Source organism: Myzus persicae, unplaced genomic scaffold (genome assembly GCF_001856785.1).
Source record: "Myzus persicae strain clone G006 unplaced genomic scaffold, MPER_G0061.0, whole genome shotgun sequence".
NCBI lineage: Eukaryota > Metazoa > Arthropoda > Insecta > Hemiptera > Aphididae > Myzus > Myzus persicae.
Genome location: NW_019104255.1, coordinates 727,146 through 799,234, shown reverse-complemented (window position 1 = coordinate 799,234; position 72,089 = coordinate 727,146). Strand labels below are relative to the sequence as shown.

General features: G+C 31.6%; 6 protein-coding genes and 1 pseudogene across 6 annotated transcripts; 2 read left to right on the top strand and 5 right to left on the bottom strand.

The window, feature by feature from the left end:
• Window positions 1–5,290: 5,290 nt before the first annotated feature.
• LOC111040489 lies at window positions 5,291–6,777 on the top strand. Its single transcript, XM_022324420.1, has 3 exons — window positions 5,291–5,447; window positions 5,998–6,148; window positions 6,231–6,777. The coding sequence occupies exons 1-3, from the start codon at window positions 5,291–5,293 to the stop codon at window positions 6,775–6,777; spliced, it is 855 nt and encodes a 284-aa protein (XP_022180112.1).
• Window positions 6,778–23,426: 16,649 nt separating this feature from the next.
• Window positions 23,427–27,699, bottom strand: LOC111040488. Its single transcript, XM_022324418.1, has 2 exons — window positions 24,545–27,699; window positions 23,427–24,219 (listed from the first exon to the last, which is right to left on the bottom strand). The coding sequence occupies exons 1-2, from the start codon at window positions 27,697–27,699 to the stop codon at window positions 23,427–23,429; spliced, it is 3,948 nt and encodes a 1,315-aa protein (XP_022180110.1).
• A 7,835-nt stretch (window positions 27,700–35,534) lies between these two features.
• Window positions 35,535–37,740, bottom strand: LOC111040487 (piggyBac transposable element-derived protein 4-like). The gene is made up of 3 exons (XM_022324417.1): window positions 36,453–37,740; window positions 36,352–36,398; window positions 35,535–35,552 (listed from the first exon to the last, which is right to left on the bottom strand). The coding sequence occupies exons 1-3, from the start codon at window positions 37,738–37,740 to the stop codon at window positions 35,535–35,537; spliced, it is 1,353 nt and encodes a 450-aa protein (XP_022180109.1).
• A 2,566-nt stretch (window positions 37,741–40,306) lies between these two features.
• LOC111040518 lies at window positions 40,307–41,789 on the top strand (annotated as a pseudogene).
• A 2,537-nt stretch (window positions 41,790–44,326) lies between these two features.
• Window positions 44,327–45,153, bottom strand: LOC111040517. Its single transcript, XM_022324453.1, has 2 exons — window positions 44,888–45,153; window positions 44,327–44,749 (listed from the first exon to the last, which is right to left on the bottom strand). Exons 1-2 carry the CDS (start codon window positions 45,132–45,134, stop codon window positions 44,484–44,486), a joined length of 513 nt encoding a protein of 170 aa, XP_022180145.1. The 5' UTR covers window positions 45,135–45,153; the 3' UTR covers window positions 44,327–44,483.
• Window positions 45,154–49,260: 4,107 nt separating this feature from the next.
• On the bottom strand, window positions 49,261–51,957 carry LOC111040500 (mitochondrial-processing peptidase subunit beta). The gene is made up of 8 exons (XM_022324432.1): window positions 51,796–51,957; window positions 51,513–51,728; window positions 51,280–51,451; window positions 50,597–50,753; window positions 50,348–50,535; window positions 49,980–50,263; window positions 49,660–49,863; window positions 49,261–49,586 (listed from the first exon to the last, which is right to left on the bottom strand). Exons 1-8 carry the CDS (start codon window positions 51,862–51,864, stop codon window positions 49,446–49,448), a joined length of 1,431 nt encoding a protein of 476 aa, XP_022180124.1. The 5' UTR covers window positions 51,865–51,957; the 3' UTR covers window positions 49,261–49,445.
• A 2,729-nt stretch (window positions 51,958–54,686) lies between these two features.
• LOC111040506 (centromere/kinetochore protein zw10 homolog) lies at window positions 54,687–58,752 on the bottom strand. The gene is made up of 10 exons (XM_022324438.1): window positions 58,560–58,752; window positions 58,228–58,430; window positions 57,185–57,989; window positions 56,952–57,097; window positions 56,778–56,863; window positions 55,968–56,143; window positions 55,720–55,896; window positions 55,450–55,587; window positions 55,240–55,373; window positions 54,687–55,162 (listed from the first exon to the last, which is right to left on the bottom strand). The coding sequence occupies exons 1-10, from the start codon at window positions 58,591–58,593 to the stop codon at window positions 54,932–54,934; spliced, it is 2,130 nt and encodes a 709-aa protein (XP_022180130.1). The 5' UTR covers window positions 58,594–58,752; the 3' UTR covers window positions 54,687–54,931.
• Between the last annotated feature and the right edge of the window lie 13,337 nt (window positions 58,753–72,089).

The following is a 72,089-nucleotide window of genomic DNA, read 5'->3' as shown; positions in this document are numbered from 1 at the left end:
TTGTAATATAATACGTAATGGTTGTTTTATTGTAAATTTAAGTTATTGTATTATATTTATGATTTATTGTTAACTTTAAATAGTAAAGTTGATGAAATACGTGACACGTATAAACAGTGCTCGGATGCAGCGCACTCTATGATCATTTTATTGAAGCTCGAGAGAGCTGTTCACGATTTTGTTATGGATGACTCCGCCAGGAGCGGCGTATGTTATTAGCGTCGAACTAGTATTTCTCGTTACATAGTCCCCTTTTTTATTTTATTTATTTTGCCCTGCGGGAACTAAAGGGAAAAATAATAAAATGAAACAATTTTAGTGATGTAGTGTTGATGATTATGCCGAAAATGACTTGATATTATGGTTGAGATGAATTTTGCTTAGAGAGCGCACGTTGACGTTTCCGCGCTAGATTCCGATTGTATGCCCATAGTTGTCTTTTGCGTTTCTTGTTACTTACAGATAAATTTGAAATAGCATGTGTAACTTCTAAACCTGTCTCGATCTCTTCCTTTTCTACTGCATTTATTTTCACTTGTAAGATGTCTTCTGTGGTTTCTTTATTGATGTTGGTTACGACAAATGAAGGCTCCAATTGATCTGTATTTCCATAGTTGGTCCTCATTCCCTTTTCTTGGCACTTTACAGTTGATGGGATTAATATTTCTTTCTCCAAACTGTACTTCGTGACTTCGGCTTCTTTGCTACGTTTATATTCGGCCATAGCTTTACGGTATATTAAATCGGATTGTATAATATCTGACTGTAATAGGTTGATTTTTTCTTCTTGTATTTGTTGTCTTAAGGTGAGGGTATCCTCTTGCAAATACTCTTCTCCAAATAACTCTACATATTTTTTGTTGATGACTGCTTCTAATGCTATCGGGTTTGGGTTGTTGGTTGGTGGTATGTTGTGTGGTGTGTTGGGGTTTGTCATAATGATCTAAAATTCATATTGTTTAAGTATTAATTGTGAATTAATTTTATTTACCCCTCACCAAAACACAAACACATAAAATTGTTAGTTAAGTTTTGTTTGTCCTCCTAGTTTCCCGGGGTCAGGAGGGACATACAGTTTTATGTTTTTGTAATTGACGGTGGTAGTTTTATTTTTTTCTTCTTCGATCACCACGGTATTATTCTCGTTTACTTTTAATATGGTATATGGGCCTCGGTACAATAAAAAGAATTTATGTATTTCTCCTTCGGCAGCGGAAGATAATCTATGTCTTGGGGTTTCTAAATGCCTGAGTTTGGTAGCCCAATGTGAAAAATGCTCCCTGTAATTCGTATTTGCTGGTATTTCATTTACACCGAGACATTGTGCCCATACTTGCATTTGAATTGATCTGGACCAAAATTCTTCGATGAATAATGTCCTGAAATCTTCGTAGTCCCTTAATTGGAATCTGATTGTTGCAAACCATTGACTCGCTGTTGCTTTTAAGCAGTCTCCTATAACTATTAGTTTTTCTGTTCCAAATATTTGCTTTATTGTAAAATATTCTTCTAACCTAGTAAGAAATTCTTTGGGGTGTTGGTCACGATTGTTCCCAAAAAATGTTGGTTTGGACATTTCCGTTATTTGATTCCGATATAAATTTTCTTTTTGTTGGTAGTTTATGTCCTCTGTGCTTCGTAAGCTTTTTTTGATTTCCTCTATTTCTTTCTTGTATTTTTCTTCAACTTCGTCCATTTTTCGTCGGTGTTTTTCTTCGATTTCGTTAATTTTCTCTCTGTGTTTTTCTTCGATGTCGTTAATCTTCTCTCTGTGTCTTTCTTCAATGTCGTTAATTTTCTTATTTTGTTGATTTTCATTTTCCTGAATTTTATTTAATAGTTGGTTGTATAAATATTGACTATTTAATTCAACTTCCCTTCTAAATTCATTCATTTCGTCTTCGCTGATAGCTTTTTTCTTTGGTGGCATTTTTGTTTTTAAAGATGTAGTATTTTTCTTTTTAATCACGATGTATCATAATTTTTCTGGGTTCGAAGTAGAATTCTTCCTTTCGAGCTCCTTATGTTGGGCGCCAATTGTAACGGGTTTACAATTACAACTCTTTTTATTAGTTTATTGTAAAATCGTACTTTTTATTTTTTATATTCACATATATTTACATAATTTTGTTAATACAATATTTTCTTTTATTGGTTCTGGTTGCTCTTCGAGCTATAATAAAATTATTCAATGGTTTACAGAAATGCACAGGCGTTAATACTGGTTAATACAGTATTCCAAATGCAACACAAACATACATAGATCCAACAAAGTAGTAGTGTATCGGCGTTAATACTGGTTAATACAGTATTCCAAATACACTAACTAACTAAGTATAGTTTTGTTAACTCACGGCTCGGTGGCTGGATTGTAGGTGATAGGGACAGTGACTCCTCTGCACGGCGGCTCCTCGGCTCGGCGGCTGGACTGTAGGTGATGGGCTGCTGGTGTTGTCGACGACTTCAGTGGTACGGCGACTGTGGCAACCGTAGCGGCGCGGCGGCTCGATTGACTGTTGAGGTTACTCGCCCAGCGTCAGTAATACTTGTCTATGGCGTTAACACTGATCACAGTGTTCCAAGACAGCGGTATTACTGTACGTTGAAGATTTCGACTCAACAGTCGATCGGAAGGTGTCTGGTCTGGCTGCGGCCGGTGGTATTTCTGTAGTTTGCCACTAGCGGCGGCAGCGTGGTTTTCGTGATTCTTGATAGAAGTTTCAACGGTTTTGATTATAATAGATTACTATATTCTTGTAATATAATACGTAATGGTTGTTTTATTGTAAATTTAAGTTATTGTATTATATTTATGATTTATTGTTAACTTTAAATAGTAAAGTTGATGAAATACGTGACACGTATAAACAGTGCTCGGATGCAGCGCACTCTATGATCATTTTATTGAAGCTCGAGAGAGCTGTTCACGATTTTGTTATGGATGACTCCGCCAGGAGCGGCGTATGTTATTAGCGTCGAACTAGTATTTCTCGTTACAATGTGTGTTATCATACTTCAAACTTTTAATTTTACGCCGCTCGGCATAAAGTTTTTTTCAATAACGGTAAGTCAAATTTGTAATTCATTTATGTTGATATAAAAGATAAATTGGTGAGGTTAATTTTTATGTAAATATATAGTATATTTGATTTGTTTGAATTAAAAAAAATATTATGTTTGGTAAAATATTATTAGTTGGGCTAAATTGACTCGGGTAAGATGACGATCGTCAATTTACCTCAATGAGTAATATTTACACTTAATAACATTTTTCCTTAACTTATAAATAAGTTGATATAAATTACTTACCTACCTGTTATTTAAGTATCAACTATTTATTATATTGTAGACACCATGCCGAGGGTATACAAAAGAAAAACTGAAACATCGTGGGATAAGCATCAATTATTAAATGCAATTGAAGACTATCATTCTGATAGTCATCCATCGGGCAATAAATCTGCTAAACGTTTTGGCACACCTGAACCAAAACTTGGGAGATACTTGAAAAAAAATCCTGTGGTAAATTTATAACTATTTTAATTTAAAAATGTATTTATATCTACCTACTTATATAAATTATAGAATTATCCCATACATGGTGGAAGATTCAGAAATACCTTTTCTGATGAGCAATTAGAACAACTTAAAAATTATATAACAGATATCGATAAACGTTCCTTTGGTTTAACAAAATATCAATGTCAGAGGTTGGTTTATGATTTTTCTCATCAAAATAATATTCCTCATCGTTTCAATAATGAAACCAAATTAGCTGGTGATGACTGGATGTTAAACTTTATGTCGATAAAAAAATTTGAGTTATTTTTTACATAATTTTCATCTACTTACGAATAATGTTTCTGGAGTTACACGTATGGAATAATGTATGAAACATTATGTTTTGAATTTCAAAAAATTTACTAACAAACATAAATAATTGTATAAAAAAATGCAAAAAAATATACGACGGAGAAAGCGGTATCCAATTACGTAGCATAAAATAACCACTGGCAGAGTTGAAGAAACTTTGAAAGAATCCCACGACCGCCAGAGGTTGCCCTTACGGTATTTATGCTATAGGTGTTATTATAAAGGATATACTACTAATAAATTTGATCATAACTGTCAGCGTCTCGTAATTTGTAAATTGTATGAATTTTTTTTGCATATTTTTGGATATTGGAATGAAAATGAATATTAATTGCATATTTCTAGATAGTAGCACACATGTTGCATATTCTGTAACTATAATAATAATAATAATACCAAGAATCATTATAATTCTATTTTTGTTCATCAATTACGTATGTACAAATACCTTTTTGTTTTTCCTCATGGTATGGAAGAACGGAGAAGGAACCATGTTGCTAATACTTCCTCTCCTGCCCCCATCGTTTATTGAGCAGTCAATAACACAATCAACTAGCAGTAGTGGGCTAGTCTCCCACTCACTTGGTAGTATGAATCTTAGTACATCAGTATATAGGTACATTATGGGAGACTCTATTCTCCCTAATTTGCCTTTTTATACAGTAAAATAGACTTAACTATGTTGATCTTCAGACGCCAGGGTCCGGAGGAACGTCTCTTGCGTCTGCGGCCTACCGAGCTCATCGCTGACAAGATGCGCTCCGCCATTCCGTAGCACAATCTGAAGACTTCCTTAGCTTCTCTCAGCACCGTGGATTTCTGGGTCGGGTTCGCCGGGAGCAGTTCAAACGCTGGACCACAGATGATATCTGGGATATCGCCGGTCCTAGGTCGACAACCTTGACGGGCGCTCAGAGGTTCTCAAAATCCGTCCCAGTAGGCGCACATGAACAATGTGTCGGATTCGACTTAACACCATTTTTTTAAAAATGTTTTTGATATAAACCTCGATCTAAAAATAATAAAAATTAGCTTAGTATCAAAATAGTACAATTTGATTCATTTTTAAATTTTAAAGTTACACCTTACAAGTACATTATTTTGACGTGCGCTGTATTATCGGTAATTTCGATTTGTTTTATCTAGAAGTGTTGTCAGTGCTATTTATGAGTTCAATGAAATATCTTATCTTATAAGCTGTAGCGACGACGCAGTCGTCAATCGACACTGTCGACTGTAAAGGTACGGTGTCCAATGCGCGACCGGTCGCGCTCTATCGATTATTCGCGTTTCCCATTGACTGGTGTCCTACCCGCGACTGCAACGCGCGACAGATAATTTGCCGTCGCGACCCGCGACAATACCGCGACGAGAGCAGTGTAGCGCGACGCGTCGACGATTCGTTCTCCCGGTCAATATGTCGGCTATAGCATTTACATCACAAGAAGATGAACTTTTTATTGAATCCGTGCGTAAATATCCAGAGCTTTATGACTGTTCACACATGCAATATTTTAATTTAATAGTTAAAGATGCAAAATGGAAAGAAATTTCCCAAAAAATTGGAAAGTCTGGTAAGTAGTTAATATTTTTTTTTATTTAAATAAGAATAACGACTACCTATTTACAATCTGTGTACAACAAATACAATAAACAATTTATACTTAATAATGATAATATTTATATTTTTATATGATATTAATTATATAATTTTATACAATATATTTAATAATAATTATGTTTAACACGTTCAACGCCACGACGGGTTGTCAAACATGTATAACATTGCCCTGGTCGCCGGTGTCGACAAATATATAAATACATTGACAATTCACTATTTTGACTGGTGATGAGATGTGATAAACACAGTGGCGTAAATTTATCCACATTTATTTATAGTTATGTTATTAACCATTTTCTATTATTATACCAATATGTACTCGTATATTTATATTTTATTGTGATCGGCCGACTCGAGTGTTAATGGCAGCTGATAAAGAAAACGTATTACATAGTTTAAAATTATTATATGTTTGTTTTATACATGGTGTATGTTTTTTGTATTATTTTGGTTATTCCTGTACAATATAAAACGAATAATTATTGTATATTAAAATTGTATAGTCGAAGATTGCAAAAAGCGTTGGAAAAATATCAGAGATTCTTACAATCGTAATAAAAGAAAATTGGGTACGGGTTCTGAAAGATCGCTAAAAAAAAAGTGGCCTTTGGCAGCACACGTATCTTTTCTAGATAAAGTTCAACACGAACGAAGGTGATTACTAATTAGGCTTTTATACATTTTAATACAATACTTAATAAATTGTATATATTTGTATATATTTTTTTGTATTTAGTTCTTCTTCTAATATAAGTGTAACTGAAAGTGCAACAGTACTACATGAAGAAGGAGAACTTGACAGAGGAATAGGGGATGAGTTTGACGGAGGAATAACAGAAGAAACCGAAAAAACCAAAGATAGTCCACAACGTATAAGATCGAAGCAGGACAAGTTGGTAGTCCTCCTTGCAACAAGAAATGAAGAACAAAAAAAGTTAATAGCAGCTATCCAGTCTCAAAATGAGACAATTTTAAATAGAAAAATGAATGAGGGTGATGATATAGATTTATTTTTCAAAAGTTTGGCCATGACTGTGAAGAAGTTACTTACTAAAGGTATCAACGAAGTAAAAATGAAAACATTAGCATTGGTGGCTGAAGCTGAAGAAAAATATGCTGCACAACCAACAAGAAATTTTACAGCTCAAGGATATTTTAATCAACCAAATGAAAACTCCATACAAATGTCACCTTCAAATGCATCAACTTCAACATACGGTACATCTGAAAGCTCACAAGGTTTTACAACATACAATTTTGATGAAAATATATTATATGAATAGATTTGTTATTACTATACTGTTCAAGATTGAAGGTTATTATTTTATTTTATTCAAAAACAGATATTTTTTTTAAAATTATATTTGTAATCACTAAGATATAATACAAATATTTTTGTTATGCTTAAAAATGTATACTAAAAGGTACAGTGTTATTTATAATTTTAAAAAGTATTTTAATAAAATGTTATTATTATAAAATATTTAAAAGTATTTAATTATTTACAAAATTGCCATGGTACAGAGCCTTCATTATTGAAGTATGACTTGAAACGCTCTCTTACATCAAAACCTTCAATGTTGATAAATCCACCTCCTCTTGATAATGGTAACATGTTATTTGTTGGTGTTGATTGTTCATCTTCGTAGTCGTAAAATGGGTGATTATTTTTTTCCATGTAACCAGTTCTCAACATATTGTGCAAGCAACATGCAACCCAAATAAGATCTTCACAAGTTGATGTATCTAAATTTATCGGCTGATAAAACACTCTAAAAACTTGGCTCAATAAACCAAAAGCATTTTCAGTGACTCTTCTTGCTCGACTTAGTCTATAATTGAAAATGGTTTTTGTTACATCGTCTCTACCAGCTTTCTTTGTATATGGCTTCATTATATGTTTATGCAACCTGAACGCTTCATCACCAACAATCACGTGGGGTACGACTATGCTAGACCCAGGTAGTGTAGAATCTTCCGGAAAACCAAATGATCCGTTCAGAATTTGTTTGCCCATAGTTGATTTTAGGAAAATGCCACTGTCACCTTCCTTTCCATAAGAACCTATATCTACTACTATAAATTTATAGTTTGCATCAACTATTGCCAATAACACAATGGAAAAGAAATCCTTGTAATTATGAAATAAACTTCCCGAATTTTTTGGACTACGTATACGTATATGTTTCCCATCGATTGCCAGAATACAATTTGGAAAATTCCATTTACAACTAAATTCTGCAGCTTTGTCTTTAAATTCTACGTTTTTCGGGTCTTTCAAAAATATTGGTATTAATTTTGCTTTCAATACAGCCAAAGTTTTTTTAAGAATTCTACTTATGTAGGTGTGACAAATTCGAAAACCAAACGATAAAGATCGTAATGATTCACCCGTAGCCATATACCTACATAAATAAAACAAATTTATTTAAAATTATGTACTATTAAATTTTATATCTAAAACCATTATAGTAGTTTGAACACATACCTCAAGGTAACTGCCAATTTTTCCGCTGCAGAAATGGGGTCTTTTACTCTCCTTGAAGGTAATTTTGTAAGTTCCAATTCAACTAACGATATCAAAAAATCGAATTGTTGGCGACTAATGCGAAAAAATTCTCGAAATTTGACGTCATTTTCGAACAAATGTCTATTTATTAGGATTTTAAAATATCCTTCAGAATCGTGGTTTAAAAATAAGGAATCAATTGGTTTCCTTTTTTTAGGCAACAAATACGAAAATAATATTTCATTATCTTCCAATTCATCTTCTATTAAGTTTATAATTAATTTATTATTATTCAAAATACACAGCAACTCATTGTCGGACATGTTGGTACCGTTTTACGTCAACCTTAGATAGACATCGGCGTGCTACTGACGAAATTTAGAATCGAGTACCTACCTTTTAACTACGATCAGTCCAGTGTTGCCAGATTTGGAGATTTTTCCCCAATTTGGAGATTTTCGTCATTATTTTTTTGTGTTGAGGAAAAGTTTGAGGATTTGTCATAATTGGGGAAAAATTGGGGATATTTTTCAATTTATCAAATATAAAAAAATATATTTTATATTACATTAACCACAGATATAAAATATATTATATATTATATATTTTATATCTGTGACATTAACATAGTATTTGTTCCGTAATCATGATAACAGTAGAACAGTTGTATACATAGATAATAAAGAATTATTATCTTTATTATCTATGGTTGTACATAACCGAATCGGCATTGATAAGAAATAAGAATACAAAATACAAATTACAAATTAATGACAATTGACATTTGACTATTTGAGTTCAAAGTTGTAGTGATTCGTATTGACAGTGGCATCAAGTATTTTCTTTGTTATTAGAATGTCGGATGAATTGAGTAGCTCCGGAGAAGCTAATTATACCAAAAAGTTGAAGACGTCGAAAAAAAAATATTTGCACAAGTTTAGAACAGAATGGTTAAGTAATCCAGATTATTTTACTTGGTTAAGTTCGAGTCTAAAAGGTGATAAATTCTTCAAGTGTAAACTATGTAAGAATGACTTTTTAGGAGGGATATCAGCTGTTCAAAAACACTTTGCCTCTGAAAAACATAAAGTTATTGAAAAGTCAATTAACAATGTCAACAAAATAAATAATGTTGCTGCTTATAAAAACGCTGCTAATTTAATTAAAGACACTAAAATAGCTGAGATACGTCTTGCAATGTTCATTTCAGAGCACAATATAGCTTTGAGAACATCAGACCATCTCGTTTCCCTTTTTAAATCCATTTGCCCCGAATCTAGTGTTGTCAAAAACCTCACATGTAACCGTACTAAAGCGACTGCTATAACAAATAATGTTATTGGTAAGTATGAATTTGTAAATCTCATAGAGCGAATGAAGACTCAATCATTTTCTATAATGATTGATGAATCTACTGACAAATCCAGCACAAAACATTTGGCTGTAGTTTCGCGTATGGTTCAGCATTCAAACTTTGAAGTTAGAGATGAGTTTGTTAAACTAATTGAAGTTTCAAATGCAAGTGCTAAAGGTGTGTATGATGCTATTATAAATTTTTTCAATGTACATGATATTCCCTACAAACATAACTTGGCTGGTTTTGCATCTGATGGGGCAAACGTTATGTTTGGAAATAAGCATTCTGTTAAGTCCTTATTAGAAGAAGATGTACCTCATTTATTCGTCATTAAATGTCTTTGTCATTCGTTGGCGTTATGTGCTTCATACGCGTGCGAAAAACTGCCTAATGATGTGGAAAATCTTGTACATGAAGTGTATAATTATATGAAATATAGTTCTAAAAGACAAAAACATTTCCAAGAATTTCAAGAGTTCTTGGATATGAAACCAAACAAACTATTACAGCCATCACAAACACGTTGGTTGGCACTTCAGGCTTGTGTTAAAAGAATGGTTGAAATGTATAAATCGATAAAATTATATTTCCAAGCTGAACATCTACTCGATAATAAGGCAACAACTATCCATCAAAAACTCTCTAACCCGGTCAATGAACTATATTTACATTTTTTAAACTTCATACTACCTATAATAACAAATTTGAACATTGAGTTTCAATCTCAAAAACCTAAAATTCATTGTATCTATTCTAAAATGGAAACTACGTACAAGTCTATTTTAGAATGTTATATAAAATATGACTATATAAAGACCACTCCCACACCTAATATTCAATATAGAAACCCATCAAATTTTTTACCTCTTGACAAAATGTATCTTGGAGCTCAGTGTATGGCTGAACTCTCAAGAGATGTTCTTTCTATTCAAAACAAGGAAATTTTTTTAACTAATTGTTTAAACTTTTTGGTTGAATGTTGTCACCAATTTTATAAACGTTTCCCTTTCAATTCAAAATATGTTCAAAGTTTAAAACATTTGGGTTTTCTTGATCCCAAAAACATGGACAGTATAATATCAATTTCACCTGCTGCTTCAGACTTCCATTGTTTATTAGGTCTTGATCTAAATGATTTGGACTCTGAATGGAGAATACTAAGACACACTGAAGTGAATACAAATGATGATGTAGTTGATTTTTGGAGGAAGGTTAAACAACTGAAGAAGGGTAATGATGAAGAAATGTTTCCTAATCTCATGAAACTTGTCACTTTCTTATTTACGTTACCCCATAGCAGCGCAGCAACGGAACGAATATTCAGCACAATAAATTTAAACAAAACTAAAAGCCGTAATCGTTTATCTACAGAAGTTATAAGTGGGCTTTTATACAGCAAAAATCTTCTAAATTCAGCCAATAAATCATGTTATAATTTTGATGTAGAACCAGGTATGATAGAAAATTTTAATAGTAGTATGTACAATAAAAGTTTGTAAATTTAATTTTTCTATCGTACACTTCTATATTTATCAATATTATTTTATATTATTATTTACCAAAAGGAATTGGAAAAAGATCATTATTATAATATTGTATGAAGTCTAATCTATAGACTGATTTGTTATTAAAATGTTACTACTTATTTTATATTATTATTTATCAAAAGGAATTGAAAAAAATGAATTATTATAATATTGTATTAAGTCTAATCTATAGACTGATTTGTTATTAAAATGTTACTACTTATTTTATATTATTATTTACCAAAAGGAATTGGAAAAAGATCATTATTATGTTGTTAGTATTTTATTTTAAAATGATCTTTAAAGTAAAGTTCATAAAAGTGATTTTGTTATAATTCAGTTAATTTGTTCTCTTATTGTTGTAACTAATAAAAAAATGATAAATATAATGCGTATATTTAATTGGCCTATAGAAAATTTAATTCTAGAAATCTTTGATAAATATATTAAAAAATAACAGATACACAGATACATACAAAAAAATAATAATGATTTGTTTTTATCAAATTTAATTTAATTAATCTATCAATTCAAATAATTATAGGTTCAAATTTAGGCCAATATTTAAAAATGAATTATATTAAGAAGGTTTTGTATAAAAATAATGCATTCACTACACAAATAAAAAGAGAAAACTGTATGGGTCATAAAGAAATGAATTAACTAATTAAAAATGGGTATTTAACGTAGTATATGATAAATTATGACATTACGTATAGGTAGTAATCTATTATTATTAGTGAAGAAGTGAAAGTTGATCTGAGACTTGCGAGCGTCAATTTTTTGACTGGGGATTTTTGAGGATTTTTTGAACTTAAATATCGGGATTTATTGAATTTTCATCTGGCAACACTGGATCAGTCGCGCATTGGACACCAGTCGGTCATCAGCGACTGAAAATTATAACTGGTCGCGGCGACCGGTCGCGCATTGGACACCGTACCTTAAAGCTGAAAGTCCAACAAACACACACATAATCGGATAATCCACATGAATATCTAAATTTTCGGCTCGGGTGCGTTTAATTTTTAATTTAAAATTAATTTGTCTTACGTAAGTAAACTTACTTTATACTTTAACCTTATTATCTATTATTTTCTTTATTGTTATAATTATTAATCGATAAATTACACACTCAAATAAATGTAAAATAACAATTTAGGAACGGTTCCTATTACTAACATACCTAACAGTTTTTGTAATGCAAAAGAATATCCTTAATTCTTAGTTATGCGTTTATAATGAAGAAATCAATCAATATTAGGTTTTTAATGATTGTTTTTTTTCTATTATTTCTACACCATCAGTGATTGATAGATCACTTTGATAGCTTTTTCTAATAAACGTTCTAATAGTAATACGTGTATAGGACTTTGAACTGGAGCGTGAAATTTTGAACCGTGAAATAAACAATAAGAATAGTATAAGTACAAACCGTATCATTCACTTATTATAATAGCCTGGTGTTCTTAGGCCAATTATCAGCTATTGTCCCAAATTTTTGGATGGCTGGATGGGTGACCATAGGGTTTTTAGTGACAAATCCTAGCCACATACACACATGTTTCGTGTGTAACCAACCATACCCTCCACATAGTAAAATAAACTTACAAGTAACCCGAAGCACCCTAATAATCTAGGCTAATGATTAGGATGTTGAAGCTTAACTTTATAATAAAAATAAGAAAATACATTTTAATGTATTGCAGTATTTTCTTCTTGTTTGTTTCAGGCCACGATAGTCTAAACGGGCTATTATGTCTTCCAATCGGACTAAGGCATATACATTTGAGGTATCTTCAATACAAACAACGACTTCGAAGAACGGATGCTCTTATATGGAAAGAGACAACCTACTAACCACATCTCCATTATTTCATCTGTGGCTAGACCATAACGTGCTAACCATCAAACACAGCCATTGCATTGACATGCAGAGTTAACGAATCATTATTAATCATTATTATTACAACACAATGGGAAAGGAAGTGCTGTGCTGCGCCTGAAGCTAGAGTTCAGGTCTCCCCAACTAAACTGATGAGCATATTTTATACTATAATATTAACTTATAACCTTGTATGTATAATAAGGGGCCCGGAACAATGGGTGCAATGGTTACAACAGCCACCACGACGAAAATTCCGTGAGGGCGTAGAATCCACGTACAATTTTCAATAATTTACGCTCCCGTGACCAAAACTCAAATATATTTAATAAACTGTCTGTTTTTAAGTATTAACACACATACAGTAAACTAGTTGTTTTATTTAGAAATAACTTGCATGTACTGTGCATGTAGAAGTTAATATTTTATATAGTATATGAGGTATGCAGTGGTTAAAGTGGGGGAGGGGACGTAGGAGAATTCAGTAACCCTACCTCTAATGGTGGTTAAAAATCGTTCCCTTTAACGGCTTTAACAAATTATTCGAAAGGTGCGTCGAAACGCTCCAATTATATCCAAACATTAATCAATATAATTCAGAATTCCGACAATTCAGTTGAGATTGAAACCAGGATTACTGAGAAATTGTTATCACTTATTCGAAAAATACGAAAACGTTTACCATTACCACGGACTAAGATAGAGAGGACAGGAAACGAGCATATTTTTAACGAGTCCTAAGTGCCTCTGTTGATATCTGTAGTATATAGCTAGTTTTAACGCTACCTAGTGGCTGGGTAGACAACTAACAAGGATAAGAATGAAAATTATAGTATCAAATAATTCAAATATGATAGACCGTGGAGTGCGGACTAAATATTTAATACTAATATTACTAATAAAGTAATAAGTATTTAAGTATGTAAAAATAATAATATCTTAAAAGTTAATTCTTATTTCTTGTCTATGGTCCCTGTTGAAGACGAATTAAATATAATGATTGTACTCCGCGCCGCTCCTACTTTTAAATTTCGCGGTTAGCGACAACGACTCGCGATATGTCGTGGACGTAAAGGGGGTGCACATTCACAATATCTTATCCCGCACAAGTTGAGAATAAATTAAGGCTCAATGGCGCAATATATATATTTTTTACAACAACATAACATTAGGTACACATAATATAACAATAAATAAAAAAATTCAATACTAAATAAGTAGAAATATGGTATATGAAGACCTGATCGACACTCCGGCGTAAGTCACTGGTGGTCCGGTCCTGCTGGAAACGCGATAGCGTCTTCCTCTTCGAGAATTATGGTCGGCTGTGACACAAACTACAGTAATCCGTCAAACTTCGGCTATCCCGAAGTTTTCGACGGTCGTGGTTTGACAATTCGACAAAAGAGAAATAATGGATGTCACATGACCACGAGGTCGGTCACAGCTCAACAGCGAGCAAAAAAACGAACCGGCGGTGCGTAATACGCCTGGTTCAACAAAAAGGATGGTGTCCCGGCACGAGAGCCGTGGATACCGTCCGGCTTGGAGACACCGTGGAGGGGGAACGACTCATCGCGAACATTCCGCGCCGACCGCTTGACTTGCAAAGCCTTTGGACTTTTTCGTTCGGCGGGAAATTCAGCCGCGTCCGAACAATGATTAATGTATGAAGTTAAATGTATTAGAGTGTATGTATTAAATGTATTTTAGTGCATTAGCCAAATTCCGAATATTGATGTATTACGAATCTAGACAGTGTTGAAGTAGGTAGCAAATTAAAAACAAATTTATAAATAATGAATACAATATTTAAATATTTTTTCATTAGTTTATTATAAAACATCTACCATAATTAAGTATTAACAAGCTTAGAATTTTTTTCTTTACTGCATTCTCATGTTAACATAATATGCCAGAATAGACGGAAGAATTTCACTTTTATGATTAATTCATGGAAATTTGTTTATGTATGTTGTGTAACTATCGTTGCTGAAGAAATCATTCACTGTGAGTTCAAACACATCATGATCATCACAATATTTAGTAAATGAATTTTCAATAGCAGTTAGCAATGAAACAAATTAATTTTTGAGTGAGTTAAACAACACCTTGTTTTAATATTTATTAAAGCTGCCTCTGGTTTATCACTGAAATATGTTTAGCCTATAACAATACATAGATAAATATTTCAATAATTGTTAATAGAAAAAAAGTTAGTTATTTATTATTAATTTACCTGATACTGCTGTAAAGCAAGCATTACATTTAATAGAATTAGTTAAATATCTTGTAGCATAGTCACAAATATAATATAGTACACATGCTTCTATATCAGCTTTGAAATAGGAATGGATATCAATTTAAAATATATCATCAACTTTCACTTCATTTGAAACTAATAAGTCAAGTCTTCTCTTTAGACTAGTAATTTTTTCTATCCTGTCATTTGTGTCTGTTTGATTGAAAATATCTTTTAGATAATTGATTGTAATTTTTTCAATATTTTTATCCAAAATGGTACAATTTCTTGTTTTTGGATGTTTTGAAATTGAATACATCGAAAGCATTTTCTAAACTTGCAAACAAGTTGGTGTACTTGGATGGCCGTTTGGACCGGTTGCTTGTTTCGCTATTCCTAAAAATTGCTATTTTAAATTGAAACAAAAACAATCAAATATTAATTGCTACTTCTAATGGTTTATCTAAATAATTATTTTGCAATTACTTCTAAACGATCCTGGTTCATTTTATTTGTCAACACATACTTAAAGCCACAATCATTTAAAAGATATTTAGTTAATTCTAATGTTGATGTCATCGTCACACGTAATCCTTCAGATGTTAATTTAGTTAAAAATTCTTCTTCGGGTATTATATTATTAGTTACGTGGTCTTCCCAAATATTTAACCATTTTAAGTTACCTATCTTCTAACACCTAAAACATTGATTAATAATTATTTTGAACAAAATTGAATTTATTAATTCTTATGCTTTTAAGTCACTGCTATTTTTTGTAATGCCTTCTTTGGAATACTTTCGATTCAACACGTCAAATAAATTATTTATTCGCTCAGTGAATTACTGGGTTTGTTTACTGTCTTTTAAAGAAGCAATGTTTGCATAGTCTCTATATAACTATATTCCTTTCGCAATACTATTACTAAAAATGTAAAAAAATTACCAATATTTAAAACTAATGAATATTAAGTTATGTAATAGTCTAAAACGATTATTAGTATATTAAGGTACTTGAGTAGCTAGTTTTACATTAATTTTATTAAAATTTTCTGGTGCTATATGCCATTGGCTAATTATTGGGTATACTCTTGTTGGGGCGTTAGATTTTCTATCTACATCGTTATTTTATAAAATTCAACATAATGTGACCATCTTATGTAAGACAAATCTGATGATTCCCAAAAAAACGACAAATGATTGCTCTACTAAAAATTATAAAAGTACCTATATTATATTATTATTATTATATTATATTCAAGGATAATTACTCTTAAACTTCTTTTGCTGTATAATCTATTTCGGACATTTTTAATTAGGTGAGGCGCATCCGAAAACAAATACATTTTTCTTTTGACATCTAATAGGTGTTTGAATGATTTAGCAAAATTTGCTGTTTTATCGCTTATGCCAAGCTCTGACCAAAGTTATCTATTTTTCGATGCTCCATCTGACACAACAGCATCAACACTAGCTCCAGCGTTTTCCAAAAGACAAATGGCTTTAATGACCAATTGTGCCGGAACTATACCTATTATAATTGTAATATTAATAAGTAGAAATCATTTTAATTTATATCAATAAATTTTTATAAAATAAAGAATTATTCATTAAATACATTCTAATTAATGTCCTTTAATTTAATTTATGATATTTTCTAGAACACACGATATACAACAAATAACACAAGCAATAGATAATTACGAATTATAAATGCAAGCAAGTTTAATAAAACTACTAACACAAATATTTAAATTATAATTTTCAAAAAACCTTTAACTGGTCCTCTGGATGTAAAAACTGCTATTGATTGGACAAAATTAGCGGCTAAACTTTGGAAAATAAATACTAAACTATGATTAGCTTTTAATCCAGATCCTATAATCTCACCACTGAAATTTTCCATTCCAGAATATGTAAGTGTTTAACTGTTTAAGAATTAACACTTATGCACTCTCTCGAAATATTTCATCTAAAACTGGCATACACTGTCTTTGCTGTGGTTCCAACATAAATAATTTTTTTTTTAATAATAGAAAAAATTATTCATCAAACCCACATTATGTTTTTGTTAATGATAAATAATTCCTGATGGTACGTTTACAAGAGAGGGGTAGAAACTCCTGCTCTCTGAAAAATGTATAAGTAGCAGATGATCTATAATTAATAAAATACAAATAAAAATTAACCAACAAAAAGAAATTAATACATTTGAAAAAATGCTACTGTTGATATGTTTGGTTGAATGTCGATGGGGATATACTAATGTTCCTCAGGAGGGCAGGCCATCATAATGATGGATATGTACAAGGACAGATTGGTCCATTTCTTGTAAGATATTTAACTATGAATTTTGATAATATTTGACAACATTTAACTATAAATCGCCTGCTTTAGGGCTAGTTTGTTTGTGGCACAAATAAAAACAAATAACCATTTCCTATTGATTGATTAACAATTTTAGATTCTAAGCAGAACGATGAATGTATTGATTTTACAATGATATGTGTATTGTGTATAAAAGTGTAATTTACATTTTATAATATACCTGCTATTATATTATGTTTTAAATGGAAAATCTTAACATGAATAAAGATTTTAGATTGTTATTTGTTAATTATACCTAATAATTTTATAAATATTTTATTTTATACCAAATAAAAAGGTCTTATTTAAAATTATGTTATAAAATTAGTAGGTATACATAATATGAAAATGCTATATGATATTACATATTTGAAATTTTGAATAATAAAATATTCAAATACCTAGTAACCAAATTTAAATCAATAATACGTGAAAAAAAACATACTTAGCCATGCTTAACCTAAGTTTGTAGTTAGTAACATTTTACCCAAGATCAAAACATTTATCTAATTCTTTATTTATTGTAATATTATTAACATATTATTATATTATAAATAAATTACCTGGTTTGTATCGACCGTGCATTATGAAAAGTTTCCATATAGTACTGTGTAGTCATTACACTAGTGAATTATTCAGTCACAAACATTATATTGTGAATGTCAAATGTAAATTGGGTATACTACAGGTTAACAGTGCAAGTGTTCAAAACGTTTAAATTTAAACCACTCAAATAAGAAATAACTCGTTATCGCAAATTGGAAAACATATTGGTTATTTTGGTCATCAGATTAACTGATTTATATAAAATCACGGTCTAAGATTATAAAATAATTATAATAAGCACAGTTGTATTGATATACGCCACTATACTGACCCATTCCCATACCGTTCTAATGTTATAATTTAAAAGTAAATGTTCGCGCCAATATGGCAATTCAAATTAATTGTATTTGTTTTATATTATGTTCCTGTGCTCCGTGGTGGTTCTTATCACGCGTCACTGCTGCGCGGTCGACAGTGTCGTCAGCTGTTGTGTACTGACCACCCAGTGCGTGTGTAAGACGTGTTATCAATGTTGTTGTGTTCAAGTGATTGCAAAAATCCGTTCTATTAAAATTCTTTTTCAAAGTTATGTGTCACCAAAAGTTCTGGTTTTTTCTTATACTTTTGTTTTGTTGTACAGGTGACACTGTTATTCCGTGTTGTAATGTATTAGTGTGTTACCGTTAAAATCGGCCAGCTTTAAAAATGTTCTTTTTCTTTCTTTTGCGGCTGTTGCCCAGGACGGTTGTCTCCATTCGTTTTCTTGTGTTTTTTATTTCATGTTTTCAACTACGTTCGGCTGCTGCTAAAACCACATTGTTAGGGTATTAGTTTGTGATTTGATTCTGGTGAGCATCGTTCGCGCAACCTTTGTTGCCCTTTTATTAATTGTTTTCCTGTTTTTAGGGTGTCATTCCTCATCAGCGTCACTGTGAATAGTGTGGTTTTGTGTTTTGTTCTGTACGCAGCGGCAATCATTGTATTCTGTGAGTTTCTTCGTTGTGGTACAGCTAGGTGGTCGCACGTGTGCGGGTTGTAATTATATTGTTCTTACCTACGCCCCCGGCATGGCTCGCGTGGGATGAAATCCACCACTTAGCTTACCATAGGTGAGTTGTGTTTTGTGTATTAAGGCCGACGGGCCTATATACTTTTTGAAGATAAAATAACCTATGTAAGTTCCTGTAAATTGCTAATGTAAAATAAATGACAATGCCAACACAATTGTATTTTAATTAATAATACTCAAACAATTAATGAGCAGTACTGATAGCGCCACATTGTGTTGCCTATCCACTAAGCCGTGAAGGCAAATTTTAATAAGACTTTAAAAGGCCAAACGCGAGCCATCAGTACCCATTCGCTATTTATAAACTTACAATGGATATAATATATAGAACGGACTACGTTCCGTGCAGTATATCACCGTGAGCCCTATTAAATTCCCATTCAGAATTTTTTTTCAATATTTGACGTTGGTAACAAAATATATTCATCATCACGATTGGGATAACTGTACCCCGCTCATTCAACGTTTCAATTTATTTCAAAACGCCATCTCTATATTACTCTATGGTACAGACGTAGTGACATTGTTTTCTTGTTTAAATGATTTATTAGTGTACATGTGTCTCAATTTTGAAATTTTTAGGGGACTTTGTTTCGATGGAGCTGCAAATATGTCCGGCCAAATTGGAAGAGTGCAAAAACTAATTTCCGAAGGTCAACCTAAATCTATTTTCATTCATTGCTCAAATCATTCATTGGACTTGGCTTTACGTGATACTATTAAGACTGTAGATTTAGCCAATGACACTCTACATTTAGTAAGATTTGTAAGCATTACTATTTACTATACTAGATTCAGCAAAACGAAAAATAAATGTTTTCTGATGTTGTTCTCCCTTCCTCCTCAAATGATGAAAATATTCATAGACATCAAACAATACCAGAAATTATTTCGCTCTGTCCAACAAGATGGGCAGTCTGGGTCAAAGTGATTAACAGATTCATACAAAACTATGAACGAATTATTCTAACGGTTGGAAACATTTTAAAAGAATCAAATTCAATTGCTAAAGACAGGCGCGAGGCGTGCAGCTCTACGAGGACGTGAAGCAGTGGCGTATTTATGCGTATTTATATTTATTTATTAGTGGGGTCATATCCCCCCCCCCCCCGGAAGCTTATTTTATTTTATTTAAAACCATGTTTAAAATTATATTTTAATAGTTGTATGATTGAACAATATTTACCTAATCTATGAATGGAAATACATTTTGTAAACATTTCCTGCTTTGTCGATTTCGATGATAAGAAAGAGGCGGCTATCTAGTTGTTGAATATAATATTGTTACCACGGTCTTAGATTGTTGTTATTGTTCAGCGATATCTTATCTTATGATGAATTCAGAGCTGATAATCAACAATTAACGTAGGCGAGAAACGCTTATCAATATCAGTTAAATTAATAAATTTTACACTTACTGTTGGTTATAATGTGCTAAAATTTGTCTTTAGAATCGACTTAATGGACTTTGCATGCTATCAGTGCACAAAAATATAACTGATGAGGTACTCAATGTACTTTCACTGTCCTTAAGAAAATTGGAATTTGTGTTATAATTAAAAAACAATTTTTTTTACACATTACAACATGTACCTATACGCTGCTATATATTAATATAAATAAATGTGTATACACTAAATATGTCTTAAAATCTTTATATCCCCCCCCCCCCATGAAAAATTGTTAGATACGCTACTGATATGAAGAGAGATGAAGCTTTGGAAATTCGAAACTCTCTTTTCACTGCACTCTATATCATTAATTTTTGGTCCATGTGAACAATTAGCAACTGCCTTGCAAAAACATATTAATTTGTTATTATACATTTATACTTTTATAGAACATTCAATATGCCTAGACACTATATAAGGAAAACTAATAGTGGATTCACAGCAGAGTTGATTAAAGCTGCTGCAGATGAAGTTATCATTGAGAATAAATCAGTTAGAAGTACTGCAAAAAAATATGATTTGTGTCATGTCAGTCCGTCGCGGTATGTTGCAAAATGTAAAACAAGTATGAATAATGGTGATGTTAGTAAACCAAATGTAGGATATACGGGGCCTAGACAAGTATTCAGTGTAGAACAAGAACAAATACTATCTCAATATATTAAAAATTCGGCAGATATGTATTTTGGACTCACCCCCTGTGACATTAAACGACTAGCATACCAATTTGTACACAAACTAGGCATGCAGTATCGTGAGGTATGGGGGAAAAACCTTATGGCTGGACCTGATTGGTTTACAAAATTTTTAAAAATAAATTCTAGTCTTTCTCTCAGGCAACCAGAAGCAACCAGTTTATCCAGGGCTATGAATTTCAATAAAGCCAATGTAAATTTATTTATGGATAAATTTCAACTAGTGTTATTAAAATATAAATTTGAAGCTCAACACATATACAATATTGATGAAACAGGTGTAACAACAGTTCAAACATCATCCAAAATAGTTGCCATTAAGGGGAAAAAGCAAATTGGTGCTATAACATCAGCTGAAATAATGGCATTGTTTTATTATCATTTCCACCACACTGCTCACATAAGCTCCAACTACTAGACCGCAGTGTGTATGGTCCTTTTAAAAAATGTGTTAATAGGGAAATGGATCAGTGGATGACCATGCACCCAGGGTCTAGAATGACAATCTATGATATTCCTCAAATTGTGGCTGGTGCAGTATAATGAGTGGTTTTAAAGTTTCTGGTATTTGGCCATTTGATAGAAATATTTTTCGAGACGATAAATTTGCACCATCCATAGTTACTGATATAGATGAATTAGAAACAAATCAAATAAACCAAGATACTCATCCTGAGCAACAATTATTCAGCAACAGTCTTGAACAAGTCCTGAACAATCCTGAACAAAGCATTCAAGAACCAGAATTACACATCAGTCCTGATCAAATTAATGTAAGTTCAAATGTTGCTATTCAAGCCATTTCAAGGTATATAATAAACCTAAATAACCTTCTATATTTTTGACTTCGACGATTGTGAACCAACCATTCAGCAACAGCCTCTGTTTTTTGCATTTTCGTTAAGACTTTGAGACTTTATTTTAGCATTCGCTCTTCACAAGTGAAACAAGTATCTCTTTGTGGACGTCCAAATCTTAGATTAAAATTTTTCATAAAATATGACCAGAAAGATTTATAAGAAACTTTGGGATAAGTATATTTTTCTTTAAACATTACGTAAATTTTTTTGACAGACAATTTTGCATCAAAATATTTGACTTCCTTTCCAGTATAGTGAGATACTTTTACTGGAAAAGATTCTAAATGACTATGAATATTAGTTATAATTTCACCACCCAATGCATTACCCGGTGCATCCGAATTGCATGCCAAAAAAATAAATATAAATCGGGTCGTCCGAATTTCATGCCGTCTCTTGGAGGGGTCTGTCCGAATTGCATGCCGTCTCTTTAAGGGGTCTGTCCGAATTGCATGCCATCTCTTAGAAGGGTATAACCGAATAAATAACTTATTTTTCAACTGGAGGATCGGGATTTTGTTACATTACAATAAAACATACAAATATTGTAGAAGGTGACACTGTGAATAAGAATCATAAAATAAAACTATTTTTTTTTCATCGATAACAAATGCCATTAGTTAAATAAAACTATTGTAGTTTAGGGTAATCAAGTGATTGTATTTTAAATAATATTATTTTTAAATTTGTTGGTTTTTTTTGACATTTCGGGCACACAATATTACAATTTAAATAAACAAAATAATATATAATAATAATTCACAATAATAAAATATGTCAATATAGAAACAGCTTTTTTTGCATAATAAAATAGTATAATAGCATTTTTTTAAACGGTCAATATTACAATGAAAAATTACGTTACAGTATTTACATGGACATTCACACGGATATAAAAATATTTCAATCCAGGAACTAATCACTAAACAGTTGTAACAATCATACATAAAAGAGCGTTTCTATACTGTAGGGACTCGTGGCACAAATTCACATTAATATTTAAGACAACTAAAACAATATAATAGTAGCAATACAACTCGAATAATTTAAAAAAAAGCTTAATGCCCGTGAGCGTGTGCAGTCCGGACACACTCCGCTGTCACACGCGCACGACAAGAACAGACTGACTTATATTAAACGTCGCTGGTTATCGTCGCTCGTTATCGTCTTATCACACTACAGCTCGGCCAAACCTGACGCTTGGATCGTCCTCGATCCGTACAATACAATAGAATTATAAAAAAAAAAAAAATACATAACAGGCTAAGTATGATATCTTGTAGGTATACAATGAAAATAAGGACAATAACAATTTAAAAAAAAAAATAGTAATAATAAGTTAACACTTCCTGAAAGTACCCGGTAGGTAAAAAAAATTACAGTTTTTTTTTTTTTTTTTTATTATATACAAAATCAAACAAATAAAATTTAATACTGCTTTACCCAATGTTTAATGTCCCTTGCAGCGACAATTGTATTTAAGGGTATCTGGGTAACTTGGTGCTCTTCAATGTCAGAAACAATATATCGGTCATGAGGGAGGACCTTATCTATCTTATATGGACCTTTGAATTTAGGCAATAATTTTTTGCAAATATTCGGGGTAGTATCGACATTTTTTATCATAATATAGTCTCCCACAGAATACTGCATGGCCGGTCGTTTGGTCGAATCATAATAAACTTTATTTTTTATTTGACCTATTCGTATGTTTTCCTGTGCATTTTGCCTAATCTTATCGAAATTAGGATGAACTTTTTCAGACTCATCAACCGCTTTTAAATACAACCTAACATAATCTGTTTGCTCACCTATTTGGTCGATACCAAATAATAATTTACTAGGTGTGTTTTGTATCGATCTATTAAACGTATTATTGACAGCGAACTGTATTTGATACAAATATTCATTCCAGTTTTGACTATGCTCGTGCATAAGTTTTGATAACATAACCGTTAAGCCCCTGTTGTATCTTTCCACCTGTCCATTTGCCGACGGCGTACCTACTGCTGTCTTAATATGTTTAATATCATATCGCTCACAAAACTCTTTAAACACATCCGAACGAAAACATGACCCACGGTCCGATATTATTTTAATCGGTTTACTATAGTGTAAAAAATATTGTGTTAATCGTAAACATGATTCTTTAGCGGCAACTGTGCGGACTGGATACAAATTCAAAAATTTACTAAACGCGTCAACCACAACCAAAATGTGTCTGAAACGCCCAAAAGTTTGGTTTAACGGACCATAATGGTCAACATGGATTGTCTGAAATGGTTTGTCTCCTTTGTCAATTAAATTTAATAACCCTTCGTCCTTACCGTATTTAGGCGAAAATATAATACATTTGAGACAATTGCTTATTTATGTCCTAACGTGATCACTCAATTTCGGAAACCAGTAAATTTGTTTAATTAGCTCGGTAGTTTTATTTGTCCCTACGTGACACATGTCGTCATGACACGAACGGATTACTTGGTCAACGCATGCTAGTTGGTACGTAAAATAGTAACCTATCATTATTTTTTCGATATACTAACCCGTTGCGTAACTCAAACTGTGGGTGTTCTGATCGTTCAAGTTCTTTGGAAATAGAGCTAATTTCAGGATCAGTTTGTTGTTTGATAGCAAGGGCCTGATTAAACGTACAACCTTCTATTACTAAAATATGCTTACAGCGACTTAATGCGTCAACGTGCTGCATTTGCGACCCGGATCTGTGCTCTATCTCGTATAAAAAATTTTGCAAAAACATGGCCCACCTAGCGATTCGAGGGTTTATATCTTTCTTTTGTAGCGTCAGTGCAACGCTATTACAATCGGTTATTATCTTAAATTTTATACCTTGTAAATATACGCGGAAACGCTTAATAAAATTTATAATAGCCAACATTTCTAATTCATAACTATGGTATCGCGATTCGGACTTTGTAGTCCTATGACTATAGTAAAAAATCGGATGGAATTGGTTATCGGGTTGCTTCTGAAATAAAATTGAACCATATCCGTGACTACTGGCATCACAATGAAGTTCTGTTATTGCATTAGGATTATAAATGGCTAATAACGGTTGTTCCCCGAGTTTCAATTTAATAGAATCGAACGACTTCATTTGCTCCTCTCCAAACTCGTATGGGATATTTTTTTTGAGCAAACTATAAAGTGGTTTAGCAATAATTGCGAAATTCGGAATGAATCGTCGAAAATAAGACGATAAACCAATGAAACTTTGGAGTTCTTTATTATTTTGTGGTACAGGATAGTTTTCGATTATTGAGACATTTTTTGGATTCGGTTGAATACCGTACTGATTTACGCAATAACCTAAGTAAATCACCTCGCGTTTCAAAAATTGAGTTTTGTCTAGACGGATCTCTAACTGTTTATTTTTCATTACTTTTAATACTCTAGACAGAAGCTCTAAATGCTTTTCAATAGTCTCTGTGGCTAGCATAATATCATCAAAATATACGATCACCTCATTTTTGCGAATAAATTCGTCGAAAACAATCTGAATAAAACGGCTAAAACACGCTGGACCATTAGCTAACCCAAATGGCATTTTTAAAAACTCATATTGTCCTAATGGTGTCGTAAACGATGTAAACTTAATCGATTCGTCCGCAACATATACATGGTGGAACCCATCTTTTAAGTCCAAGCATGTAAAATATTTTTTTCCGCGCAATAAATCTAAATTATCATCTATTAGCGGTAGCGGGTATCGGTCTTTTACTACATATTTATTTAACTCGCGGTAATCAACGCACATCCTAAAATCTCCATTTTTTTTCTTTACCAGTACTATGGGGCTACTGTATTCGGAACTACTACGTTGAATAATCCCCTTGGTCAACATATCATCTAACATTTTTTGTAGGCAACCCTTTTCAAAAAAAGACAAACGCCGTGGCCGAAAATAAAACTGTTTATGATTTTTTAATATAATGCGTATCTCAGGACGATAGTCGTCAGTCGTACTAACGACACTTTCGTGGTTAACATAGGACTCTACATATATTTTTTTAACTTTTTGTTTAATATCATCCGGCAGAGTATCCTCAACATTCAAATTAATATCAGCATCATCTCTATTATAATTTGTGTAATTAACAGATACAATTTCAGCAAATGATATATTATTATCAACCTTTCTAAAACCTATTTCAAAACGACCATCCGACACATTCAAATTTACTCTAGGGTGAGATAAAAAATTACGACCCAATAGGCAATCATTTCTCATGGCATTGTCGGGCACCACGTGAAAACATAAACTAATCGGGGCATCAAGATCATTATGAATAATATTCGCATCAAATTGATCTACAATATTTAGTTTGGAACCATTAATACCAACTAAATCCGATTTTGGGGGCACGACCCCAGAGACGTATGGGACAACTGTCGATTTAATGAGACTAACAGGACTACCCGTGTCTACTAATGCTTGTACATCGATAGACTCACTATTGGGGAATTTAATACTAATATCTAACATATATGGGGGTACAATATGTGTGGGGGACCGTTCCAAAACAGAGACATGCTCACCACCGTTGTTGTCTTGACGCTCACCTTGGTGACCTGGACAGTTCCGCGCCGAATGACCCAATGAATGACAGTTATGACAGGTTCTCGTTGGACACGAAGACGCCAGATGCCCAATCTTTCCACAGTTATAGCACGTGACATTCGACGTATCCCTTGATGGCTTCATTTTTGTATCAATAGTGGATCGTTGTACCGTATTTCGATCTTTATTGCGGTTGTCAGAACTGACTTTTCGATTGCCAGTACAACTTGGAGTTGTTTTGGCCGGCTCGGTCGATCGAATTCGATTGGTCCTGGCATTTTTCATATTATTGTAAGAATTAATATCAGCTAATAATTCGTCTTCACTTAAATGTGTGCGCGCTATCAGATAGTTACATAAATCGTGAGAATAAACACCTTCAACTATTTGTTGTTTAGTCTCGTTAAATGGTAACGAGATTTCACGGCAGAGGCGCGCTTTGTGGTGGAAATAGTCTATGACGCACTCGCTCTTGGTTTGAACGCGGTTTGACATGTTTCTTACGCGATCAACTGTGCACAACTCGTTTCCCACAAATGTATTATTAAACTGGTCAACAAAACTACCCCAACTTGAAAATGTACGACCAACATACCAATTTTTAGACGGACCATCTAATTTTGTACGTACTATTTCTAGTTTAAAACTGTCTGGCCAATTATGCAATTTTGCTACACCTTCAATTGATTTCAACCATGCTTTCGCATCTGTATTAGATTCACGTCCAGAGAAAATATTAATTGAATTATTAAAGTCTGGCATGACGTAGTAACCATTATTAGAAGTTGATGGCGAACATGTTGACTGCACACGTATGTTATCATTGTTATTGCCTTCAATACTCAATATCCGTGATAACAACAATCGGTTCTGCTCTATCAGCGCTGTCAATGCATTCTGCATTCCATTATCACTGGCGGTGGTTACACTACTGGACGGCTGGTTGGCATTTGGTGGTAACATGTTTGTTGTTGGCTGCGTATTAGGCTGCTCCGTAGACACTAATTGAGGCTGCACTGGTGGCTGCACTGTAGCCTGCTGCGAACCACTTCGTAAACGGCTAGATGACCAAACCTCGTGGTTTTCGACTTCATTCTGAACCGTTTGATCGTTGTCCATTTCGAACTAACAAAAGTTAGACAAATAAAATATGCGTTATAGACCAGACCGACACAACGACTAATTCCACAATTATGTCAATACACAATTCCTTTGAGGGCGTTGGTTCGATTCGCACTTCTGAACTGTAGGGACTCGTGGCGCAAATTCACATTAATATTAAAGACAACTAAAACAATATAATAGTAGCAATACAACTCGAATAATTTAAAAAAAAGCTTAATGCCCGTGAGCGTGTGCAGTCCGGACACACTCCGCTGTCACACGCGCACGACAAGAACAGACTGACTTATATTAAACGTCGCTGGTTATCGTCGCTCGTTATCGTCTTATCACACTACAATACATGCATTTTTTTAAAAATATTAAGAAAGTCCAAAAAAAATTTAAGCTGTTTAAGTGCATAGTAAATAAACGTGTGGTGTACGGCATGCAATCCGGACAAAGCCCTCTAAGAAATGGCATGTAATTCGGACATTTTTTTTTTTTGGCGTGCAATTCGGATGCAGCCCCATTACCACTATCATTTTTTCCTCTCATAATAGTCTTATACGTAACGAAATATTTTATCGAAACTGATTTAGGCTTGGAGTGTTCAGCACACATTTCAAATCTGCTTCGTTTTCTCTGTACAGGCTGTAGTTCCATAAAACGTTGTATGTAAACATCTTGCTCGTCCTTGTCCTTCATTTGGTTGAACATTTAAAGTAAACTTCTTTTTTCATCATCTGGGTATACAGATAGACAATGTTTTCTATACCTATAGATCATCCATTTTATTTAGTAATAAAAATAGGACTTGTACATACAAGCATATTGTTGCTGGTAATTTTTCATGAATTTCATTCCCAGCGTAATTTATATAAGATTCATCTCGTACTTTCTCATTTTTAATAATGTTACGTTCATATTTTTCACTGTTTCACACGTTTCTTTCTTTTTAACGTTCCGAGAATTTCTGTCTCGGAATCAGAGTCAGAATTCATTTTCAAAAATAAAATAACACTACACAGACACACAGTTCACACTACACTGCATTACTGTAGTATTATATAATTAAAGTAAATATTTTCAAGAGGCATTGTATACTATTAAGAGTACATTAATAATTGGTTTCAACACAACTAAGATAAGATAAATTAAAAGTTATTATATGTATGAGCTCGTTTACTGCAAAAATGGGACATGTCATGGACATGCTCCCTTTCTGCAGTAAAGTGAAATTTCCAAACACTATATTTAGCATTTGGATAGTCGGATTTGACTCCTTTCTGCAGTAAACGATGTATTTACAATTTACTCGTGCTTAACGAAAAATGATTATAAAATCAAAATTGATAAAAATGAACTTGTCCCCTTTCTGCAGTTAGCGATTCAGATAATTATTGATGAAATTATATTTATCTCATCTAGAAATTATTTTTGTTATCTGGGCTCAAAGCTCAACACTGATAATAAATGTAAATATGGGCTACTTTGTAATTGGCAGAAGATTTTAATATCGGTTACAACTGTAATACAAAGACGGCTATCTAGTGATTGTATATATCTATGGGGAAATTAAATAACTATTAAACAAAAATATTTTTGTAAAATCAATAAATAAAAGCCCGGAATAAAATAATTGATATTACCTCAACCAGTCAACCGCTACCGTGTCTCGATACCTACGTCTATACGAAATACTGAATTCTCTCGTTTTTTTTTGATATTTTTAAATAAAAATGTATTTTATTTTCCAGAACCTCTAGCTTACCAGTTTGTTGAAAGCTATATGAAACAATGCCAAACGTCCTTAGTGGTTCTTATTGACCTCGAAGCCCCCCACAAGATATGTATTGTAATATATTCATTAAACGGCAGAGCCATTGAAACTGAATCTGTTACTATGGATTTTCACCGATTGAAATCTAATATTAAGGCATTTAATTTAATTTAATAATTTTAGATATCGTTCTCTTTTACTTGTTAGTATCGAAATAATTATCTAGGTAGTTATATAAAACTTGAACATTTTCCGTACTCTGCTTGTGAGTTAAGAATGTTATTGACTATTGTTAAAATTCGTATTTCGATAGAAATTCTAATGATTATAAATATTTTGAATTATAATATTGAATCTGATATATAATTACGAACTGTAATTGTATATTTATAACTATATGTACAGCGTAATAACATTATGACCACAGACTATAAGAAAACAGATAGCTCACTACGCCGAAAACAATGGAAAAAAATAATAAGATTCTCTGATTGGGTGCGACCACATCAGTGTAGCTGCATGCATTTATCTAAATTATTGTTCAGATGTTTTACAATATTATTGTATATTTGCTTGTACTTCTGTTTAATAGTCATCGTAATATTCAAGATTTTCAAGGAAGAAAATAATAACCTAACCTACGCACAGTGGTCTGAAATGCAATTTTAGGCGGACAAAATTATTTTATTTACAATATGTTTTCCTAATGTTGTTTAGTTAATGTTAGTTAGTATAATTAAGTTAACAATGTATTAGAATTAAAGAAATTACATTTTTTTTATTACAATAATATAATTATTTATTCTGAATATTTATAATCATGGAATAACAAAATAATCTTATTCCGAGTCTGAACTACTCGTTCTACAATTACCATCGGATTTAACATTAATGACTAATTTTTGAACGGCTTCATCAAATTCAACAATTTTTTTGGTTGGAATTGATCGTAAGCTTGAAATATAAGGATCGGATGAAATCAGTAACATATGAATTAAGTCTTCATTTTGACATATTCTTGATTTTTTTCTAGTATTATGCTCTCTAATTCTTTTAAAATCTTTATTTCTAGACTCTTGGGCCTCTTCTGACAGTTGACCTATAAAAAATAAATTAGAATTCAATACATACATAATTTAATATTCATGGTTAGTGATTACCTATAGGTACGAGTGAATTGCTTATCACATCAGCTCCATGAATCAAGATTTTATGCACGCTCGCTGGCATGTAGTACCATGGATATAACGAAATGAACAGTTCTGCAGTTTTATATGCGTAAGTTTCGAATTCATCCACATTAATTTCGTATCCACTTGCAAGTGCTCTCAATATAACATCAAATCTTTTTATAATTTTCAAGTCTAATCCTGTTATATCAGCTGATGTTTCTGCATTTTTAAAAAATCGGCGTGCAGTGTTTCCGTCATTTGTAGTTCCACTACCTATTTTATTAAAATGCAAATGTACTGAAGAAGTATTTAAAAAAATTATGTTTTTATCAATTTTTATTATATTTTAATATTTAATATTTTTATGTTTATAAATATTGAGTGTAAAATACTGTAATGTATAAATTATAAATATAAACACATAAAATATAATTTACTAAAATATTTTTGACTTTTGACCACATACCCTGTAGAACAACATCTACCAGTAATCCGGTTTCTATTCGAAAACGATCTTGAATATCTTTTTTTCGTTTGGAAAAACTTAATTTTTGTTCAGGTGTTCTAACCTGAAAAATAAAACACTTATCCATTATTATCGGTATTAGAACTAAAAGAAAAACTGTACACTCTTTTACATACCTGCCATTGTTTAAACTCTAATCGATAGGCAATGTGTAACAAACATTCAAAAAATCGGATCCAGGCATGAAGTGTTGAAAGTCCAAAATTATAAAAAATTTCTTGTGCATTCTCTTTTTTTCTACATTTTTCTATGTTATTCATTAGACATAGAATTACAAACCTATAAAATATAAGATACTTTAAAATTTTTATTTAAATGATTGTTTAATAATATAAATTATATAAAACTATACATGTTTTTTATACCTTGCCATCAATCATCGAAAAAATAAGTGTGTGTCGAACTTCTATTTCCAAATCATTATATTTCAACTTAATAGGGACGATATTATCGATTTCATTATTTACTTCCCCAACTTCTTGAACTGTAGACTGCGCAGTTTCTTTTTTATACTCATACTTTATTGGCCGACAGTATCTTGTAGAAGAAGTTCGAGGATTTTTCCACAGAATTTTTTTATTTTCGGAACTATAGGTGGAACATCGGAGTTGTAATGGCACCAAAGAGAACATAAATAAGTCGCTGTCATTTGAATTTGTTGACGTTGAAAACCGTTGTTTGTATCGTGATTGCCCGTTACTTCCATCACATCCCCATTTATAAATTAATTCAAAATCAAACATACCCTGTTCCAGAGGTAGTACATTTTCGATTTGAAATATTCGGGTGCATGTGTGGTCAAGAAGATTCTGAATTGGAATTTTGCAAAACATTTCAGTTATATTTATGTTATTTAGGTAGCATTTTTTTTTCGAATCTAAAATTTTTTCATAACTTGGATATATATTGGCATTGCGTAACTTTGCCGATTTCCTTATGTTTATGTACTGCTGTTTTGTCAAATTATTATCTAAAATAAAAGCTAATGCCTCGTCTGCTGTGTAGGGTGTTATTCCTATCGATAGAGAACTTAAATAAGCTTTTTTTATTTTTGTTGACCTAGTTGGTGTAATTAAAGATTCTTTTAATAACATGGCAGTGTTTCTCTTACCCGATTTTTTCAATTTACTCTGAGCAGCATAAACTATTTCTGGGGACGAATATGATTTTAATAAACCTTTAATTTTTCTATTTTTCGATCTTTCGGTACATTCATCAAATGCCTTAGGTGGTCGGCCAACTGATAAACACGAAGTAGAAGGAACTGAAGGTTGAATATTTGGCATTATAAATTCTGTTTCAAGCCACTGTTTATTATTTTTGTATAAATTACTCAACTTTCTAGCACTTTTAGCCCATAACCTTGTCAAAATTACTGCAAAACTACGAATTTTTTAAATCACAAGTTTTTCATACATACTGTCCCAATGTTCTCCATTATATATTTTATTTTTTAATAAATTTAAAATAAATAGCCTGGATTCAATACTTTGAGGCTTTAAAGGGCCTACATCACGCAAACATTTAAAGAAATCTTCATATGTGTAATTTTTGATTTTTTTCTCTACACTAGAACTAGCTGTAAAAATAAAAATATAAACTACAGCTGCAAATGGCTGCAAATGAAAGTTATACCATTTAATCTATAGGAAGTTGTACTATTAGAGGATATTACTCGTGAATAGTTACTATTAGTTACTTTTAAAAGACCTTCCATTGAAGTTTAATAATGAAGTAAAAATTCAAGTTTACCAATTTGATTTAGTCTATTGAACCTATTAATAAATTAAAAAATATATTAATCATAAAATATTTAACTTACCTTTTGTATCGACTTCCATTGTAAAAAAAAAAATGTCGAAAACACTTAATATTGTACTCACAAAAGTTGCCTGAAATACACGTTGAACGGTCGAACAGGTAATGACATAAAATCAAACTACTCGTGTAATCATATTGTGATTACAGTTCATACTGGTTCGTTAATTATATTGTGTACTATATTTATATTTGATAAGGTGTATACAACAATTATATAATACTCTCAACCTTTCTAAAAATATTTTAAAATAATACTTTTGTCCACCTAAAATTGCATTTCAGACCACTCGTCCAGCTATAGGCCGCTGTGTATGCTTGATTCCTCGGGGAAACTCTTAGAGCGGCTAATTCTGGCAAGACTCGACACGCACCTCGATAGCACCGGTCATAGATCACCAAACCAATACGGGTTTCACCAAGGCAGCTCGACCTCTGACGCAATGGAACGACTGCTGAACGCCGCACTCGGCGCAGCGTTAGGCGCGGCACAGCACAGGGATATTTGCGTGGCTGTGTCTCTAGATGTGTTGAATGCATTCAACACGGCTCCCTGGAAGAAGGTGGATAATGCCCTCCGGGTTAAGAATGTACCCCCGTAACTCGTGAAAATGATAAGATCCTACTTACAGGATCGATCCATATTGGTTGGCGAAACATTCCACCGTCGAAGTACGACGTGCGGCGTGCCCCAGGGCTCGGTTTTCGGACCGGTCTTGTGGAATGTCTTTTACGACGATTTATTGGACATGGAAACCCCTTCGGGTGTCCAACTCGTGGCATTTGCCGATGATGTGTGCGTCATAGGCATCGCCCGCACAGGCGAAGCAGCCGCTACCCTACTCAATCCTGTATTAGCTAAAGTATCGGCTTGGATGGAACAAAACGGACTGAAGCTAGCTCCCACCAAAACTGAGGCTGTAGTTCTGACAATGAAAAACAAATACAACAACCCGGCGCTTCTGGTTGAAGGACACGCAATTCCTATCAAACAATCAATGCGATACCTCGGAGTTGAGATTGACACTCAGCTCTCTTTCACTAAGCACATAAAACAGGCCTCCCGCAAGGCTACCGACTCAGCGACAGCCATAGGCAGACTGATGCCCAACATAGGCGGACCGTCGCAAAGCAAAAGAGCGCTTCTTGGCACTGTGGCAAACAGCAAGATGCTGTACGCCTCGCCGACATGGGCCGTCCGCGGGACAAAAACGGCTAAGAATCGCGCGGAACTGGCAAGAGCGCAGAGGACCGTCGCACTCCGCATAACACGTGCCTATAGGACAGTCTCGACCGACGCTTCGTCAGTATTGGCCTCAATGCTACCTGCAGACCTGCTAGCAACAGAAAGGGCTAGAGTTCGGGTTCACCTGGACGAACAGGTCGATGTCACCCCGAGCGCCGTTAAAAACCAAGAGAGATTAATCAGCATCGCAGCTTGGCAAGCTCGGTGGGACTGGTCTAATAAAGGCAGATGGACATACCGGCTCCTCCCTGACGTTAGGCGCTGGTTAACAAAGCCACCGCTAACCCTGACTTTCCGGCTGACGCAGGTGCTTTCGGGGCACGGGTGCTTCCGGAGCTACCTGAAGAGGTTTAATCGGGCGGACGACAGCTATTGCGTTTACTGCGTTGTCCCCGACGACACTGTCGAGCACACGGTTTTTACCTGCCTGAGATGGCTTGACGACCGCGTTCGAATGACTGAGATTTTGAGGCGACCTCCGAACGCGGGCGACGTTGAGGAAATCCTGTGTGGTCCCCTGCCACATGACTTGCCGGAAGATGTCCAAGCCCGAAGGAGAATTATCAGACAGTTCGAAACTAATCGCGTGGAGTTCATCCGCATGGTCGAGACGATTCTGTCGACCAAGGAAAAGGATGAACGCTAGGAACAGGCTCTGCGAAGGGCACAGGGGAACGTGCGACCGCTCTGATGGAGAACGAAACATCCAGAGCGGTGGACTCCAGTCGGCTCGCCAATCGGACAGGCACGCGAATTCAAGGGCTGCGGACTCCGGTCGGCCCGAGAAGGTCAGGAAGAAGTCCTAATTGTTAATGCAAAACTTAGAATGCTTGAACGGGGTAAGTCGGTGAGCTGTCCCGTCTGCCTCCTATGTATATATTAATTTTGATACCGTCAATAAACGATGGCGGCGCCGCGGAAGCAATGCGAAAGCAGATCCCGCTGCGTCGTCGGTTAAAACAGGAAAAAAAAAAAAAGGTACATAATAATTGCATGCATTATTTTAATTTGTTATTTAAAATACCGAAAATTATAAACTATTATTAAATTAATTTCTTGTATATTATTTACGTCTTTATAAATGTATATCTTATTTATATCCTACAATTTCGTAATTTCTAAGGTAGAGAACCGTACGGAATAGAATACCTATTAACACATTCACCTCCGCACGTATATTCCTAGTCTACCGCCACACGCCGCGTAACTGTTGGCAACATATTACGTGTGCCGATCCGTGATCGACGGCGGCCATTGCCTATATCAATGAAGGCAATAGCCGGCGCCGATCACGGATCGTCGTATATTCTAATGTTTAGTTTCATACTAAAAATACATTTTTTTTAATTTTGATTCATATGAAATACGTTATTAATATTTATTGTTTTATAAAATATATACATACATGATTCCTTATCAAACATGTAAAATATTTTTATAAAATAAACAAAAATAACTTCGTAACTTGTACATAAAAAAACAATAAAATAATATAAATAATAAATCTTCAGAACACAAAATAACTTTGTAACTCTTGTAATTAAAAAAACAAAAAAATAACATAAATAACAAATCTTCAGAACAGAAAATAACTTTGTAACTCTCGTAAATAAAAACAATAAAATAATATAAATAACAAATCTTCAGAACAGAAAATAACTTTGTAACTCTTGTAAATAAAAACAATAAAATAATATAAATAACAAATCTTTAGAACAGAATAAAAATTGATAATTACATTCTAAAACCTAATAATTATTAATTGTTATATTTTTTTATGGTACTCTTCAAAGCAACTTTCAAGACACAAACCCGGTTTTTCATTGCATTCCATACAGTAATATATAGTATCTTTACGAATGCCTTTTCCTGAACAAATTTGACATCGTTTGTATTTGTATTTTTTTTTATCATTTTTTTCTACTTTTTTGGGAATATGTGTTTTATTTATTTTTTTCGTGATTCGAGTATTATTATTATCCAGATCGTTTGGTAATAATGCTTCAATCACAGACAGTCTAAATTCATACAACTTTGTCTTCTTTGCATATTTATTGTATAAAAAATAAGAATTTACCAATAATAAATGTATACAATGTATACCAATTTTTTTATACCATCTTACAGTCTTTCTTTCAAACGGATAGTATGAAGTCATCTGATCTTGGCGATCTATTCCAGACATATGTTCATTATATTTTATAACTGAAATTGGTTTATTTATACTTCTATTTTTTTCAATTTCTATCATTGAATGAGGAAATTCAGAACTTATTGTCAACACATCTCTTTTGTCTTTCCATTTCATAACGCAAATGTTATCCTCTGTATATCTGCAAATTGACTCTCCCTTTTTTAGTTTTTGAGCAATAACTTCACGTGGATTATGCTTACGGTTTGAGCGTAAAGTTCCCGTAACATAAGTTTTTTGTTGTAATAATTTTCGAGAAAGTTTAACGCTGTTATAAAAATTGTCCATATATAATGAACGACCTTTGTGATATAACCCACTCATAAGATTATCGACAACAAATTCTGTATGAGTCATACTCTCAGATATATCATTCCCTTGTCCGGAATAAATCATTATTTTATGTATAAGTCCCCACGATTCTGTAAGCATATACATTTTTACTCCAAACTTATGTCTTTTATTTTTTATGTACTGTCGAAATACTAACCGTCCACGCCATAAAACCATAGACTCATCAAGTGACAAATTTTTACTAGGTTCAAATATTTCGTTCATCCTTGAATTGAAGTAATTTACGATAGGTTGAATTTTGTGTAATCTATTACGAGGAACAGATTCTCCTTCAGCTGGGTTGCGTGAAAAATGTAATGCTCGAAGTAATATAGTAAATCGATTTCTACTCATATAGGTACGAAAAAATGGTAAATTAAATAACTTATTTGTTTTCCAGTAATCCTCTAATCTAGGCATTTTAATTGTTCCCATATGAAATAACAAACTTAAAAATGTTTTCATTTCCGATCTATTTGTATTTACCCAATTACTTATCCTAGACTTGTCAGAGACAGAATTTAAAAAAATTTCAATAGCATAAATATTAGTTTCATCTACAAGAAAGTCTAATAATTCATCAGTTACTAATAAATTAAAATAATCAATTGGCTGGTCTCCATTTGGTAAACACTTAAGTCCAGGTGTAGCTGTATATTCAAAATGGTTTATATTTTGTGAGTCAGTGGACCAGTCAAAATTTGTGGAACTATACATTTCAGATAAATCCTCGCCGACTTCATTCCCTCTAGAGCCCACATAATCACTCATAACAATATTTTGTAAATCGTTACCTTCATTTTCTCCATCATCGCTATCAGAACTATAATTATATTCTGATTCAACATCAAATTCTTCTTCAGACGATATCCATTTATCGTTTTCCAAAATATCAAGTAGCTCAGCATCCGATAGTATGTGTGTTTTCATACCTTTTTTGATGGGACTTCGAGAGCGATCAACTCCTGATGGACCGGCAGGAAGGTCCATGTTATTATAATATAAAATAAATAGATACTAAATTATAGAATACGAATTATAAAATTAATAATATTTCTAGAAAAACAACAGTATGGAAATCGCAAGAGTACTGTAGTTGTTTTGAATAAAACTTAACGAAAATACAAGGGAAACACAAACCAACTGCAACGCATTGTTTATTAATACTTTCTGAATGGCCATAACAAATATTGAAGCCGTATCTCCATGGCCGAATTATTTATAAACATATCTAAATATAAGTGCTAGTGACGATCACGGATCGGCGGCGGCTGTCAGCGCGCCACTACTAGCGACGATCCGTGATCGGCGGTGGCAGTGAACGTGTTTTAATGTAGTAAGTAATAATACTAATAAATAATCTTCAGGTACCTAGTTAAATAGTAGCTAATACACTACCTTTTTTTATAATTAATAAAGATTTAATTTAATTTTGTCTCCAATTTTTCAATAGTTTAATTCCAAAATATACATACTCAAAAGTTTCAAGTACCCACGAATAATATTTTTGAATTACAACAAAATAGTTTGTTAATTTCAATTTGATAAATTTTGACAAAATTTGAACTTTGAATGCTCATCAAAAATCTTGATTAAGTATTTTAAATATATTTTTGCCGAATTGCATGAACGCCCATTAAATGTTTAACGAGCCGTTAGCGCGCTAACGAATGATTAACATTTTATTCATCTTGTTCGAGCCAGTATGGCAAGTTTAAATATATTATCTGCAGTGCGGTCGGCGGCATCAGCTTCCGTGTACGACTGCCCAGTGTGTGTGTGTGTGTGTGTGTGTGTGTGTGTGTATGTGCCCTATACGCTATCTGTTTGTTTTCTCCGGTTTCTGTGCTCATTCTAAGTTTGGTTGTTGCCTTGTATTAGGTTTCTTATTTTCTATTTTTCTACAGGCGACACTGATGATTCTATGTTTTAAAACGTTATACATATTCAAGTTCTCCGTTCAAGTCCGTTTTTATTTTCTGTTCTGTTCCTTTTTTGCCTTTCGCTGAGCAACTTCATAGTTCCTGTTTTCTATCGTGCTCCTACTGTTCTGCAATTGCTGCAAACACGCGTTTATTTTCTCTAGTTTTATTTTCTCTTGGTTTTCCTTGCGGTTGAGTTGCAATTACTGCAAACACCAACGCCTTCTAGTAAGTATCGTTCGTGCAATAGTTTTGCCCGTTATTAATTATTCTTTTCCCAGTTCTAGGGTGTCGTTTCATTGTTCAGCACGTGTTTCTTGTGTTCGTTGTGAATTGTAAATGTTAAGTGAGTTATTCGTCTGAGCTGTCGGCCCGTTAGTCGCACGTTCTCGAGATTGCCACACATTTTATTTTATATATTGTATTCTTTTTATTGTGCAAACGTGTGCATCTCGATGCGGTAGCGTTAGGTTCGAAGCCGCTAACGGACGGCAGCTCGCAGGTAAACGGCTGACGAGCCGCATTATTATCATTTTATATATACTAATTATTTCATATTATGCACTATTAGTGAGCCAGCTAAGGCATTATTGTATTATTATACATTTATTTATTATTATTATTTGTATTATTGTCAGCCGACTTAGGCCAAATTTATATATACTGCATTATTATTGTATTTTTTTATTATTGTACCAAACAGGTAAATTACGTTTTAATTATAATGAACTAACTGCCACCAAATATTACATAAGTATTACTTTTTTATTGTATTCTCTGATGTAGTGCTACATATTATGTTGCCTACCACAATGTCGCGAAGGCCCAACTTAACCTTAACTTAATTAAGCGCTGAACGCGGCAACACATCTGTTAAACAATCTTTAAACGTTCAATAGTGTTATTGGGCCGTTAAAATATAGGTTACCAGCTCATTAAACTAATGGGCCGATTTCGGCTCTTTAAATTTTAATCATTCGATAATCCTACAGTTATCACGCATACGTATTCAGGTGTAAGTAGTACGTCGTCACTATACGTACCCTGTAGTTGGTTGTACTTACTAAATTTTTTTCTTAATACTTATAAGCTGTAACCGAAAATAGTAAAAATGTCGAGTTCTGATTCAAGTTTATCGATTTTCGATGATGAATTTGTTTTGGATATTTTGTATTATTTACCTAGACCGAGGTTATTTAGAGATCGATCAAATCCTTAGGAAGAATTTGGTGAAATCGATTTTAAGTGTCGATTAAGGTAAGTAATAAGGTGTTTTAAAAACATTGTTACATATTTAAATGTTAATAACACCAAACCAGTTTTATTATATTATTTAAATTCTAAATACGTATTACGTTTTATTTATAACAAAAATCTAAAAATATTCCATCCTAATGCAGTACATATCATTAATAGTCCTACAGGGCCTGTACTGTTTACATTAAACATTATATTTTTTATATTGTAGTCAAAAATAAAGTTAATACTAAATTATAAATATTTATCATTTATTTACTAGTATATAAACACATACATTTATCCAAAAATTCTGGGGGGCTGCAGCCCACCCCCTAATTACGCCTACAATGAATGGTAGTTTAATACAAATACACTAAAATGTACATGATTTTTAATTTAAAAACAGGCTATCAAAGGAAACATTTGGTTTTTTATGTAATTTTATTGGCGAAGAATTACGTAATTCTCGTAGAAGTTTCGCGATTTCTCCAGAAATTCAAATTTTAGTAACATTACGTTATTACGCAACAGGAGCATTTCAAGTATTTTAAATAATATAGACAATACTAGTATAATATTATATTCTAAGTTATCAAGTAGATTTAAGGACCCTTTGCCATTAATAATAAAGTTCTCAGAATGAAAACCTGCCTCTCACTTGTATAAAATATAAATTAAAATGTATTTATACAATTACAAATTACCTACTTACTATTTAATTTAGGTAGGTACTTACGGTAATCGGAAAAAAAATCCCCTGACTACAATATTACTCACGACCACATGCAAATGGTTGAATAAATATTTTTTAAACGTATATTATATTATATTTTTAATTTAAGCTAACAATATAAAATTAAATATTGTTTGCACACGATCGTGGTGTACTACTTGATAGTTGATAATATATATTAGGTAGGAACTTGTTTATAAATATTTTGGAATAATTCATTAGACTGTCATTGGAGATCATGTGCACGTACATAAGTCGACCATTTGTAGAACAATAAAAAGTGTATTACAAGCGATTTGCCGTTTTCGATCTCAGTTCATTGATTTTCCGAGAAATGCCGAACAGAAGAATATGATTCAAACAGGATTCTTACAATTACATGGCTTTCCTAGGGTTATTGGTGCCGTAGATTGTACACACGTTAAAATCCAGTCACCACACGCCAACATAGGAGAACGATTTGGAAATCGAAAAGGGTATTTTTCGTTTAATGTTCAGGCCATATGTGACAGCAATTTGAAAATGATGAATATTGTCGCTAGGTAAAAAAAAATCAGTACCTAACTTGTAACTTATAACAAAGGGGTACTTTAATATTTATATTATACAGGTGGCCTGGTTCAGTCCTCGATAGCACAATATTTGACAATAGCATGATAAGGGCTCAATTTGAAAATAATGAATTTGGAAATTGCTTTTTATTGTGAGATGGTGGATATCCTTGTCGTGACTATCTAATGACTCCTCTCCTTAATCCTTATACCGAGCCAGAGAAAAGATATCAGGTAGGTATAATTTAAATACGAGTCTTTAAATCCATGTACATTATTTTACCTTACATAATAGCGAACCCATATTGGCACAAGAAACGTTGTGGAAAGGATGTTCGGTGTATGGAAACGAAGATTTCCTGTGTTGGAATTAGGTATACGTACACAGCTGAACACAGCCATGATGACAATTGTTGCTACTGCTGTTTTGTATAATATTTTAAAACAGCAAAACGATGAACTGCCAGACAATGATCATGAAAATATAATATATAATGAAATATTAAATCAAGTTTATGTAAACCCTGCTAGACAGACGGGTAACTTAGTTAGGACACAATTAATAAACTCTGTTTTTGCATAATAATAATTTATTTTTGATCAAAATTAAATATTAATTATTATAAATAATAAAAATAATATAAATGTAAACTCTATTTTATACTAAATACATTAATATTATCATAATTTATTAAAATAAAATAAAATTTAAATTATTAGTTAGTGTTATTATTAAATTTAAAATGTAATATAAAATATATAATTATTTTAATTTATATAATATAGGAACATAGTTATACATGAGAATATAGTAATTAATTTTTATGTAAGCATAACATAGGATTATAGCAATTTATATATATGAGAAATGAGAATATACTTATAACTATACTAATCTACTTATATAATAACTAATATAATTAAGAAAATAATTATACGAGTATATATATATATCAGAATATAAAAATTTATATATACTAGAATATTCCTAGTAATGTAAAACATATATCAATATAAATAAGTTCTAGGTAAATATTAATAAATACGTTATTCCATTCCAAACATTTTCTTCTTGTACATCAATTCTGTTAATAATATTTCTTCGCTAATTTTATTTTGACGGACTTCAGATTCAAATTTTTCTTTGTCATACTTAATTTTTTGTATCACTAATGTTCGTTCAAGTTCACTTGTTTCAAGATCAATTTTGTTTTTTTTTAATTTTTATATCATGTATTTCCTCTTCAAATTTAGAGCTATTATCAGTTTTTGTTAATCTTTTATTATTTAATGTTGCCAAGCCATCATAAATTCTTTTAGAAGAAACTTGTTTGGGCTCAGATTCAACATTTTTACGGGATTTAATAGAGAAATTATATATTATGCTTTTGTCGGATGAATTGGAAGTAGATGCTGCAGATACTGAAGGAGTGGATTGATTTAAAGATGATAATGTTTTGTTTAAGTATATGGATTCAGGAATAACAGGTCCACCTAGGATATCTGAATTTTGAAACAAATTGGCTATATCAAAAGCCAAATTACATACCTATTAGCATTGATTATATTATACAAAGTCAGTGGCGGCATGATCTTTTATTAGATATCAGTTACACAATTTAATTTTGATCACTATAATTGACAAACCACCTACTTACCCATTAATATAAAACCATATATTTAGTTAGCTGTTACACTGGCCTGACAAGTTTTTGGCCAGTACCCACTCACCTTACATTTTCACTTATACAACTTTGTAAATGTAACTTTATTTATACCGCCACTGCTTATTTTTACGTTATTGTGCTTAAATTGCATATTGCGGAATATTTTTCGAAATTTCAACTTCACAAATTCGATCCGATCTAAAAAAAAAATAGTAATTCAGCTTACTCGCAGTCTTGTCTACCTATTCTCTATATACAACTCACAACTCCTTATAGTTTTCGTGGTTTAAAAGTGTGCCATTCGCCGTTGAATCTGTGTTTCAACTGTGCTTCAACCAAGTCCAACAATAATTTTAAAATCATCACTCAGCAATCTCAATGATTTGGAGTTTAGTTTGAAAGAATACAGTGAAGTAAAAAAAATTATATGCACATATCTAAACTGTTTGGGATTTTTAAATTTAACGAGATTTCTAGGAAATCATTTATTTATTGAAACAGATTTAATTACTGAATTTTAAGAGTACTCATTGTCTGACAGTTGACAATAACAGGTATTGTATATAATTATTTCAAAATAATATATTATTTAATTAATTGTTTTAAATAATTTTTAGATATGTATTATCCGGAGCAGTTTCTTATGGACATAATTATTATGACGTAGCGTATGTACGCCGTGTAAATAGATGGGAAAGGCACAATGATTTGGCAAAAAAAAATTAAAAGTACCCCTAGTTCAACAAAAATTAAACCACGTGTAATTTTATATGTGAAAGAGTAAAAACAAAAATTGTTATTAATTAATGTGAGCTCCTATTTGATGGCCATAAGTGTATAATATTCAGTAAGCCATGTTATGTTCCTTCTAATAAAGAGTAAAAATAATTAATAAATACATTTAAAAAAATAAATTATTAATTTGTGTTTATTGTAATATTACCATGTATTAAGACTATGACGGTAAGAAACAATTATTTTATATTAAACTTATATTAAATAGTAGACCGATATATTATGTATAAAATACTTCTGTAAGTAGTATATTTAAAATTTCAATTGTGTATTACATAATATGATTTTAAACTTTACTATAAACTATACCTACGTATAAACACCAATGATTGGTATGATTTTTGGACTCGAAATTATAAATAAGTTAGTGGCTATTTGCAAAATTTTAACAGCATATTTCAGTTCGTAGCTCAAAAGGGAGTGTGGCGTGAAGTTGCCCCCCATATTATATTTTTCGTACCGTGTGGGAAATTTATTTGCAAATTCTGAAAACCAATTTGCAAATATTTGCAAATTATTTGCAAAATGATAAAAAAAACTTTCAAAAAAATTGGTCATGGAGGGGGGGGGCAACTTCACTCACAAAATTATTCTTAATTTAAAATAAAAAATATGTATAGGAATCACTTAAATTGTTTTTTTCTAAAGGACTACGAATCTAAAAATGTGTATAATTTATAATCGTTTATGTTATAATGGTAGGTAATACATAATAATAATGATTTAATAAATATTTGAATAGTAATGAGTCCACAAATGATTATAACACATCAAACACAATAAAACAATAACTCTTCATCATTTTTAGTTGATGCTCGTGCGTTTTCTACTTTTTTTTTGTGTCATCATACGTTTCCCATTTTTGATTTCCCCTGAAAGCGGATGCAGTGTAGTGGCCCATGGCATTCCGCAATCCTCTTCTTTCACCACCACAGAAACTGACCACACCTCTTAATTTGTACGTTTTATCTCCAACTGTCAAAAACTTTTCCAAATTGTCCAACTTTTCTTTGATGGGTTGCGTAAAATTTTGTTTGATCAAATGTACTGGAGCACTGTCGACATTTCCAGTGCTAGTTGATAATTCCATATCTAAAATAAACAAAAATTGAATTAACTACATAATATACAATTGAGAAGTTCCATTATATCTTCTTAACATTAAATTACATTGTTTTATATATTATTTTAAATAATAAAATATGAACCTAAATTTCCAATAATATTTACCTGTGGGAATCGAGTTCAATTCAATCATAATGTGTGTAGTGGGTGCTACTGTTATGCTTCTTTTATTTCCACGAAAAGCGCAATTTTCTTCAGAACTCTCAATATATGCCAATAGATCTCTCTGTATATTTATTTGACCATCAAAAACATTTAATGATAGCTGCGTAGATGTGACTTCCAACACAGGTACGGAACAGAAATTATTAGTACAGTTACTAGTTTTTATGAATGAAGGCATTTGACCCATTAGGTACTTTATTAACCATAAATCCAGCAGTATCAGTTGTGTCAATTGATTTAAGGCCACCAACTAATGTTTGCACTTAACTTGAAAAAAATTGTAACAAAAGCAATGCTCGATTGTAATAAGTTTGTTTCACTTTTTTTTCTGTAATCATTTGCAATACTATACTTGCCGTCAAATTTGTTTCCCTCAAATTAGATAAGTATTTTCGATAACTGCTACGATCGGCTGCTGATGTTGCTAAAATTGACAGTATCGAATCTACCGAACACGTATTACTTATCATTATTTTCCCTTGCTGAGGTACTGAAATTGGTCTACTAAGGAGATGATTTCCATTTTTTTTTTAAAGTATGACAGGAACTATAGATCCCTTTTTATTGAGGTCTAAATATTCAAATCCTGGTTGTTGAATAAGATATGAAGGTGACTGTCGTGAATTTTGTAGTTTTCTTTTTCTATTCCAACTTTCTGTCGCATTATTTTCGGCTATCGTTGAGTTCTTTTCATCACAATCAAGACAAATTCTTGGTTCACCACAACCTTCACTCGTTCTTGGAATCCTGATGGAGCAACCAAATAAAATATGAACAGCTTTATCACACTGTAAACACTTGTGAAGACCCGTTGGAAGATTTCCAATGTGCAAACTATTACCATTACACAAGGGTTCATTGTCGCGTGTCATCAAGTCATCATTAGTGTACATTTGGAATGAGTTCACATTGTTTTGATCCACAAAAATATAATGGCTTTCTCTACTTAAGTCATCGTTTAAATTTGATATTAAGTCATCATTATTAGGTCTGTGGGATATACTTAAATTGTTTTCATCTTCAAATGCGATGTTATCATTGTTATCGTGCGAGCCTTCATCGCGATGAGTTATCAAATGATCATCGTTTTGTCCTTGTAAGTTGTAATAAAAGATGATCGCCTCTATAATATGATATCAGTTGTTCTACAAACGAATCTACTCTCAAAGGTAAATTACTATTCTTGAACACACGTTTTTTAATATGATTAAAATTACATTCAATAATGCTACTAGACGCGGTTTCTTCCCCGAACCCAAATTGTTGTCTCATTATAATTGCGGACCAACAAGGAAATAATTTAAATATTCTTATTATTATTGGCTCAAGCGCAAGTAAATATTGTGCGTTATCAGAGATTCACTTTACTAATTCAACTTTTGACCTAGACTTGTCAGCAATAGATTGCGCCTAATCTTTGAAAGATGTATTGGCGTTATATACGCTTTCATCATCAGCCTCGTAATTTTCATTGGCAAGGGTTTTATTTGAATTGTTCAGATCTTGTTCGTTACTTTCATCAAATTCTACTAAATCTAAAACATTAGTTGTTACTAAGGATTGCAAATATCGTTTGGCTTTATAACAAGGAGTCCATTCATTTGTGCCCTCAATATTTCCATCGAATTTACTTAAAATAACATCAAACAATGCTTCTAAAATCATCTCAGTATCTTTAATTGATGTACAAAGAACAAGTAATCCCATTGTACGAGTAATTATTTGTTTTGTGCTTGGATAAATAGAATTTTTTATATCGGACCCCACTGTGTCACAAGATGTACAAAATGGTTCACATCATTCCTTATATAACATGAAGGTATTTCTACGTCTTCATTTTTAACAACCAGAGAGAAACATGCACTTAAATATCTATCGAGAGATGAATATTGCGTAAATGCTTGTACAAGTCCAGACATCAAAGCTAGAGACTGGTCGCTAATCACTACTTTGGGAGGTTCGAAATTACATCTTAACCATCTCTTAAGCCATATAAATATAGACAAATTATCATGTTCTTCAGAGAGCATCGAAAGGGCCGTAAAACTTCTATTATTCAAATGCATAACACCTTCAACAGATTTATCCCATTGAATTTTTCTGCAACATCCACCAGTAGCATCAAACGAAATTGTGTGTGTAGTAAACTCTTTGTGAGATTGTCTATAAATTTGCAATTGCGACTCCAAAAATGGACAAAAAAATTATCCAGACCAATACCATGAATTGATGTTGAAAATGGACTATTGTCTTTCATCAATTGTAACGCCTTGATTGGATCAGTGTGATGTCTTGTAGCTGCTAGTGCTCTAAACTTAAGCGCTCTTAAAGCATCGGCAGTAGGTATTTGAGCTGGTACAACGTCACCTTATGAATAAATGAAAACATTTTTTTTTTTTTAGATTTTGCAAACAAGTGCAAAGATGCAAATTTATAATTAAGTTTGGGGTTCTAACGTTATTTTTTTTTATTACTATAGAGTTTTTCCTGTAAGGCATATTTGTGATCAAAAAAACAGGTCATGTGAAGACCCTTTAAAATTAGGTTCATGCATATTTACTGTTCCAGTAGGTTTCCGACAATGACCATGAAGTTAGCCCCCCACATTGGCCGATGCTCTTCAAACCAGCACCAAGATTTAGCAAAATAATTGCAAATAAATGAAACTTCATTTTTAGAATTTGCAAATCAAGTGCAAAATCACAAATTGAAAAATATATTGGGGGGGGAGGGGTTAACTTTATGCAGCCCCCCCACACTTTTTCCAATCCGTTCCGAACCAACGCCAATATTTAGTAAATTTATTGCAAATAATTGCAAATTGGTTTTTAGAATTCGCAAATCAAAATCTTAATTTTAAATAATTTTTTTGCAAAATGTGTTCAAATTATTTATTTTTTCTATTCAACTAGGCTTTTATATTCCATCAAGATACTTTTATTCTACTTAGCTTTAAATACATAAATAGATTTTCCATAAATCCAAGTAGAATAAAAATATCTTGGTGGAATATAAAAGCCTACCAGTTGAATAGAAAAAATAAATAATTTGAACACATTTTTTAAAAATAAAAATAAGATTTTTCGCACAGGTCACTACAAAACCTAGTTGTGGAACTGACCCACTTATCATAATTACAGCTGTTAATGTTGTTATTATTATTATCAATACTTTTACTGATTTAGTTTTTAATAATTATGACTTTTGTTTCTATGGTACATGTTAGATTCTGAGCGGAGCGAAATAAAGTATTGATTTTACAATGATGTGTTTTTTTTATTCTTTTTTATTTATTTTTTTTTTTTTGTGTCTGTCATCACCTTTTAGAACAGTAAAAATGCTTCGATTTTTTTCAACAGTACCTTTTCTGAATCTACTTGGTACTTTGGGGGGGCACAATTAAAATTTTCCCTGTAGTTTTCATAAGAGCCATGAAAAACAAAAGAAAAATTAAGGAAAAAGCAGGAATTTTTAAGTTGAATATTTAAAAAATCGGGTGCTGGGGTAACGTTACGCTGGCACCCGCGTTTTCGAAATGGATTTTGACGTGTTGGGGGGGTTGTACAAATGAAAATTTTGTGGTTACAAACCTGAACAAATGATATAACAATATTGTTGACGCAGATTTTGTGTCAAATTTCTAATATGCAGGTGCCAGCGTAACGGAGCCTTGAATTAGGCAGTTAGATATTTAGATAGTTAGGATTAAGTATTTTATGCTTACAACACAGGACTGTGTAGGTACTTTAGTACGTTTTGGAGGTAGATAAAAAAAGTATGCTTTAGAAAAAATTTACAGAAATAGTTCATTTTGATTTAGGTAATAATGATTTGCGCCTATATTCGTTTAGTATGGGTATAGGATATGCTCACGTTTTGGCAAAAGTCTGGAAACGTTGACAAATTCTGACAACGCCAATCGACTTCTCCATGTTTTTTTATCATAAGAATAGATATAATGGTACTCAATTTTTCACAATTTATCACCCCACAAACCTATAAGTTTTTTGATTTTGGTTAACAATGAAATTTTGTAACCAACGATTGTTTACAAATGACACTATGAAAGTAACTTATACTCTACAGATTATACTAGATTGTGGTACAACTATGTAAGGAATTTATGAATTAATGCCTTATAGTTATCATTTATCAATAAGTCATATGGGTATAGAGACCAACTTATAACTAATTACTATTTACTAGTAAGTGATTGACAACTATAAAAGTTATAAAAATTAGAGGAAAAACAAAATTAAAAAAAAAAAGAAAATTGTATATATTTGTATTTAATATTGTCCTAATCAACAGAAATACAATTAATACCGTCTCTAAACAAAATTGTACAGAATTATATGAATAAAAAAATGTTAGATAATTTTGTACATTGATAAATCGAAAGTTGGTTTAACAGATTGGTTGAATAGAGTAAAATGTTACTGTAGAAACGGCATAATAAGTGGTGTGAATGAAAACAAAAGAATTTATTCTGCCAAAATTACAAAACTACCCAACGCATAGCAGCTCTCAACCTATTATAATCAACTAATTGTTCTACTGGACCAACAGCGGCAACGGCGGGACACCTATCAAAAAGATATTTCATAGCGATGTCGTGAATATTCTTGGCACTAATATCCTAGACAAAAACAAAAAACAACAATTTGAGTAATGTGTTTTTAACAGTGATTTTTATAAAATAATGTACTTACATCGATACGAGCTTCCAACTCATGCGGAGGTATACGTCTGTTATAGCACAATAATTGACGTCCAATATCTTCGCATACTTGTGTAGATGTGTCCAACTGCAATAACATGTTAGTTTTCAAAACATTCTTGGCGCGTTCTACCTCAGCATCAGTTACAGAAGCACACAATCTCATCCATTCTTCTTGTAAATGGAAAGTGAATTCCTAATAAAACAAATAAAACAATAAATTTATCTTTTATATTGATTAAACTAGAACTAAATATATTTAAGTTATACAATCTCATTTTGATGTGATGTTTAAACAGTATGTGAACTTACACTGATCTTCAATTTATCACATACAAAGTACGCTCCCCACAAACCAGTATCTTTGTAACAAGTGTTGAATGATTGGAAAGAGTGGCACAGATCCAATGAATCGGCAAAGCGGGCCAAACGATTGGCGTTGTTGTTACCGCCTCCTTGAGAACGATCCCAAGATCCAATTATGGTATTTGCTACCATTAAAGGTATATTATCAGCATCAGCCCAACCACAGCTTTCAACTGCAATTGCAACATGTGCCAATGGTAGAGAATCATCTCGGGCTTTGATTTCAGAGCCTGGATTAAATAATTATAAAACTAAGTTAACATAAGGGTACATTTGTATATTTAAAATAACTGTGAAATTGAGAGCATTGGTACCAGTGAATCTGCACTTAGAATAATGAGGTACATCAGCTTCCATATTCAAATTTTTTGGGTTTTTAAATAATGTTTTGGCAAGATCAACCAATTCTTGGTGGTCTACTCCTCCAGCACCAGCCAATACAAGGCGAGATGGTCGGTAGAACAAGTCAACGTATTCTTTAAGTTCTTTGCGTTTCAAGGAACTAAAATCAATAAATACAAAATTATCTGAAATTATTTTAAACTATAACAATTTTGTTTTACTTTATGTTTTCAGTTGGTCCTAGAATTGTTTGACCAAGAGGTGTTCCTTGGTAAGCAGTGGCATGCAAGTAATCAAATACAACTTCTTGTAAATTAGTTTCAACTTCTTGCATTTCTCTAAGAATCACTCCACGTTCTCTATCAATCTCATTTTCTCCTGTTACAAAATTAAACATGTCAACAAATTATTTAGTTTATAATAAGTTTATTGCTTACAACATATCAAAAGCATGGTATTATTCATTTTGAATTGAAACAACTTTTAATATAAATTCATACTATTAGAAAAAAAAATTGCCATTTTATAAATCAAATTTGATATAAAATATTTCAATTTAGTATTTATATACAATATCACTAATATATTATTATTTCAGTTAATTTTTGAAAGAAACATTACATCCCGTTTTTTTGAATAAAAAACATATTTCTTTGTTACTTGTTATTAATACATAAATGATTGACATATATAAAATATCAACCATTTCAAATCAAAAAATTAAAATTTTAAATAACTTATAATTAAAAAAAAACAGCTCATTTAAATAGAAAAATATGAGGAAAGTTACATAATTATGTAATATTAAAGACATTGATTATTGATGTACTGGGGAAGTACAATTGTTAACACTTCACTATGAAAGTACATTTAGTATTTACTTCAACTAAATATTTTAACTTACCAAAGTTAGAATTTTGAAGAATGTCGGACAAAATTTCAACAGCCTTAGGTACATCACTTTTTAAAGATTTGGCATAAAAGACAGTTTGTTCTCGAGAAGTGTATGCGTTTAAATGAGCCCCAATGTTTTCAATTTCCAATTCAAGGGCTGTCTGTGATCTGGTTGGTGTGCCCTAAAGGAGTTATGTTGTATGTTAGGAACAATCATATAAGTATTTATATGAATGTACTCACCTTAAATAGCATATGTTCAACGAAATGGGCTACACCATTATTGCTTGCAGTTTCCCACCTTGAGCCGGCATCGATCCACAATCCAACGGTCGCTGTTTGCGAACCATTGTCTTCCGTGGCCACTCTCATACCATTTTCGAGTGTGGTGACCTTTGTCTCTGGGACGTTCAAGCGGGGAGATGCACATGCCGCTGTAGACTTCCAGCAATTGGGTACCTATGCAAAACGATGTGATTACCGAGACGAGCATTTTCCATATTTGTCAGCAGTGTTCAGCACTTACCTGAGTGACTCCGGATTTAAATGTGAATGCCTTCAAAGGCGTTTGGATGGTTAATAAACGAGATGCCATTTTGAAAAATCCCTACAACCTTTACGAATTCGATGTCAAATTTAGAGTGCACGCTCCAAGGACTGAGAGTACATAGGAAAATTGGGAAAATCGTTATCAACGCCTAAAACATATGATTATCAATTCAACGCATTGACACATTGACAGTGTGTCCTTTGTAAAGACAGCGGAATTAATGTTTACGGGCGGTCGGCTGCACTGTAAGAACAATTACAAGAAGATCGCCCAAAAATGTAAAAATTGGAAATATATTATTTATTACTGAAAAGGCTGAATGTGGTTTAAAATTCTATTAAAAATACATTCAATAAAAAACAAAACATTACAACAATCATAGTTAGAAATGAGAGAGGGTTGGCCTCCCCAAAGATCTTCAAAACCATGATAAATTAAATTGATTTTATCATGTTCTAAACCCGCCTAAAGTCAGTGCTAACAGTAGTATTAACTATTAATAATAAAATGAATCACTCGACAGTTGACAATGTTGAATGAAGTCAATCAAATAGAGTTCAAATTGATTTATTCTTTCATTATTTTAATTAAATTAATTTGCATTTTAGGTTTAAAAGTTTAACTAAATCGATGGCAGTACATAACATTTATTAAATATTGTTCACAAAGTCACAAAGATCCTCTTCTGATGTTGGTTATTAAAAAAAAAGCTCAATTAATTAACTTCCTAATATCTATAGAAGTCAGAAGTTAAATTCCTAAATATTAAGAAAAAAATACTAAGTATAGAAAATAATATGGAATCTAGGACGTCCCCCCACTCAAAAAAAAAAAACGGGACAAAAAATGAAAAGTAAAAATAATAAAATGCAATTCAAAAAAATAAATTTACAAATGATTAAACTAATATAAATGAATAAATATAATTCACTAATATACTATACACTTTTACATAACATTGGTTTATCAATTATTACCCATTAAATTGGGTAATAAATCCATAATGTGAATCACGATAGTCGATAGATGATCATATATTTCGGGTAAAAATAACAAACCTATTTTCCAATCCATTATTATGCGTATAAATAATATATTGAATCAGATTAGAAATGTCTTAATCCATTGTGGAAACATCCAAATAACATGATAAGTATGCAGGGGCGGACTGGCAGGGCGGGTAAGTGGCCATACCATACCGCCCAGGCCCTCTAGAAATTTTATGTTTGGGCCTCCAGCTATATTTATGATTTCTAATAATTTTTCAATTCCACAAAAACGAAGAATACAAAAAAAGAAACTGGAAAAGAACTGGAACAGTCCGACTACAATGGTGCCGCGAAGGCTATAAAAATTATTATTAGATTCATTTTTAGAATTTATTATGTTAGATACTCGTCAATACGTCATGGCATCGTTAAATCGCACCGACACCCATAATTTAATTAGGTATATTCTGTCAACTTTTATCTCAATAATATTTTTTTAAGGAGATGGAAGATAAGAATAAGAACAAAAAAACCAAAATGTAGTTATCAAAAATACTAGAAATGAGTAGAAAAGCGGGCGGCATTTTGTCTGTAGCTGAGTCAGATAACAAACAATGAAAGCTAAATTTTACTGTTATATTTTCACTTGAAAAAAATCAACATGAAAATGTATAATAAAGTTTAAAAATTTTAATATTTTATTAATTTGTTTTTTTTTATGATATTAAATTTAGTTGAGTATAAGACAACAAAACTTTTTTCGTTTTATTAAAAGTTCCTTAAAAAGTTATTTTATTTAAAATAAAAATTGTAACAACTAACATGAGTTGCTTGTTTGGTAGTTTTAAAATTTATACCCGTCTTGGCCTCAGTCCGCCCCTGTAAGTATGTTTAGAGAAAATTACATTATCTCCACATTAATAGCAGATTGTGTGAGAAATTAAAATATAATATCATAATTATAAATTTATTAGTAACTAGATTTTACATTCTAAAAGGAGATGAATATATTGATTGTATAATGTTTTCTTATATTTTTCTTTTTGTGTGTTTACTTTCAAGAAAAGTAATAGGAAAAATGATTCAATTTAAAACCTTTGGGGTGGTTTCTAGTTGAAAATTGGATCTTGTAATCTAGTTGGCACTTCGGTGTTTTAAGAGGTCAATTGAAAGTAAATTAAGAAAAAAAAGGAATTTTTAAGCAAAACCAATTTTTTAAAAATGTATTTTTATTTTTTTGTATAAGAGGCTCGAAAACAAATAACCGAGATGGTATCTTATAACATTAATTTTTCCTCAAATGTTTATAAGATCATTTTTCACACCAAATGTAATTTTAAAAATATTTTGATTCGTTTATAGACACTTAAAATATTCAATTTTGTTCTATAAATGTTGAAAAAAATTTAAGCTCAGTAAAAATGTTTGAACAAGGTTCCTCATAACTTATTATAAATTATTATAGTAGTATAAAAATATTAGTGATACATTATGAAGGTTTTTTTTATGAGCATTTAAATTTCAATTCATGATAAAATTACAAAAATTTGTTAATTATTTTGTAGTTAAATAAATTTTAAAATGATTAATTTTCTAGCTAAGGATTAAAAATTTAAAACAAAGTTCCTCATAATATTAATATAAAATAATTTTTTACCGTAACCCCGAAAATCTAAAAATATATATAAACAGTGTTTTTCATAGATACTCCGAGTTCAAATTTGGATAAAATTTTAAATATTTAGAAACAAAAAATACATTTTTTAGTTATTTTGATGTAATTTAGAAATATTTTTCTGATAAACGATGTGTTCGAATACATTGACAATCAGAGCCATGGATTTTATATTGTAAAATATTGATTATAATATTCTCATGTAATAGACTCAGATTTTAATGATTAAAATTTATAATTATTTTCTACTTTGTTATATCAACTTAACCTTATAATTAGTACCAATAAATAACATGTATATTTTTAAACAGAGTATTTTCTACAATAATTACTTTAAGTTTCAAATGTTACAATTGTCAACGTAACACTTTATAAAAAATATATTCATAATTGTATAACATTTAAGTAAAATTGGTAATGACGTGATTATATATTTATTTTTAGTTCACTACGATTGTGCAGTAGCTAAAATATGTTTGAGTAATGCTGCTCTTCTATCAGTGTTTTGAAATAGAGCTTTCAGCAAGCATTTTATTTGATCAACCTTTAATTCATTAGCCAATGGACCTTTTCCATCTGCCCAGCGATTTTCAATATCTTTCATACTCGAACTCAATATATATACTAATTCATTTAACTGCCACCATTTAGGAACATATCTATGAACTTCTTTGGGCTCCTAGAATAAATCATACAAATATATACAATTAATATAATTAAAAATAGTATATTATATTTGCATTCTATTTAAAATACCGGAAAAAAGGATGGAATATCTTTCATGATTTTGTTAAAAATGGATGAGTACTGTTCAGCTGAAGTAGCTGATATGTCTTCTAAGGTGAACAGTTTATTAACCACGCACTCAAATAATCCATTACACGAATAACCTAAATATAAAATAAATAAATTAAGAGTTTTACTTTTAGACTAGTTTTATACTATAGTCTCATTTTGTGCATTTACCTATGAATTTACAGTAAACAGTCGATGGCAAAATATCTCTCCACAAATCACTCAAGATTGATAAAAGATCATAACATTGTGACATACTTTTTTCAACAGAATAACCTAAATTTGAGTTTACAGCCATCAGAACAATATCTAAAAAAAATGAGTGCATGTATAAGCTTAAAATACAAGTTACAAAACATATACAAACATTATATATAAATGTGATGGATTCAAATAAATCCAAAATAATGTTATAAAACAATTTTTAATGATAATTTTTACCAGATTGATTGACAATTTTTTCAATTTGTGTAATTTGCTGCTTGCATTGAGAATGGAGTATTTCACTAGCTAAATTTTTTAGCTTTTCAAGTAAATGGACAATAAGCAAGTTCTTGTAGGTTGGACTTAATTCAGCCAATTTTCGAGTAAAATACATAATGTTATTGTAAAGAACAGCTGTAAGTATATAAAAAAAATTAATTAAATTATAGGTACACAGATCATATAATAGTTAACTATTGATATACCAGATTGCTGAGGATGAAATTCTAGCACTTTGCAATGCTGAAGCGGTATTACATCACAATACATAATTGTTATATTGTTTAAAATATCATGGTATCTCCAAGTGCTATTTTCTGGTATGGTAGACATTTCTGAGGCTACTGTATCAATAAGATCTAGAAATTCTAATAATGATTTACTGAAAAAAATAATTATTTGTATTACATTAGATTTCATTTACATACAAAATATAAAAATAAATGTTTCTTTGTTTGTCTTCACAAGACTTAAAAACTACTGGAATGTTTTCAATAATAGTTCTATCAATAGATTCCTTAAGACTCTGAAGGTATTTTTAGATAATTTTTTCAACCCTCATAAGTTTTTATAAGGTGGCTCACACATAAATTTACTTTTGGCTCACAAAGATCAATTATTTGATTTTGTGACATCTCTTTTAATTTTAAGAATGTATAACTAGAATGATGACACTTTCAACAGCAATTCACTGTAGAAACAAACTTTATGTTTGCTCTGGGGTTTGAGCACACACATTCTTGGGACTTTAGTTGTATGACATAAATTAATGATATGTACTATGATGTAAGATAAGTAATAATTTAGTATGTAATATTTACTGTTTAAATATTCAAGTGATTCTATTTAATTGAATAAGAAAAAATAAAGCCTGAAAAATGTTACAATAAACTGTAAGCATACAAAAGCAACTATTATTGCTACTATTTTCAATAGATATGAATATAGAACATGAGTTCAACATGGTGGTATTAGGCTATACACGATTAGAACCAAATAATTAACTGTCAACTTACCTGACTTTACTTTGTGGATAAGCAAAAATTTTTTGGCAAAACCCATTATCATCTTGATTGTCATCATCAGAGCTCCATCTATTTTCCTATAAGACAAAAAATTACTAGATAAAATAGTTCATTAATTTAATAAGCCTTATACTACATTGGTTGTATAAAAATTAAAAATCGTACGTTGTTCACTTCAACTAAATCGTGTAGATCTTTCTTTATAATAGTTCTTGCTCTATCATAGTATAATTGACTAATTTTTGTGAAAAATAAATTATCAATATTTTCAATATAGTTTATCAATTCATCATTTGATTTTTCAAAAAATCCTAAAAAAATTAGCACATAATGTTGATGTATATTGAGTAAGCAAGGGTACTTTTAATAATATGAAAATAAATACATAATGATATTACCTAATTCACTTAGATATTCGTTGAATTCAAGAACATCAGTCAATTCTTCTCGAAAATTATCAAGATTATGATATTTAACTGGTATGGCATTAAAAATTACTATGTCTTTAAAATATTTACAAAATTGCTGACTTGCATATGATCCTAAATAAGACATAATTTGGATTTCATTAATGTCAGCAGGAAGAATCGAATTCAAAAATTCAAATACATTCTTGAGTTTTTTTATAGTTTCTGACAGAAGTTCATCTTCATTATTGGAAACTTTAAGAGTCATTGTTGAGACATTCACAAATTTTACCACATCAACTTGTAAATGTTGAATGATAATTGGTTTTACAATTAAATTTATTAATTTATCTGAGAATTGTTTGACTTCAATATTCAGACTGTCAAAATGTTGTAATGCGGACACAGTATCACGAATATCATCTTGACTGCCCGATATTTTTAAAATAACTCTCCAAGACTCTTGGCTTTCCGTATCATTCTCCGACCATTCTATTTTTTTTCTCCACGCTGCTACACAGGTTGAGTGAAGGACATCCGTTAGTCTTTGGTGTTCTCGCATTAATGGTTTATACACATCTAATTTTGTTAAATTTTCATTGTTTAATAAAATGGTTTGAGCAGTTTCCAATTTTTTTATTCTATCGATTAATGATAATTTAGTTAGATTATCAGTTGTTAGATTCATGCTTGCTTCCAGAACTTGTTCTATGACAGTCAAATTGTGTTTGTTTTCTTCCAAAGTAGATTTAAACATTTTCAGATCAGACATGGCGTCTAAAACTTCTCTTTTAGTCTAGAAATTGATTGAAAAATATATTAATATTATTTATACATTGAATAAAGAAAAGCTACAACATATACATTATACTTATTTGTTAAAAATCGAGAAAAAAGTTAACGACCACTAAAAATTTTCTAGTAAAAAACAAATTAACTCTCAAATACCTATGCGATTTAAAGCCCATGACCAAAGCAAGATAACGTAAATACACTATAAGGTAAGCAAAATAATATGTATGTTTATAGTAGACCTGACTGTCGATTCGTGATATTAGGTTATTGATTTGATTCGAATACGACTGAGCTGTATCTAACAACGATGCAGCATCCTTGGACACCACTGCGAATTTCATGTAACGCTGTTCCATCGCTTCTTTGATGTCGTATTCGAGGTTAGTAATTTTGTGTTTGAGTTCAGATACATTTTTGTCCAAGTCCGTCATTTCTACCTCGCCTTCAGTATTCAGCAGAAACAACAACAACAACAAACACAACGATTATTAAAAGAAACAATAAACAAATGTTTAAAACGGATTGTGTGTGCACAAATACGAGACCAAAAAAAAAACTGACGTCGACGTACCTGCGGAGGCCAACACTGCAGCCAGAAAGCTCATAATTATTAGGATTTTCCCAGCTAATGTTTACAAAAACATTAAAAAAACAATTTATATATAAAATCGTCAAATGAGTCTTGAATCGAACATCGAAACACACGTCATATTGTCATAATGCAGTATGATACACACTTACACATACGCGCGTCGTGATAACGTCAACGTATTTCGCGGCGTTTTAAAAATACAATAACAATTATTGTATGTCAGAACAGCACTAGATAACAGGTATCAGTCGGGGACACAGCTGCAAGGTATAGATGATAAACCATGGTATTATCTGTCCTTCGGTCGTGGATTCTATTTAAGTCATGGTGTCTGTGTTGCCGTGTTGGTCCGCAACGCGTTTTCGATTTAACGTACTTTTTTTGCACTCAGCGCAGAATGTACCCCTAAAACGTATTCGATTTGAAAAGTGCTCAGTGAACTGGTTTAGAATTTGGTATTTGATATAATTGCACTGACGAACACTTTCGTGTGCACTCAGTGCGCACATTCTGCAGTTCTTCTGCACAGTGAACAGTTTAAATTTAAATAAACCTCCACACACACATTTTACTAATGTAAAAAAAAATTTGTAATTTATTTAGATTTTAGTACAATAATTTTTAAAACACGAAACAACTGCTTGCAACTCTATAGTTATAAATTAGTAGGTACCTTTTAGATTCTGAGAGGAGCAATTAAGTATTGATTTTATATTGTATTTGTGTGTTAGTTCTTGTCTGTCTTCACCTTTTGAGGCTTTTGACTGTCAACTTTAAAGGTGGTTTCTGGTTGCAAATTGGATCTTGTTGGCCCTTTAGGCTTTAAGGGTTCTAATATAAACATCCGGATACTTTTTAAAATAACCGGGAAAAACAAAAACAATTAAGGAAAAACTGAAACATTTTGTCAAAACTAGTATTTGACAAATTTATTTTTGTTTTTTGTTGTTACTCAAAAGCGAATAGCCGTGGGTACTTGATACTTCGCCGAATATTTATGTTAACTCTTTCTATACATGATAAAACTTTCAAAATATTTTGACACTTTTTGAGTTGTATCTATGGCTGCGGACTGCATTTTCATTTTCGATTATTTTTTGTTATTTTGCCACTATCTAACTATGTCGATAAATACATTTTTGGTAAAAAACCTTGAAAATGTTATAAATAAGTTACTCTTATACCTATAGAGGATATTATGTCGAAATTCAAAAACAAAAGTCAAAATACTATTTTATGAACGTTTAAAGTTTGAATTTTGACATAAAAATCGTTTAATTCTGAACAATTGTTTTGTAGTAAAAATCACATACAATTGATTTATATTTATACGTTTCTAAAAGGTTTAAAAATGTAATAATTGAAAATAATTTACTTATATAAATAATATATATAATTCAACCTTTATATTATATAATATACGATTGTAGTATGTACTATGTAGATTGAGGACATGACTGCATGAGACAAATATTAATGTATACGAAATATTATACGATTAAATGGTGAATTAAAGTCGAGTTAAGGGAGTAAACGGATGCCCTGCGGATGAGACATTTTCACCCGCTTTTTAATCTGTGTATACCTATTTATTGTTTAGTAGTACATTTTTTTTAAAACTTTAATTACTTATTTTATTATTATCGGTATTGTATTAGATTTTGATCGCGGAGTTAAGAATGCATTAATTTTACAATGATGTGTATTTTTTTGACAAATCGACTTTGTGCGTTATTGGTGTAACTAAAAAAACTTATAACCATAGATACTTTAAGTTTTTAATAAATCTTTATATGTACATTTTCAGTACATGATAAGATTTAAAAAATGCATTGACTCTTTTTGAACTATTTAAAACCATGAGTAATTTTCAACTTTTTTAGTTATTTTTCAAATATTGTCGATAAATTATTTTTTGCTCGATCAAAAAACTTGAAAATTGGATACAAAGTTCTCATAAGTTGTTATTTGTGTAATTAAAAAAATAATCGCAAATCCACAATATTTTTTTATGATTGTCTAAAATTATAATTCGTTAGACAAAATTCGACAAAATTCGTTACAAAAATAAAATATTTTAAAAATGTGTTTAAAAAAGGGTTTCCTTGCCAAATTTAATCTATATCTTAATCTTAATTCCACAAATTATATTTTAAAGTACCTACTACCTACCAATATATTATTATACAAGCAATATTAATTTGTATTAATTTTTTTATAGAGTGGCTTAGACTGATTTAAGTTGTAAGTTAAATCTATATATGTACTTTTTCTAATACTCTATGTTTCTATGATGTGCAAGTACTTTATGAAAGTTATAATAATTTAATTTGGAAATTGTAATTGCAGTACTTCACATTTGATTTACCCTTTAAATTCTGAGTAGAGTGAGTGTATTGATTTTGCAAATATGTGTGTTTTTTTAAATGTTAAACTGTGTATTAATATTTAAAAACGAATTGCATACTGTAGCAGGGTCTTATTATTTTAGAGTAAAATCGATATTATCGGTTTAAAATGTTTAATACGTAGTGTATTATATACTATTCTAGCCACATAGGGAAGCCCAAATTTAGTACAATAGAGCTAAAATTTAAAAGACTCCATCTAACAATTTTAAGAAACACCATTTTGGTATTCACTGTCACATGACACACACACACACACATACACACACACACACACACAAAACATATTTCAACTAATTATTAAACCACAACTAATCCAATAAGGCTATTAACGAAGACATGTAAAATTAAAACAAATATATGGTATATATATATATAGTATATTACATAATTATATATCGCAAAAGATTTTTTTCTAAATAATAATAAATAATACATTTAAATTAACGACCAGAGACGTGTCACAATTATTCGCCACGTACATCATCGTCACCGCAATTCGCCACATTAGATTGACAATATTATATACTACCAATTATCATTACTGTGAATTTTTGTTTTGTATTAACTGTTTTAATTGAATTATAATTAAATGTCTTTTACGCTGATAAAAAAATAAACCAAGCAATAATACTGGCAGATAATATATATCTACAATATTTTTTAGAATTATTCAATTATATCCTTGTGCAAAATAAATATATGCAAATTACAATACATTCAATAGTTAGTATTTTCGCGATTTAAATATAAAGTTACAATTATAGTTTATGTATTATATGTGTTACAGTAATACAATGTTAACGAAATAAATATTAATTGTTTTAAATTAAATAGAAAAATAAGACGAATTCGTCAAAATGTCTAATCATATATAACTTATTATTGAAAATTAATGTTAAAATGATTAATGTGTTATTAATTTTACCTACATAACATTGTGTCCACGGTTGTATAGTACTGTTTTTATACATTATTTGCACTATGTAGGACGTAGATATATAATAGTATAATATCTTCTGATTTTCAGTAGGTAAGGGTATTAGGGTGATTCTTTTAAATTAAACACTGGTTCTCTTAAAGAGTCTTAACGTTTTTGGAAATATTTTTTGTTTGATACCCTGAAATCATCGCGGAACAATTTTTATTTAGTTATAATTTGAGTTTTACTTTTTTTAAATCACCGGCCACCGCAAGAATTTTTAATAATGTATCCATAATTAGAATATTTTTTGTATATATAATGAGTTATAACTTATAACATATGAGTATTTAAAGTTCGGAAGAGTGGGGTCGGCCAACGGTGCAGGAGTACATATCACACAAAATGTTGACCCACCATTCCACTTATACAAACTTTAAATATACCTAGATACTTAAAAGTTATAACTAAATAACTATTCATTGGAATATCAATTATCATTAAATAGCCTACATAGGTATTGAATTTCTCAGAACATATATTCTGCTTTGTAATAAAAAAAATTAAAAATGGATGCTTAAACAATAATAGGTAACAATAAAAAAATAGTAAACATTTTTCAAGAAAATTAGTGCTTAACTTAAAAGAATCATACTGTATCGTATAGTAGGTATAATAGCCTATACGGCTATACCTATATGTACAAAATTAAATATGACGTGTGATGAATGCTAGATATGACCTTGCAGGAAGGATTTCACGATCAGTATATTATTATAATATTACATATTATAAGCATAGCGTACTTATATGTATAGGTACTATAGTATTATATAGTAGTATGATGTAATTTAAAAGTGTATACCGACAGGATATACTTTATATATTTATATTTTATAATATAATAGATACTGGGTTGTTGGACACTCGTCTCGCTTCACTCACCTCAGCTCAAGCCAATATTTTATTATTATACATTTTGAAGCACTGCGATAAATCACGGCATTCGAAAAACGATTCTGGGCAGAGCTTGATTTAGTACGCAGGTGTTTGTAGAACGTTTAAACAATTTTAAGTGCTCATAAAATAATTTACGAGTAAAGATATTTATAAGTTTACTGATCGATGCTAATATTATAATATACTGACATCACAAGTACATATTGTTATTAACATTTTAGGCGACCAATAATATTCAAAATTGCACAGTACATCTTTTAAGAGTGTACCTATAATAAAATAATTAAATATACATATTTTCCAACTATTATAAGACATTTTTTTAAAGTGAACAGTGGAAAAGGTGGTAGTTAGTACTCGAAGTGGAGCAACCAGAGCGGTTTTGGTGTCTAACCCTCTTAACCCCTAATAAATATATTATTTATATTTTATACAAAAACTGTAAAAAAATTAGTTTTATTTATACTTAACCCCCTCCCCCTTTTATCATCCTCCTGGCTACTCAACTATAAAACTTTGAGCTGTAAATTTTAATTTTCTTAATAAAATAAATTACAAACATTTGTTATTTTCTTAAACAATTTAAGGTTTTTAACAAAACTGAAGTAGGTTTTTAGTTATAAATAATAGTATATAAGTATATTAATTCGAGCTTCACTAGTATCGTTTTTCAAATGTGATGATTTATGGGGTTTTTAAGTGAATAATGATTTATTGTTGTTTTCAAATCCAAAATCTCAGCACAAATACGATACACCCACTTTGGTGGCCCACCCAACTATAATAATTTACTATGTCAACTGATAGCATTTTGAACTATTATGTCTAATAGAAAATGATAATTGATACTTAAGTACTAGGTATATACATTAGAGTAAAACCAGAGACATGGTATGAATGAGTTCCAGTTAATTATAAATTATAGTTATTAATTTATAAAAATAAGAAAAAACAATATAGTTATTTTTTATCTGTTGCAAGCAGTTGTCGTAGACGTAATTTAGACATTGAGTTATTCAAATATTGAGCTATTAGTAGGTACAAATAACCATACTTGCACTAAGTGTAATTATTTTTCACATAATATAGACAGTACAGTGAAAAAAATAACGGCTGTATTGCCATATTATAGGGACATTTATCCCGAATACTCCTATACTTTTTTAATAATAAATTATTATATAATATTCAATTTCACTAGTTTTTTTAAATTTTTTAATCGTATTTTAAATGATTATACAAGATTAATACTATATGTATAATGTATATTGAATTCAATCAAGAAGGATAGTTTATTATTATTGTTATTATTTTTTTTTATTGAACATAAAAACATCGGATACTAGGCCATTAGTTATTGAATTACATTTTTTTTTTTACATTTTAGTTGAGGGGTAAATTAGGTTATATAATTTAATTTCTTTTAAGAAGTTGACTATGTTGATGTTTGATTGAAGATCGGACTGTAGAGCTTCACTTTATTGATGTGGTAAGTGGTGTTTGGATCTTGCGTCTGAGTACTTGAAACAATCAATAAGTATGTGTAAGACGGTGAACTCCGCACCACACGGATTCACATATGGGAGGGTCTTTTCTAGCCATGAGGTGGTTGTGTGCTCCAAAAGTATGCCCAATTCGAAGGCGATTCAAAATGGTTTCATCTTTCTTAGTTTATTATTATAATAATATATACTCATACAATCCTTTACATTTTATATTTATTATTTTTCTTATAATTTTTTTACTTTATTAGGAATAAAAAGCTTCGACTACTAGCGTCATTACCTTACAAAGTTGTACATTCGTTTTTATATTAAAATATACTATATTATATTGTTTCATGTAATTATAAATTGTTATTAATTATAATATATATAATGCATACAATTATTTTTTATTTTCTATACTTTATATACTTGACTTTTTTAAATGTGTTAGCTCGTATAATCATGTATTCATAAATCACATTATACATAATGAAACAATTATAATGTACAAACGAAGTTATTACAGGCTCAGGAGAGTTTAAATATACCCTTCAGGGCTTCAGGTACTGGAAAAGACCTGGAAGAGTTTATAATCACTCACAAATCATAATATTTGATACCAATATATTATAATCACGTGTAAAGATAATATAAAATAAATATAAGCTTTCAAACCAAGATCAGTAATAAAACTTTTTCCTTCCGGATTCATGTTCAATAATATAAAATGTAATGTTAATCGTATAATACCACTATAATTACGTTTTCACATTAACGAAAACAAATACCTTTCTACGGTAAAATCCTATACCTACAAATATATAATATGCATATAATACGACTATATACATCAAATTCTTTATATCTATATTGCACCTGCACCATTAACATTTATTTTTTCAAATTGTGGGAATTTTAATATACTATTGTTCTTACCTAATGATTTCATCCCGACCGTATACGTAGATGATTCCCGAATAAATCATATAAGTATGATTTATTCGGGAAATATCTATGTCGAACCCGGTCGATCTATATCCTACTTCCTATAGAAACCAACTAGAGGTATTTTTTTATTAATTTATCACGACGAATTAACCTTTCTTCCCCTTTCTCTTTCCCCGGGCACTGTTTTCTATGTGTGTAAGAACCGTGTAATTATAGTGGTTTATATTATTTTTATTCATCAACGACAGTATGTGTATAAATATGTATAGTTACCTACATCCTTATAATATATACATACATTAAAAAACACGCTTATTTTTGGGCTTCTCAATTCGACAAAGAATATCTAATATTATACGTTGAATATTGTTGTTGTTTTTTTTTGCTGAGTCGTTCTAAAATCTGAATACAGCTCCACCACACACAACCTTATTTTTTGTTTTCCATTGGTGGTTGCTGTTGAGAGCTGTTGCACTGCTGCGGAGATGACGTTTTTAGATAATATGACAAATATTGAACTTACTTATTTAAGTATGTACATAAACAATTATTCTTCATTTCTCGTCAATTCAGATTTATTATACATGACGTATAGCATGTTATTATGATATAGGCTGAAATACTTGGTTGATATAGGCATGACATACAAAGCAGTAAACATCATAAGTTATACATTTTCCCCTTCGATTTCCTATAAGCTACATAGCCCCTGTAGTCTATTTGTATCTATTACCTGTTCACCTATTGTTATATTCTGTGCTATTACCTATTTTTTTATACCTATTTTGTAGATAATAACTAATAATGGGAAAACTATTTTATCGTGTAAAGATTATAAATTACAATTTTACATAATATTATGGTAAAAAAAGACTAAAGCTATCCAGAAGACTCTCAGAGGAAAATATACCCATACATGTGTATATTATACATTATATTATCCAGTAGACAGTGTTTTCCGCTAGTGATGTGTATAATACTATAATATTATTTTAATATTCAAAGTATTTTACTCCGAGCAGTCAACTTAAATTGTGACCAGATTAAATAACAATTAATTGTAATATGTACTTGCAGTACTTGGCTACATGATTTTGTATTGTTTACGGACTGAGACTATTTCGTATACCTGTGTATACGAATTATGAAAATCTGCCAATTTTATATTTATGTGTGTATAAATGGCTATAAAAACACGTTAATACTTACTGCTATTGGGGTACCTACTTGTGGTCCCACTGCAAATTATTAAACTCGACTGTACAAACACTATGTTATAGACATAACTATTTCCATTTCAATACAATATACTGTAGACAGAAAGGAAAACTAGATATTTTTTTTTATTCTACGCTTTGGTCGCGTATTCCGTAGATACAGTAGGTTTAGGCGTTCTTGAAACGCAACCCAATGTTCACTTGCGAATGTATTGGTATTGTATCAACAATGGTAACAAGGTGTACGAGTCGTAATAATATTATTATGATGAATATAATAAAGGTTTAATATACATACACGAAATAATTTTTAAAACACTTTTATTTCATGTTTTTATGTACAAAAATAAATAAATACGGAGAAGATTAATATTATAAAAATAGAAAAAACATTGTTCCTGAGACTATACATTATTAGAATAATTGGAAAACAAACACTTTATTTTATAGAAGTCCAGAGTTAAGTCAGTCTTTTAAGCCTACGTATTAATACACGTGATTTTTTTTTTTTTAAATGTTCTAATGTTTGTTGTTAATCATTTTGATGAATACAATATAAGTTCAATTCCATTAAAAAAAAATAAAAATAAAATAATAATAGTATAATAATAAAAAAAAATAATAATTATCGTTCAAAAATAACATAAGACTGAAATTAATTTATTGTTAATTTTTTAAATAGTTAACAATAAGCAACATTACTTTAATTAAAATCCAATGTGATTTAAGAAAGATTTGAAAAATATTTTTCAAGCTTGGAACGTATTCATGATAATAATAAAAATAAATAAATAAATACACAAACCCTATTCCAAGGGGACTATGATCAGCTAACTAATACAGATGTCCATATTCCCAATGAAACTACATGTGAACCCAGATGATTATAATAAAAAAAAAGCGAGGAGGAAACGAAAATCTTAAAAACAGACAAATTTAACAATATAACTATTTTGAGATTTTAAATAGTCAAAAAATAATAATAATAATATTCTGTTGTGAACATCATCATTCATCGTCCTCCCCGAGTCTTATATGAGGAAATTGAACAGAATTTATTGTCTTCATACAAAATCTTGATTCCAGCGAACTGTTGTTTGAGGCCAATACAGATGCCTAATTGTGCCGTGGTAGAAGGTGCTGACTTTTAGGGCCATGATCTTGGAATTCGTGTTTTTTCGTAAACCTGTAATCAAAAACGAAAAGATATTCATCAGTTATTTTGTTCCGAAAATACTTATAATTGGGCGAGGCAGTCAATTTGTGCCGTGTACACGACTATTTTGTTACTATAATAAATTATTATTATCTCACTACTATTTTTAGTTTTGAATGTTCAAGCTTTATCGAAATTATTATTAATATCTCATTCAATTATTACGTAATTGTAAATATTATTACGATTAACCGCAGAAACGAAGGATTGTTTTTATTATAATCATCAGAAGGTATTTAAATTTCGTATATATATAATACGTATTCGTTTTCAATTCATTTTGCAATTCATCTCTAAAAGATAAATATATTTTTATTATGGAAGATTTTTTTTGGTGGACTCGCCTACGCCGGCCGATTATTTGTCGGCCCACAGACTTCCTGCGAGAATACATCTAAAACACACCTTTCAGGTCCCCACGGTTCAGAGTAAATTACGGAACGTGAGATTTTTTTTTTTTATCATTCAATTGCAATTTTCCAGGTTAAAGAACCCTACGGCTGCTGCTTTCCGGTGCGAGAATATTAACCTACTCCAGGAACCTGTGGTCAGGCCCGTGACCTTCGGGGTATCCTCGACATGAAACGTGTTTCTGATGATATGCTATACCCTACCATTTATGTACATTTTTTAATTATTTAAATTTTTTTAAACTTTGGATGAAGTCAAAATTTCGAAAAGTTGTCAAATAATAAAAACAATAATTTTGCGTTAACATGCGTGTGTAGATAATATTCGGTTTACAAACTTATTTTAAATCGCTTTGGAAAAAAATCACAAAAAACGCGTTTAAGATCAACGAGTCGTTACTCGTGTAATAATAATAATTAAAAATAATTGTGTACACCGTCAGAGGTATGATAATAACGATAAATAACGCTTACCTGATTTAAACATAATGTTGAATTGTCTGTGTGAGTTGGTTGTTTGATGCATCTACGCTGGTTAGTAGAGGCCAGTTGGGTCGAGTTTCGGTCCTCCTCCGCACATAATGATTATTTTTGTCGTAGATTCGGTTCGAGATACGAAAGTCGAGATTGAATTTTCGGAAAAATTCTTGGTTTGTTTTTAAGTGCTTTGCGCAAAATCGTTGGGGCGGTGCGATTGCGACGGATTGGTTGAGGTGTGGAAGAGTCGTAAAGTGTACACTCAGTACAGTCCAGTCGGATCCAAACCCATCGTTGCTGCGGCGGCGGAAAAAATTTTCAAAAAAATTTTAATTTAATAAAAACTTCAAACACTTCGGCGGCGGCGATATCTTTCGGAAATATCGGAGTATACGCGAGCTGCTGTAGAGTGGCCGGTATAAATTGATAATAGAAGAAAGCAAAGAGCCGCTGGAGTGTCGTCGGACGAAAAGCCGGTCGGATACTGAATGCTGTTGAGCGCGTGCACCCCGTATTTATAATGGCCCGGTTTAAAAGCCCGGGAAAAAATACACACACACACACACACACACACGAGAGCTCGGACTGCACCGACGACGGAAGATGATAATATAATAATGATAATGTTCAGCTGTATTATATATATATATATGTGTATCGATATTTATAATAATAATAACTGCTGCAGGGACGACACTGATCGCGGCCGGTCAAGGAACTAAAAAAGGAGAAGAGATGAGAGAGAGATGAAAAACCGAACACGACCGATGACTCGAGCCGCCGCCGTGTGTGTGCTTTTCGTCGGTGCGTCTGCCGCGATTTTAAAAGAAGGTGTATCTGTCGACTGATCCACACACGCACACACACTCATATATACACGTATACACACTTGTACGCGCGCGGCGGCGGCGCTCCCACAGGGCTTTTTACCGGCGCGCATGCGCAATGACCAGATTTCCTCCCCCCAATCATCAGATCTACCGACGGACCGCCCGACCGCCCGCCCGCCAGCGTATACAGGGTGTTTCACGTGTAAATATGACGAGAGCAGATCGCCGTATTATAATAATATTATAATATAATCGAACAACAAAAATGAACATTTTTTAATATTTCCAAAACGAATTCAATTTTAGATATTATTATAATATAATGCATATCACATGTAATTGTGTTCTCCGACTACTTAAAAATATGATGTTTTAGTGTTTGAAATTTGTTTTGTTCGTCCCCCGAATCGTGTTTTGTACATGTTAAATACGAATTACGATACGATAGTGAATTCGCGTCCATATTTCATTGTATGCAAATTTCGAAATCTAATGTTTGTAGTTTGAAAAAAAGTAGTTTCGCTATCAAATATCGTCGGATTTTTACGACGAAGTTCCTGTACGATTCATTGAATGTTATTATAATCACTCCATCGAAAATAACGATGTATTTTCTCTAAAATAATGTTAATAATTGTACATAATTTTCATTAAAGTTGTTTACACTGTACAACCGTAGTTCAGATTTAGGTAAGTACCATTAGTACCAATGATACACTTCGAAAGACTTATATTATAGTGACAGCGATTTTAGAAGGCAACAACGTGATAACATTGTACACCTATAGATGATGATTATTATAGTGTATTTTTTTATCGTATATTTCGATTTCACAACTTGCAGACGAGGTGCGGCGGTGTTGTCGGCGGCGTAGATCGACGTATCGTCGTCGTTTTATAGTATATTGGCAATTATTTTTTGTAGTCATTTCGATTCGCGTATATACATAATATTATATTATAATGATATATATGTGCGAGCATATAAAATACAACATAATCCCGATCGGCGATCGCATGTTTCTCGATGGTGAAAAACCATAAGGTGTACGGGAACAATATTTTCGTCGACTGCTGGCATAATATTATAGTCCTATGTTATTATTAATGCTTGAGCTGGAGGGGAACGTGAAAGGATGGAATAACCTTATTTTTAAAAATATTTACGCATACCTCTTCTAATTATACCCTAATCAAAAATAAATTTCAAAATTTTGGTATGCAACTTATTTTTTAAAATTTTTGCACCCCCCTTCAAACACTGATTTTATAAATTAAATTACACAATAGTTAGGAAACGGATTTTTCGGCATTAACTAACCCAAACCAGTAGCTACTATACGAACGGTTCCGTATACGGTCATGCGGATATTATTTTAACGCAGTTTGTGACTTGTACGAGTACACGTCTTGTACAGTCGATGAATTTACTATAGTACACGATGATTACTATATATATATATTATATATATATCAGAGGTTTTCAATATATAGAATATATATTATTATCTTAAGGCGTGCGGCACACCCTGTATATAATGTAATATATACCTTATATACTATTACTATATAATGCACTACTATTATTATTATTATTATTATTATTATTATATAGGTACCGCGGGAACACACACGCACTGTACGCCGGCTGAGCGGCTTTGCAATGGACTCTGGTCGGGTACTCGTGTCTAGGATGGCGGGCGGCTGTCGGGGGGGAACATAATCGAGTCAGCTGTTCGTCAGCAAAGTCGTTAACCTACGTCAACGCGGAACACTGCAACTGACCCCTTCCGTCGTCGTCGGCGGCGGCGGCGGCGTGGCGGCAGCTCTACACTCGCGGCGCGGGATTTGCGCGCCGCCTCCGATTCACGCTCTCCGATTGATGTATCTCAGTATCTTACCAATTAAAATGTAGATATAATATAATAATATTATTTTTACACGATTTTATATACACTCGAGTACTACCGTGCGCGCAGGATATTAGTTATTTTTTGTCGTTCTGTAGTATGTACAAAATATTCTCGTAAAAACGTATACTGTGACCGGTTACCGGGAATCGGCGATGTAGGCGCATCCCTAAGTGCGGATAACATATTACTATCACTAAGCCTTTCCGGGCACTTAATTTCAGTTTTTTAATTGTTGGTGCCAAAATATTGTATGATCATGGTGCCATGTGAAATTGATGATCTTTTAAGTACTTATATTATTTTTATTAATTTTTATTTAATTTGTTTAACATAGAGTATTGATATATTACTCTCATTATTTTTTCATACTATTTACTAGCTTGTAAATTGTTGGACCACATCAAAAATATATTCGAAAAGTAAAAAAAATTGCAAAACATTGAATCTCAAATTTAATATACACGTACCAGTACTTACATTTTATTTTAGACAGGCCAAATAAGGCTTTTCCAAAATATAGGTGCGTACCCCCTGCACCCCCTCAAATAACGCGCCTGCTTTCACATGCAGTCAGACACCCTCGTGGATTCTGACGGTGGTTGTGCAACAGCCGGATCCGCGTCCGGTAACTCCCTGGCGAACGATGACGCCAAGCCGAGAGAATCAGGTTACTTGTGCAATGTTTTTTTTATTATTATAATTATTATTCGTCTCCCACTCG

What these genes read in the sequence shown, in the direction of transcription:
- LOC111040489 (XM_022324420.1), top strand. Translation starts at nt 5,291, where the DNA reads ATGTCGGCTATAGCATTTACATCACAAGAAGATGAACTTTTTATTGAA. An exon ending in CCAAAAAATTGGAAAGTCTG is followed by an intron (nt 5,448 to 5,997) that starts GTAAGTAGTTAA and finishes AAAATTGTATAG; the next exon opens with TCGAAGATTGCAAAAAGCGT. An exon ending in AAAGTTCAACACGAACGAAG is followed by an intron (nt 6,149 to 6,230) that starts GTGATTACTAAT and finishes TTTTGTATTTAG; the next exon opens with TTCTTCTTCTAATATAAGTG.
- LOC111040500 (XM_022324432.1), bottom strand. Translation starts at nt 51,864, where the DNA reads ATGGCATCTCGTTTATTAACCATCCAAACGCCTTTGAAGGCATTCACA. An exon ending in TTAAATCCGGAGTCACTCAG is followed by an intron (nt 51,729 to 51,795) that starts GTAAGTGCTGAA and finishes CGTTTTGCATAG; the next exon opens with GTACCCAATTGCTGGAAGTC. An exon ending in GGACCAACTGAAAACATAAA is followed by an intron (nt 50,536 to 50,596) that starts GTAAAACAAAAT and finishes TATTGATTTTAG; the next exon opens with TTCCTTGAAACGCAAAGAAC.
- LOC111040517 (XM_022324453.1), bottom strand. Translation starts at nt 45,134, where the DNA reads ATGGGTCAAATGCCTTCATTCATAAAAACTAGTAACTGTACTAATAAT. An exon ending in ATTGAACTCGATTCCCACAG is followed by an intron (nt 44,750 to 44,887) that starts GTAAATATTATT and finishes TGTTTATTTTAG; the next exon opens with ATATGGAATTATCAACTAGC.
- LOC111040487 (XM_022324417.1), bottom strand. Translation starts at nt 37,740, where the DNA reads ATGGACCTTCCTGCCGGTCCATCAGGAGTTGATCGCTCTCGAAGTCCC. An exon ending in AGAAATTGAAAAAAATAGAA is followed by an intron (nt 36,399 to 36,452) that starts GTATAAATAAAC and finishes TGTCTGGAATAG; the next exon opens with ATCGCCAAGATCAGATGACT.
- LOC111040488 (XM_022324418.1), bottom strand. Translation starts at nt 27,699, where the DNA reads ATGGACAACGATCAAACGGTTCAGAATGAAGTCGAAAACCACGAGGTT. An exon ending in CAGTTTGAGTTACGCAACGG is followed by an intron (nt 24,220 to 24,544) that starts GTTAGTATATCG and finishes TGGGCGTTTCAG; the next exon opens with ACACATTTTGGTTGTGGTTG.
- LOC111040506 (XM_022324438.1), bottom strand. Translation starts at nt 58,593, where the DNA reads ATGAGCTTTCTGGCTGCAGTGTTGGCCTCCGCAG. An exon ending in TGCAGTGTTGGCCTCCGCAG is followed by an intron (nt 58,431 to 58,559) that starts GTACGTCGACGT and finishes TGAATACTGAAG; the next exon opens with GCGAGGTAGAAATGACGGAC. An exon ending in TATCACGAATCGACAGTCAG is followed by an intron (nt 57,990 to 58,227) that starts GTCTACTATAAA and finishes ATCAATTTCTAG; the next exon opens with ACTAAAAGAGAAGTTTTAGA.